The sequence below is a fragment of the Octopus bimaculoides genome, unplaced genomic scaffold (assembly GCF_046866305.1).
Source record: "Octopus bimaculoides isolate indiv1 unplaced genomic scaffold, ASM4686630v1 contig167, whole genome shotgun sequence".
In the NCBI taxonomy this organism is placed as follows: domain Eukaryota; kingdom Metazoa; phylum Mollusca; class Cephalopoda; order Octopoda; family Octopodidae; genus Octopus; species Octopus bimaculoides.
In genome coordinates, this window is record NW_028315417.1 from 1 (window position 1) to 65,852 (window position 65,852).

The following is a 65,852-nucleotide window of genomic DNA, read 5'->3' on the forward strand; positions in this document are numbered from 1 at the left end:
AGCTCATTCATTCTTTTCTTCGATATCTCCATATCTTCTGTTGAAAAACCTTCAAATTCGGAATCACTGCTTGATAGCATGAAACTCCTCTCCATCTTCAAAGTTGAAAAAAATCAACGCCGCAAAAAATGTGGAAAGAAATCTTCCAAAATTCACTGAGTTCAAATATCAGGCCAAACAATGTGGGAGACAATAACTCAACTGTTTGCAAAGTGAAATCAGGTGTTTTAACGACTGTATTAACGAGATTTGGGTTCAAATATACATTTAAATAACAATGGGTATGCTCGGCCGGCTACGGCCGGGTTAGTCTTATGAACCAAAAATTTTTTGGGCCGGCTACGGCCGGGTTAGTAACGAAAGGGTTAAAAAAAAAAAATAATAATCTGAATTTAAAAAAAAAAAACAATCTGACTTTAAAAATAAAAAATTTGACTTTAAAAAAAAAAATAATAATCTGACTTAAAAAAAAAATCTGACGTTCAAATGTTGTTGGTTGATATTTTGCTCGTTGTTTGCATATCATGTTTTCTGTTATAGTTGGCAAATTGCCAAAGGTAAGTAGTTTTTCTTATTTTGTTGAGTATTTGCTGTTTTTCTTATTTTGTTGAGGGTTTGTTGTTAGGATTGGGGTTCAGACTTTAGACTATATTAGGGTTAGCTTGGGGATTTGTGAAAGGTTTTTAGAGAGAATAGTTAGGTAAGAGATCAAAGTTTGAACTAGGGGTTAGGCTTTGTGGCGATGGGGAGGGTAGAGATTAAACAGGTTCAGTACTGAAGATGAAGGTTTATTGCGAGTGTTGATCATGGTTTAATGTTGGGTTTAGCAGTGAAAGACAGGGATGAGGGCTAAGGTGAATGTTTTGTGCGATCATGCCTCATCCCCTACTAGAATAGGAGGGAAGAGGTAGGCCCAGGAAGACCTGGGATGAGGTGGTGAGGCACGACCTTCGAACATTGGGCCTCACCGAGGGATGACTTCTGACTGAGACCTTTGGAAATATGCTGTGCGCGAGAAGACTCGGCAAGCCAAGTGAGACCTAAATCTAAGGTCTCAGCCAGTCCACTTATGCGTACCTTCCTTCATTGGACACTAAACTCCACTTGCGAAGACCTGTTGAGGCAAGTGAAATTGAAATCGAGTTGAATTGGACGCTAAACTCCACTTGCGAAGACCGGTTGAGGCAAGTGAAATCGAAATCGAGTAAAATTCGATGATTGGCACCCATGCCAATGTCGTCTCCTTCATTAGACACAAAACTCAGCTTGCGAAGACTTATTGGGGCAAGCGAAAGCGAAATTGTGATGGCACCTGTGACCAGCGTCGCCTTTCTGGCACTTGTGCCTGCGGCATATGTAAGGACTTTCGAGCGAGATCGTTGCCAGTGCCCCTGGACTGGCTCTTGTGCGGGTGGCACATAAAATACACCATTTTGAGCATGGCCGTTGCCAGTACAGCATGACTGGCCTTCGGGCCGGTGGCAAGTAAAAAACACCCACTACACTCTCTGAGTGGTTGGCGTTAGGAAGGGCATCCAGCTGTAGAAACTCTGCCAAATCAGATTGGAACCTGGTGTAGCCATCTGGTTTCACCAGTCCTCAGTCAAATTGTCCAACCCATGCTAGCATGGAAAGCGGACGTTAAACGACGACGATGATGATATATATATATATATATATAAATTGGAAATGTAAAATAAAAACAAAAGAGAAAGGATTCTGTATATATATATATATATATATATATATATATATATATATATATATATATATACATATATATATATATATATATATATATATACATGTATACTCTTTTACTCTTTTACTTGTTTCAGTCTTTTGACTGTGGCCATGCTGTAACACCACTTTTAGTCGAGCAAATCGACCCCAGGATTTATTCTTTGGAAGCCTAGTACTTATTCTATCGGTCTCTTTTTGCCGAACCGCTAAGTTACGGGGGACATAAACACACCAGCATCGGTTGTTATGTGATGTTTGGGGGACAAACACAGACACTCATACACACATACATAGATATATACGACGGGCTTCTTTCAGTTTCCGTCTACCAAATCCACTCGTACATACATCTATACATATATATATATACATATGTATGTATATATATATATATGTATGTATGTACATATGTATGTATGTATGTATATATATATATATATATATATATATATATATATACAAATATATGTATGTATGAATGCATGTATGTATGAATAAATGAGTGTGTGGGTATGTATGTAGATATGTATGTATGTATGTATGAATAGACAGACATACATGAGGTGTGTCAGGCTCCATTAAACTTGAAATATGATATCCCTGGAGTTACTGGTCATCCATGGGATAATTACAATTTAAGTAGAGAGATTTTTTATTCTATTTGTCTATACCACTTGTCTAGAAGATAAAAGGATGTGTGTATATATGTAAATGTATGTAAATGGTAATTAGAAGTATATAAAACCCAAAAGAATGAAGAATTCGAATAATAATGAAAATAAACTTAAAACTATAAAGAAACATAAAGAAACATATATATGGTGCCGGGGTGGCTATGTGAATGGGCGAAGGGGTGGCTGTGTGGTAAGTAGCTTGCTTACCAACCATATGGTTGTGGGTTTAGTCCCACTGCATAGTACCTTGGGCAAGTGACTTCAACTATAGACTCGGGCCGACCAAAGCCTTGTGAGTCGATTTGGTAGACGGAAACTGAAAGAAGCCCGTCGTATCTATCTATCTATATATATATATATATATGTGTGTTTATGTTTGTGTTTGTGCCCCTAGCATTGCTGGACAACCGATGCTGGTGTGTTTACGTCCCCGTAACTTAGTGGTTTGGCAAAAGAGACCGATAGAATAAGTCCTGGGGTCATTGTGCTCAGCTAAAGGTGGTGCTCCAGCATGGCCGCAGTGAAATGATTGAAACAAGTAAAAGAGAAAAGATATGTATATATATATTATTAATTTTTCTATATGTGATAGTGGATTTTCATCGATGAGTTCTTGAAAATTGGTTCTTTTCTTGAATGGATACAACGAATGTATGCATATATGCACATATATAACCTTTCTTATATGCACATATATAACCTTGCTTATATGCACATATATAACCTTGCTTATATGCACGTATATAACCTGGCGTATACGTATATACAAGTACACACGCTCATATTGACACTCACACACACTCACAAATATACGTATAATCTTAAAGTATACACACATATACGCTTATCCATCACTACACCTATACATATATACACATATATACACACACACATACATATATACAAATATATATGACACTAATACAAGGATAACGGTTAAAATTCAAATATGCATTTTTTTAATATTGTTATTTTATTATAACCTTTTTTTTAACACACATAAACATGCCACACATAGATGTATCTACACATACTCATATCTACACATGTTCATACGCACATAGTCATATACACAACGCGCAACACATACACACACGTGCACACACATATGCATCTGCACATACGTACATACATATCAAACTATATACGCTCATACGGTTATATATAACTACATATATGTATGTATTATGCATCTCAACATGTATGTAGGGAATGGAATTCCACATGTAAAAGAGAGAGGAGGGTGATTATAGAGGTGTACTCCCGAGTGGAATCTGGATGTTACCCCACTCGCATTTACGGTTGAGAGAGGGTTTGTGTTCCTGTATACAGACAGCTTCAGTGAATTGTCTCAGCATTGCATCAGTGGGATGTGTGGATAAGATATTTAAATTAAGTCTCCCTAACGAGCCCTTGTGGCAGTCTACAGCATGCTGGTAGAAGATGGAGTTTGGTTTCTTTTCAATGCAGTTGTCCAGGTGTTCTTTGAGCCTATCATTGATACTCCTAGAAGTCTCATCAATGTATGACCCTGGGTTAGTCGCGCAAGCTCCTTATTGGCACTTGATCTGGTATACAGTGTTCTTGGTTTTGCAGTTCACGTGTGGGTTTGTAGGACATACTGCACAATTATTTTGACAGATGATTCTATCAAACGGATATGATCTACATAATACAGATTTGATAGTCCTACCTGTCTTTTCTACAACTTTGATCTTAAGGCCAGTTTTGTGCAGGATTTTCTTGAATGCCTTACTTAATACGTTCTTAGGTGTAGCATCAACAAACATTACACTGTGAAACTTCTTGTTATCATACGAAGTATCGTTCTTATTTCTTTTGTTGGCCTCCCCCTCTAACCTATTCCAGAACTTGTTGCGGTACAGGGGCCATATACCGTTTTCAGCATCTCTTAGGATGCGTTCGAATTTTGTTTTCGCTCCATTGTACACCCTGATTCTATAATGCTGTGTGTATCCGGAACGTTGCATTCGGAATATATGGTGCTGGATGTGTTGTTGTCGTTGTTGTGGTTGGCATAGTGGCGATACTTTCCTCATTACACCAACTAAGGCTGCTACAAGGATGTTGACCTTGGCAGTACTTGACATCGCAGAGTCACTACGGGTTACCCGTGGATCAGCCACAGGTTTAGAGTAGTGTGAGTGGAGTAGACAGGGTTGAACAGTTCCGTCAATTCTTGTATTTTCTCTCCAGAGCTCAGTATCTAGGACGGGTAACTGTTACTGGGGTGTTTAGAGCGGTAGTCTACGGTAGCCGTTCTACTGCTGATATGGATAGGGTCAGCCATGTGTTGTATAGCTGTCATCACCTGTTGCTCATTTAGGGGAGTGTTCGTATCTGTATGTGTATCTGTATTATTATTACATTTCACGACGAGGTTAATGTGGTCGACTTATCGAGAGTACATGGCTAAGTGGATGTTACGGGTCGCAAAGCACTCTGTAAAATTAGCTATGCACTTAGCTATGTACACTCGATACGTTAACGACAGTACCTTCCTTGTGTTTCAAACCACAAGACGGAAGTTTTGCGGAGGTTGTGAGTTCGAAACTCACCCGGGGCACAAATTCTTTTTATGTCTTTCTACTGTGAATCTTTAAATATATTATATCTACATATATATATGTAAACATGACAGTTGACCATTTACGTATATAGAGATATATTTCATGCACTTGTGTGTATATACATATACCTATACTTTCGACTAAATATATTTGAGTGGGGACGACCTTGAAGATCAACATTGAAGTTAGACAGAGATTCTGAGGTCGAAACTCGTTAGGAGCACAATTTTTTTTTTAACGTACTTTTATCATCAAACTTTAGATATATCATTTTGTAGAAATATGTAAATATATTTGACGATTTAAGTATCTGTATATTTAACGTGAATGTATATATAACGTTCATATAATTATATATATATACAGAGAGAGAGAGAGGGGGGCACACACATATACTTTTATCGCATAATCATCTGTGTACATGCAAATTGGTGGGTTAGGGTTAGGGTTAGGGTTAGAGATAGGGTTAATTGTTTCAGAATCGTTTGTTTATGTAGTCGGCGCTTAATGTATATCGGCTGAATGGACGTCAGTGATTGGTTGAAATTACAGAAATACGACAACTTTAACATGGAATAATTTATGGATTTCTTTTTTTTTTAAAGAAGACTAAGAGAAAAAGATGTTTTATATGACACATTCTACCAGTGTTCCAAGTTTCAAAGTGTCTCGTTAATGAAAAATGTGGCCCCCGTTTTAAAAAAGATCCGGGTTAGGGTTAGAGTTAGGGTTAGGGTTAGGGTTAAAGCAAATTTAAAACGAAAAAAGCAAATAAAACGAAGAATCGTTTGTTTATGTAGTCGGCACTTAATGTATATCGGCTGAATGGACGTCAGTGATTGGCTGAAATTATCGAAATAAGACAATTTTTTACATGAAATAAATTCGAATACAAAAATATTTTTCTGTTCTATAAAATAAAATAGATAAGTATACGAAGTTTGAAAGTCTTTCGGTACCAAAAACACTACGTAAAACATTAATGAAAAATGTGGCCCCCGTTTTAAAAAAGATCCTATATATATACAATGAAAATAATAAAGTGACAACAAAAGAATGAAACCTCAATATTAGGTAAATATAGCATTATTTATATATGTATATAGATAGGACAATCAGTAAGTTGTCATAATAGTGTTTGGAGTGTGGATATGTGTATACATATGAGTACGTACATGCACATATATGTTTGTGTGTGTATGCCCATATACATGTTTGTGTGAGTGTGTATGTATGTAGACATTATGAACACAGGAGGTGTTTCTTTCTTTTTTTTATAAATCTCCTTTTACAAAACCACTACATTATAGGGATGTCAAAAAACCGACACCAGCCCCTAAGTGATGGCCTTGAAAAATTCTGTTTTAGTCGAATGAATCGAATCCAGCACTTATTTTGGTCTGCTTTGCTGAACTGCTAGGTTATAGGAGCATAAACACCAACACCAGTTATCAAGCAGTGATGAGAGACAGACACACAGACATGAGGAGACACACACACATATATATTCGATGGGCTTCTTTCAGTTTCCATCCACCAAAACCACTCACAAGGCTTTGGTCGGCTTGAGACTATAGCAGAAGACACTTGCTCAAGGTGGCACGCAGTGAGACTGAACCCAGAACCATGTGGTTGGGAAGCAAGCCTCTTACTACACATAATATATAACAAAGATGGTGGGATAGGCTGGAAGTATAAGGTAAGTGATGACGTATGAACGGTCAAGGGGCCTTGCAAGTAAGACAGACATGTGAGCAGAAGGACAACTAGTGCGTATGACTTTTGCTTTCGGGCTTTCGCTTGGGACAGACATGGTGACCCCGCAAGAGTTCAGGGAAATTGGCGTTAGGTTCTGGCCAGAGGTTAGGTCGGTGTATCCTAAGTGGACAGTATAAATGTTGCGAGAGGACCCATGTGACAGATGAACCAAGCTTTTTAGCCCATTTCACACACCTGCTTATACCCACTGATCCACTGACTTGTACGAGTTAAGGCAGCTGGTGTATATATATATATACAAACATATATGCCGTGTGTAGCATCGTGTGAAAGAGGGAGGCTAGTATATATTATATAAAAAAAACTTTAAGGCGCTGCTCCAGCATGGCCGCAGTCTAATGAATGAAACAAGTAAAAGAAAGAAAGGAACATGAGAAAAAAAACCCCATACATTTCGTACGTATACCTGCGGCTAAAGACACGCAGCTAGCTTTACTGATTGAGTGTGACAAGGGACGGATTGATGTCTAGCAAGATATATTTAAACGAAGTCTATGAAAAGCATTCGACAATCCAGAATCGACCCACCCTCTCTGATCGAAGTAACCAAGTCTCGGAGGTAAATTCTTCCATTTATTGTGAGATGATGGGGGGTGGATTGGTTCGCAAAAGTTTTGCTTCGTCTCGACGTTTCCATGGAACCTTTGATTTCTTTGTAGGATGCCAAGAAGATTCCGTCCAGATTCTCTGTTGTCGGCTGAATTCCTGATTGTTGTTTCTAAGTTATTTGGGGATGTAAGAGAGGTGCAATTGTATCCCCTTGTCCGTCCCTGGTTTGTTTTCGATAAGCCTGGGTTCATTTCTGTGTATGTTTTTGCTTTATCTTCCTTCAGCAAGGGCTTATCCGATGCCTTTTCTACGATGAACTGTGTTTCGTAGTTAATAAACAAATTGCTTTGTCTTTGCCAGCCTTGTAGCGAGTTTGTTTCTTCAGCTTCACAAGTTGTTTGCCACAGTTTAAAGACACTTTCCAAGCGTTGACCATCTCAATGTTTCTTTAATTCGTTGTAGATTTCCTCATCAATGTTCTTCAATTTTTCTTCATTGCTCAGCGCTCTAAGCTTAAGCAGTTCTATTTCTGTCTTCATGTTTTCCAAGTGTTAGTTTCTCCCATAATTGTCTTTGTTGGTCCTGTTCGTTTGGAATACGTTTAATTTGGAGTTTATGAGGCAGAATTTAACCAGTGTTCATAAATTTCTGCCTTGTGCTTGTTTTTGATGATGTTCCAGAAAGTAACCTTTCTGGCTTTAAGTTTTTCATTCTATATGTGTATAATGCGGTTTTTAATTGATAGTGGAGGGGGATGGGCTTCTATCTTGTGTATCATCTTTAGGTGGATTTTCATTTAAGCAATTATTATGTGGTAAAGAATGAAGAGTGGTGCATAATTTGGACAAATGTTGATTGAGCTGTTGCAGGGATTGTTCTTTCTCTTCTTTTCCTCTTGTGTGGAGCGAGTGAGTTCATCAGTGTTGCTAATCAAAAGTCTCAAATTCGTGTTCATCTCTCTCAGTTCCTTAAGAGTCTCTTCATTCCTTAAGAGTCTCTTCGTCTCAAGAAGATTAAGTTTGTCCAAAGACACCTGGAAAAGGTTTAGTTTTTGAAAGCATTATATTTCGGTTGCCTACTTCCATGAGAGTTACCTTGTCTGTTGAAATACATTTTTAGATTACTGGCGTGTACAATACATGCTCACACATGTATGTATATGTATATATATATATATATATATGTATATATATATATAGGTAAGTGGTAGGTTTGCCTCGATCCTTCAGGGGTAGTCTGAAGCATCCAAGCAACCAGGGGATGTTTAAATCCGGAGGCACTCCTGGAGATCACCTGTATGGATACCGTCATGGGAAGAGGGCGTCCAGAGGCAGGTAATATGTTGCTTAAACTGTAGTTTATGCATTTACTTGGAGGACAATCAGTAAGTTATCATAATAGTGTTTGGAGTGTGGATATGTGTATACATATGAGTACGTACATGCACATATATGTTTGTGTGTGTATGCCCATATACATGTTTGTGTGAGTGTGTATGTATGTAGACATTATGAACACAGGAGGTGTTTCTTTCTTTTTTTTATAAATCTCCTTTTACAAAACCACTACATTATAGGGATGTCAAAAAACCGACACCGGCCCCTAAGTGATGGCCTTGAAAAATTCTGTTTTAGTCGAATGAATCGAATCCAGCACTTATTTTGGTCTGCTTTGCTGAACTGCTAGGTTATAGGAGCATAAACACCAACACCAGTTATCAAGCAGTGATGGGAGACAGACACACAGACATGAGGAGACACACACACACATATATTCGATGGGCTTCTTTTAGTTTCCATCCACCAAAACCACTCACAAGGCTTTGGTCGGCTTGAGACTATAGCAGAAGACACTTGCTCAAGGTGGCACGCAGTGAGACTGAACCCAGAACCATGTGGTTGGGAAGCAAGCCTCTTACTACACATAATATATGACAAAGATGGTGGGATAGGCTGGAAGTATAAGGTAAGTGATGACGTATGAACGGTCAAGGGGCCTTGCAAGTAAGACAGACATGTGAGCAGAAGGACAACTAGTGCGTATGACTTTTGCTTTCGGGCTTTCGCTTGGGACAGACATGGTGACCCCGCAAGAGTTCAGGGAAATTGGCGTTAGGTTCTGGCCAGAGGTTAGGTCGGTGTATCCTAAGTGGACAGTATAAATGTTGCGAGAGGACCCATGTGACAGATGAACCAAGCTTTTTAGCCCATTTCACACACCTGCTTATACCCACTGATCCACTGACTTGTACGAGTTAAGGCAGCTGGTGTATATATATATATACAAACATATATGCTGTGTGTAGCATCGTGTGAAAGAGGGAGGCTAGTATATATTATATAAAAAAAACTTTAAGGCGCTGCTCCAGCATGGCCGCAGTCTAATGAATGAAACAAGTAAAAGAAAGAAAGGAACATGAGAAAAAAAACCCCATACATTTCGTACGTATACCTGCGGCTAAAGACACGCAGCTAGCTTTACTGATTGAGTGTGACAAGGGACGGATTGATGTCTAGCAAGATATATTTAAACGAAGTTTATGAAAAGCATTCGACAATCCAGAATCGACCCACCCTCTCTGATCGAAGTAACCAAGTCTTGAAGGTAAATTCTTCCATTTATTGTGAGATGATGGGGGGTGGATTGGTTCGCAAAAGTTTTGCTTCGTCTCGACGTTTCCATGGAACCTTTGATTTCTTTGTAGGATGCCAAGAAGATTCCGTCCAGATTCTCTGTTGTCGGCTGAATTCCTGATTGTTGTTTCTAAGTTATTTGGGGATGTAAGGTCGGTGGAGTTGCCTCCCCTTGTCCGTCCCTGGTTTGTGTTCGATAAGCCTGGGTTCATTTCTGTGTATGTTTTTGGTTTATTTTCCTTCAGCAAGGGCTTATCCGATGCCTATTCTACGATGAACTGTGTTTCGTAGTTAATAAACAAATTGCTTTGTCTTTGCCAGCCTTGTAGCGAGTTTGTTTCTTCAGCTTCACAAGTTGTTTGCCACAGTTTAAAGACACTTTCCAAGCGTTGACCATCTCAATGTTTCTTTAATTCGTTGTAGATTTCCTCATCTATGTTCTTCAATTTTTCTTCATTGCTCAGCGCTCTAAGCTTAAGCAGTTCTATTTCTGTCTTCATGTTTTCCAAGTGTTAGTTTCTCCCATAATTGTCTTTGTTGGTCCTGTTCGTTTGGAATACGTTTAATTTGGAGTTTATGAGGCAGAATTTAACCAGTGTTCATAAATTTCTGCCTTGTGCTTGTTTTTGATGATGTTCCAGAAAGTAACCTTTCTGGCTTTAAGTTTTTCATTCTATATGTGTATAATGCGGTTTTTAATTGATAGTGGAGGGGGATGGGCTTCTATCTTGTGTATCATCTTTAGGTGGATTTTCATTTAAGCAATTATTATGTGGTAAAGAATGAAGAGTGGTGCATAATTTGGACAAATGTTGATTGAGCTGTTGCAGGGATTGTTCTTTCTCTTCTTTTCCTCTTGTGTGGAGCGAGTGAGTTCATCAGTGTTGCTAATCAAAAGTCTCAAATTCGTGTTCATCTCTCTCAGTTCCTTAAGAGTCTCTTCATTCCTTAAGAGTCTCTTCGTCTCAAGAAGATTAAGTTTGTCCAAAGACACCTGGAAAAGGTTTAGTTTTTGAAAGCATTATATTTCGGTTGCTTACTTCCATGAGAGTTACCTTGTCTGTTGGAATACATTTTTAGATTACTGGCGTGTACAATACATGCTCACACATGTATGTATATGTATATATATATATATATATATGTATATATATATATAGGTAAGTGGTAGGTTTGCCTCGATCCTTCAGGGGTAGTCTGAAGCATCCAAGCAACCAGGGGATGTTTAAATCCGGAGGCACTCCTGGAGATCACCTGTATGGATACCGTCATGGGAAGAGGGCGTCCAGAGGCAGGTAATATGTTGCTTAAACTGTAGTTTATGCATTTACTTGGAGGACAATCAGTAAGTTGTCATAATAGTGTTTGGAGTGTGGATATGTGTATACATATGAGTACGTACATGCACATATATGTTTGTGTGTGTATGCCCATATACATGTTTGTGTGAGTGTGTATGTATGTAGACATTATGAACACAGGAGGTGTTTCTTTCTTTTTTTTATAAATCTCCTTTTACAAAACCACTACATTATAGGGATGTCAAAAAACCGACACCGGCCCCTAAGTGATGGCCTTGAAAAATTCTGTTTTCGTCGAATGAATCGAATCCAGCACTTATTTTGGTCTGCTTTGCTGAACTGCTAGGTTATAGGAGCATAAACACCAACACCAGTTATCAAGCAGTGATGGGAGACAGACACACAGACATGAGGAGACACACACACACACATATATTCGATGGGCTTCTTTTAGTTTCCATCCACCAAAACCACTCACAAGGCTTTGGTCGGCTTGAGACTATAGCAGAAGACACTTGCTCAAGGTGGCACGCAGTGAGACTGAACCCAGAACCATGTGGTTGGGAAGCAAGCCTCTTACTACACATAATATATGACAAAGATGGTGGGATAGGCTGGAAGTATAAGGTAAGTGATGACGTATGAACGGTCAAGGGGCCTTGCAAGTAAGACAGACATGTGAGCAGAAGGACAACTAGTGCGTATGACTTTTGCTTTCGGGCTTTCGCTTGGGACAGACATGGTGACCCCGCAAGAGTTCAGGGAAATTGGCGTTAGGTTCTGGCCAGAGGTTAGGTCGGTGTATCCTAAGTGGACAGTATAAATGTTGCGAGAGGACCCATGTGACAGATGAACCAAGCTTTTTAGCCCATTTCACACACCTGCTTATACCCACTGATCCACTGACTTGTACGAGTTAAGGCAGCTGGTGTATATATATATATACAAACATATATGCTGTGTGTAGCATCGTGTGAAAGAGGGAGGCTAGTATATATTATATAAAAAAAACTTTAAGGCGCTGCTCCAGCATGGCCGCAGTCTAATGAATGAAACAAGTAAAAGAAAGAAAGGAACATGAGAAAAAAAACCCCATACATTTCGTACGTATACCTGCGGCTAAAGACACGCAGCTAGCTTTACTGATTGAGTGTGACAAGGGACGGATTGATGTCTAGCAAGATATATTTAAACGAAGTTTATGAAAAGCATTCGACAATCCAGAATCGACCCACCCTCTCTGATCGAAGTAACCAAGTCTTGAAGGTAAATTCTTCCATTTATTGTGAGATGATGGGGGGTGGATTGGTTCGCAAAAGTTTTGCTTCGTCTCGACGTTTCCATGGAACCTTTGATTTCTTTGTAGGATGCCAAGAAGATTCCGTCCAGATTCTCTGTTGTCGGCTGAATTCCTGATTGTTGTTTCTAAGTTATTTGGGGATGTAAGGTCGGTGGAGTTGCCTCCCCTTGTCCGTCTCTGGTTTGTGTTCGATAAGCCTGGGTTCATTTCTGTGTATGTTTTTGCTTTATTTTCCTTCAGCAAGGGCTTATCCGATGCCTATTCTACGATGAACTGTGTTTCGTAGTTAATAAACAAATTGCTTTGTCTTTGCCAGCCTTGTAGCGAGTTTGTTTCTTCAGCTTCACAAGTTGTTTGCCACAGTTTAAAGACACTTTCCAAGCGTTGACCATCTCAATGTTTCTTTAATTCGTTGTAGATTTCCTCATCTATGTTCTTCAATTTTTCTTCATTGCTCAGCGCTCTAAGCTTAAGCAGTTCTATTTCTGTCTTCATGTTTTCCAAGTGTTAGTTTCTCCCATAATTGTCTTTGTTGGTCCTGTTCGTTTGGAATACGTTTAATTTGGAGTTTATGAGGCAGAATTTAACCAGTGTTCATAAATTTCTGCCTTGTGCTTGTTTTTGATGATGTTCCAGAAAGTAACCTTTCTGGCTTTAAGTTTTTCATTCTATATGTGTATAATGCGGTTTTTAATTGATAGTGGAGGGGGATGGGCTTCTATCTTGTGTATCATCTTTAGGTGGATTTTCATTTAAGCAATTATTATGTGGTAAAGAATGAAGAGTGGTGCATAATTTGGACAAATGTTGATTGAGCTGTTGCAGGGATTGTTCTTTCTCTTCTTTTCCTCTTGTGTGGAGCGAGTGAGTTCATCAGTGTTGCTAATCAAAAGTCTCAAATTCGTGTTCATCTCTCTCAGTTCCTTAAGAGTCTCTTCATTCCTTAAGAGTCTCTTCGTCTCAAGAAGATTAAGTTTGTCCAAAGACACCTGGAAAAGGTTTAGTTTTTGAAAGCATTATATTTCGGTTGCCTACTTCCATGAGAGTTACCTTGTCTGTTGAAATACATTTTTAGATTACTGGCGTGTACAATACATGCTCACACATGTATGTATATGTATATATATATATATATATATGTATATATATATATAGGTAAGTGGTAGGTTTGCCTCGATCCTTCAGGGGTAGTCTGAAGCATCCAAGCAACCAGGGGATGTTTAAATCCGGAGGCACTCCTGGAGATCACCTGTATGGATACCGTCATGGGAAGAGGGCGTCCAGAGGCAGGTAATATGTTGCTTAAACTGTAGTTTATGCATTTACTTGGAGGACAATCAGTAAGTTATCATAATAGTGTTTGGAGTGTGGATATGTGTATACATATGAGTACGTACATGCACATATATGTTTGTGTGTGTATGCCCATATACATGTTTGTGTGAGTGTGTATGTATGTAGACATTATGAACACAGGAGGTGTTTCTTTCTTTTTTTTATAAATCTCCTTTTACAAAACCACTACATTATAGGGATGTCAAAAAACCGACACCGGCCCCTAAGTGATGGCCTTGAAAAATTCTGTTTTAGTCGAATGAATCGAATCCAGCACTTATTTTGGTCTGCTTTGCTGAACTGCTAGGTTATAGGAGCATAAACACCAACACCAGTTATCAAGCAGTGATGGGAGACAGACACACAGACATGAGGAGACACACACACACACATATATTCGATGGGCTTCTTTTAGTTTCCATCCACCAAAACCACTCACAAGGCTTTGGTCGGCTTGAGACTATAGCAGAAGACACTTGCTCAAGGTGGCACGCAGTGAGACTGAACCCAGAACCATGTGGTTGGGAAGCAAGCCTCTTACTACACATAATATATGACAAAGATGGTGGGATAGGCTGGAAGTATAAGGTAAGTGATGACGTACGAACGGTCAAGGGGCCTTGCAAGTAAGACAGACATGTGAGCAGAAGGACAACTAGTGCGTATGACTTTTGCTTTCGGGCTTTCGCTTGGGACAGACATGGTGACCCCGCAAGAGTTCAGGGAAATTGGCGTTAGGTTCTGGCCAGAGGTTAGGTCGGTGTATCCTAAGTGGACAGTATAAATGTTGCGAGAGGACCCATGTGAGAGATGAACCAAGCTTTTTAGCCCATTTCACACACCTGCTGTAAAGCGGTTGGCATTTGGAAGGGCATCCAGCTGTAGAAACCTTGCCAAATCAATTTGAGCATGGTGCAGCCTCTTAGCTTGCCAGTCCTCAGTCAAACCGTCCATGGGAAGCAGAATTAAATGATGATGCTTTATTCACAATTTTATAGACTTCTCTCTCACGCTTCCCCTCTTTTTCTCTCTTGTTCTTCACTTTTCCCTTCAACCAATCACATGAAGAAGGCATTACAGTCAGACGAAATAACTAAGGAATAAGACTGAGTTAAAAAGAATTCCACGTTTCACTCGCAGCCTCCCTGACTTCAGCCAATCACATGACAGCCTCACGAATGGGCTGAGTAACGGAGGAAGAAGCAGAATTATTATAAGATTGAATTTTCGTTACCAACCCGGCTGAAACTGGCTCTGGCTCCAACTACAAATGTTGTGTTGTTTTTAGAAGTTCTCAATTAAAATCTTCCACCATACCTTAGTCACGTTCTGTTCCTAAAACTGGCTGAATGATAACTGAGTTATTCAACACAGAGCATCTCGAAATAAATGCACCACTGGGAATGATGTATATTGGCTAATACTGGGTTGGGTACACAAGAAATTTTTAATATAGAGTTGCACATATTAGTGGATGATCAGTTTGTAATTCTGGATCATTTCCTTGTATCCAGAATAATGTGGCTCCTGGCCTTGCCCGGTTCCATGGTGGTAATGTAAAAAGCATCCTGAACACTATTTATTTATTTACTTATATATTTATTCATTTATTTATTTATGTATTTATTAATTTATATATATATATTTTTTATTTATCTATATTTTTATTTATTTATTTATTTATATATATATATATATATATTTATTTATATGGTGTGGCTCCTGGCCTTGCCCAGTTGCTCCCAAGATGTCCAGCCGATGCCAGCAGACAAAATGGATGGTAAATGAGGATAGAATTTATCTATTTTGTATTGTTATTTTGTCTTTTTCGGGATTTGTGGTTTTATTGTCTAATCTTTTTTTCTTTTTTTTTTTTTTCTTTGTCTTTGCAGCTTTTCCACATAGATGTTGGTATATATAACATTATACATTACATAAATGTGTATGTGCGTGTGTGTGTACAACATGTCCATATACGCATGCATATATACACAGACTGAGAGAAGAAGAAGAGGAGAAGGGGAGTTAGCTGCCTGCTTATATTTGTATTGATGATGTTATTGAAATTACAATAATTATTATTCTTATTAATCTCCCTTCCAACATTCTTGCCTCCTGTTTTCATTTCTTCCTTATTCCTCCTCTTCCTCCCCATCATACCACAACCTCTGACCCCTTGCTGCTTCTCCTTAACCATTTATAGACACGCTCGTGCACATAGACATCATCTGCCAAATTTCTTTTCTGCTGTGGTGGCGGCAGTGCTGGTGTTGTCCTTTTCTCTCACTATCAGCTTAGTGTAATAATATTTTTCCTTCATAAATGGTAGCTGACCGCACCATACAGTAAGGTTTTAGCAAAGTTGTATTGGAATAATGGGGCTGGGGAGCGGGACATCTTTAAAAATGTGTGTGTGCATGCGTCTTTCTGTAAAAATATATACAAGTTGAGGGGGGGGGCCAAAGGTCATGTGCCAAGATTAAGACTCTAATATCTCTATTGCACATTTCAAAAACAACCCATTTATATTTAATTAGAAAGCAAAACAAATTAGCAAATGTCTGTAGCTTTTATTCTTCGTTGCATTGTTGTGTGAGGAATATCAACTCCCTGTGACAATGTGTGCACGAATTTCTTTGGACTTTTTTTCTTTTTAAAGCCTCTTTCTGACAGAGACATCTCGGTGGTGAGGGGTCCACTTTGCTATGTGTTGGGCACACCGTATTGCATGAACTTCTCGAACAAATTGACCGGCCGTTGTATGCGATGTTGCTTTTTCTCACGATGCTTTTGGTTGGAGATGTCCACAACTGTTCTGTTCTGTTCTGTTTTGTTGCACCATCGCAACCAGACTGAAAAACAAGTCCAATGTGCTCCGGAATTGTCAAAGACGTGTTTCAGTTTTTCTAAAATGGAGTGAAATAAAATAATAATAATAATGATTTCTTGTTACTCTTATCAAACTCATTGGGCCCCAGGTTAAGCTAAACTCTCCTTATTCTCCCCACCAAAGTGAGGGAGTTTGTGTGTGCTCAATGTTTTCCCATTAGATAGTCTGGTAGGTCTGTTGTCCCTTCATTTAGTTCCTTAGCCATCATAACTGCCCCCGTTTCTCTCTCTCTCTCTCTCTCTGCCTCTTCAGTATGTATGTGTTGGGGGAGTCTGTAATGTCGTCATGGTTACTGTTTTTTTTTTTTCGTTTGTTTTTTCACCACCACAGCTTTACTATTAACAATATTTCAGTCGCATTTTTAAATCTGATAATTTCAGGGCAGGAAACTCATGATTGTCACCTCATCCCTCCCTCCCTCCTTATTTCTAATATCTTTCTAAATTCTGTTGCTACAACTACTTTGACGACGACGACCACCACCCACAAGTACTGCTACTACTACTACTACTGTCATGTCTCTGAATCGGCAGAGCGTGAGACAAAAGGTGCTTTATGGGTAGGTAAGTCTGTTTCCCTTGCTAGCTTTGAATCTGTCAAAATACAGGATGGGCCCAAAGTCACACACTGAGACCCCCCTCTCCCCCATATTTCAAAAACAGCACTTTATGGTTAATTACAACACAAAACTAATTAGGAAATGTCAACATCCTGATTACAATGGTTCGAAACACTCACCATTTGCAGATTTTTTTATTGTTTGTTGTACAAGGAACAGAATTTCCTGCAGAGATCTTTGCACAGGTAGGGGAGGGGGCAACCATTGGTATTTGTCCTGCACACTGCATGTTGCATGGACTCTTTGCACTAATCAGGCGCAGGCTGTGTGGTAAAGAAGCTTGCTTTCCAACCACATGGTTCCTGGTTCAGTCCCACTGTGTGGCACTTTAAATAAGTGTCCACTAAGCCTCGGGCCAACCAAAGCCTTGCGAGTGGATTTGGTTGACAGAAACTGAAAGAAGCCCGTCGTGTGTATATATATATATATATATATATATATATATGTGTGTGTATGTACATGTGAGTGTGTCTGTCTGTCCCTGCCACCATTGTTTGATAGCCGATGGTGTGTTTACGTCCCCCGTAACTTAGCAGTTTGGCAAAAGAGATAGAATAAGTACTAGGCTTAGAAAAAATAATTCCTAGAGTCAATTTGTTCGACTGAGAGGCAGTGCTCCAGCATGGCTGCAGTCATGTGACTGAAACAAATAAAACAATAATCGACCAACAGTGTTTCAATGTTACACAAAATAATAATGATGATTAATAGTAGTATAAGATGTTATATTTTCGTGTGTGACTTTTGGCCCACCCTGTACCCAGAAATATGACCACCACCACAAAAAATAATATTTTTTTTTGCTATTGAAGTATCGAACGGGGTAGACAACTCTAGATATGTTTTGCTCTTATTTGACCTCCGTGAATTACAGCTTGTTTTTGCCAGATGGTAAGATGCATCTGTATACACACACATGTACATACATGCTGCTGCATGCAGATAGAGTGATTTGAGTGCACACGGAATTACATTGTGTGTGCATGGTGCGAGATATATAAATTCTGTGCACACATACTTCATTGCACATGTATATCTCTAGTCTTTAAACATATTTAAAGCTGTGGTCATGCTGGGGCACCACCGTTGCCTGTGCTACACTATTATTTGGAACCTCCTCTGATAGGTGGCATTTGGTCAATGAGAGAGTCTGATCACTGCTGCTCTCACCTGCCGTGAAGTAGTCTCATCTGGAACCCTTGGCAGGAAGAGACCCCGTTTTGTGTGTATATATATAAATCTTGTGTGATCTTAGTTATTGTCTGGTTGCTTGAGGAGGTCAATAACACTGAAACCTATCCAAGGTTGTCCCCCCACTATTGCAATTTATTTTAATTTCTAAACCTTTTTTCTCATTTAATTTACCTTTGTTGGGTTCGTTCTCTTCAAATGAACCTTCATACTTAATTACTTCTTTTCTCGTTATGGATGTAACTTTTAATTGAAATCTCTTGTTTCTCTGTAATAAAAGTCAGTGGTAGTTTTAACTCTGGGGCAGTGTTCCAACCATGGCCATCTCGTCTTAGAGGGGAATATCTAGCATTTTAATGTATTGTTTCTTTATTCAAAGCAATTAGAACGGAAGGGTTGATTGGTCACTATATCTAGCGAGGGAGAGGTTAGTAGTTGTAGTGTGAAGCACAGCAGAAGCTGTTGTAACCATTAACAAAGTAACTGGTTGTGGTGGTAGTAACAGCAGTTTGGGTTAGTGGATGTCTAAGTGCACCTTAGTAAGTGGTTGATGGAAGGTGACAGCAGAAGCAACTAGTGGTCAAGGGTCCTTTTTCTTCTTCCTCCCATCCACTCCATGCCAATCACTCCCCCCTTCTATCATGTATACATACCTCTTCCTTCTACCTTCATCATTTCAATTTCAACTCTATTTTGAGAGGAAAAAAAAAAAAAAGTATTGACCCTCCCACTTACAGTGTTTGTCTTTTTTATTTGACTGGTGGGTCCACCTGCTGTGTGGTCCTGATCCCTTTCGTCTTTGGACAAAAGGATTCTAGCTGTAGTGAATTATTTTGACTGTGGCCATGTTGGAGCAAATCAACCTTGGGACTTCTGAAGCCTAGTACTTATTATTCTATTGGTCTCTTGTTAAACTGCTAAGTTATGGGGGACGTAAACACACCAACATTGGTTGTCAAGCGATGGGAAAGTGTCTTCTACTTATAGCCTCAGGCGAATTAAGGCCTGGAGGAAGCCTGTCGTATCTATGTGTATGTTTGTCTCTCCACCATCGCTTGGCAACCAATGTTGGTATGTTTAGCAAAAAGAGACGGTACTAGACTTACAAAGTGTATGTCCTGGGGTCGAATTGGTTTGACTGAGCATGGCTGCAGTCAATTGACTGAAAACAAATAAAAGAATGTCTACATAGTCTTTTTTATCATCGAAAATATGTTTTTCTCGAATAAAAAAAATCATTTAAAGATGTTTTTTGTTGAATAAATAAAATAAAAACCACAAAAATTATGCAAAGAAGAAGAATCGACTGCAACAGGAAGAAGAAAACACGTCTTAATCCAGAAAATCCCATCGTGGGACGCGCGGAAGGTAATAATGTCAAATCGATAATGTTTATAGTATAACCAATAGGTGAGGAGTAGCTAAAAACAAAAAAAACGACGCCATTATAAGGCCCCCCCCTTTAAAAATTTTTCCGGGTTTTGACACTTTAGCGACATCAAATCTCGAAAATTTTCTGGAGGAAATCTGGGGAACCGATGTCGCTAAAGTGTCAAAATTTTCTAAGTTTTTGACACTTTAGCGACATCGATTCCCCAGATTTTCTTCAGAAAATTTTCGAGATTTGATGTCGCTAAAGTGTCAAAACCCGGAAAAATTTTTAAGGGGGGGGCCTTATAATGGCGTCGTTTTTTTTGTTTTTTAAACATACTCCTCCCGTATTTTTCGATTTTCTGGTTATCGGAAAGACACCGGGTTTCCTACACATTTTTTATTATTTTTATTTTTATTTCCAGGTAATTAAATAATATTTTTAATTAAGATAATTAAATAAATATTACATTTTGGAAATGCTTCGCTTAGGGAAAACAATTGGATCTTGTCGCGTTGGTTTCAAGGGAGGTAACTCTCTGCAATTTCCATTCTGTTTGGTGGTCAAGAGATAAATAAAATAAGACTATATCTACTTTGTGATTTCGAATCCTGGCTTTGTCAGCTTTATTTTTCAAGTTTCTACAACATTTAAGTATGATAATTTAGTGTCTACAATGTCTAGTAATGTATGTGTATATATTATGAATAGCGTAATATATGTGTATATATTATGAATCGAGTAATGTGTGTGTGTATATATTATGAACCTAGTGATCTATGTGTGTGTATATATTATGAATCTAGTAAGGTGTGTGTACATATTATGAATCGAGTAACGTGTGTGCATATATATTATGAATCAAGTAATGTGTGTGTGTATATATTATGAATCGAGTAATGTATGTATATTATGAACCTAGTAATGTATGTGTATATATTATGAATTGAGTAATGTATATGCTTGTGTGTATATATTATGAATCTAGTAATGTGTGTGTGTGTGTATATATTATGAATCTAGTAATGTGTGTGTGTGTGTATATATTATGAATCGAGTAATGTATATGCTTGTGTGTATATATTATAAATCTAGTAGTGAGAGTGTGTGTGTATATATTATGAATCTAGTAGTGTATGTATATTATGAATCTAGTAAGGTGTGTGTGTATTATGAATGGAGTAATGTGTGTGTGTATATATTATGAATCGAGTAATGTATGTATGTGTATATATTATGAATCTAGTAATGTGTGTGTGTGTGTGTGTGTATATATATTATGAATCGAGTAATGTATGTGCTTGTATGTATATATTATGAATCTAGTAATGTATGTGCTTGTGTGTATATATTATGAATCTAGTAATGTATGTGTATATATTTGTCAGCTTTATTTTTCAAGGTCAATAAAACAGTATGAAGCGAAAGTGACATATCGATTACAATTCAATCAACAGAAAATTAGCATGCAAGTGGCTCAGTACTCCGCAGACACGTCTTCTTCACGTAATTTACAAAGAAATACAATGTGACAAGGCCGGTCCCTTTGAATTACAGGTGTAAGTGATTTTTGCCAGGTAAGTGGACTGGGGCACGGTGAAATTAATGTTTAAGTGGCTGTGTATTCCACAGACGTGTTCCCTGTGAACGGTTTTCGTCGAACGAATCAAACTTAATAAATTATCGAAAAGAAAATAAAATGTCTGGTCCTGGGGTTGTAAACAAGTGATGGCGGATACAAATACTGACTGAAACCGGTCAAAGAAATAAGACAGAGAAAGAAATAAAGACCGTAAGGAGTGGATTTGGTAGGCGGAAACTGAAAGAAGCCCGTTGTATATATGTATGTGTGTGTATATGTTTGTGTGTCTGTTTGTCCCCACCTCCCAACATCGCTTGACAACCGATGCTGGTGTGTTTACGTCAACGTAAATTAGCGGTTTCGGCAAAAGAGACCGATAGAATAAGTACCAGACTTACAAAGAGTAAGTCCTGCGGTCGATTTGACCGACTATAAAGGCGGTGCTCCAGCTTGGACGCAGTCAAAAGGACTGAAACAAGGAAAAGAGTAATTTTAACGAGTTCCTACCGCCATCTTCACCGCCATTGCTATGACAAACCAACAACAAACACCAGCGCCATCTATCTGTAACGTCTCTATTTTACTCTGGCTTCTCCGAGTTACTTCCCTTTGTTTCTCTGCGATCAGAATCTTTATTTCGCTGGACGAATGTGTTTTAGCTTCTAAGATCCTTCTGGGATCGATTATTAATTAAAAGACGAACATTGAGGGGTCAATGTAATTAACTACCCCCGCCCATGCGTATAATTGAAAGGATTACGAACATTATTATTATTTTTAAAGGCAGAATCGTTAGCACGCCGGAGAAAGAGCTTAACGGTGTTCAGTCCGTCTTTACGTTCTGAGTTCAAATTCCGCCGATGTCGACTGTTCCTTTCAACCTATAAGGGTTAGGGTAATTAAAACGCTAGGGGGTCAACATAATCGACTAGTCCCCTCCCTCAAAATATGTAGGTGTGTTTGTGTGTCTGTGTTTGTCCCCCCACCATCGCTTGACAATCGATGCTGGTGTGTTTACGTCCCCGTAACTTAGTGGTTTCGGCAAAAGAGAATAAGTATTAGGCTTACAAAGAATAAGTCCTGGGGTCGGTTTACTCGACTATAAAGGCGGTGCTCCAGCATGGCCGCAGTCAAATGAGTGAAACAAGCAAAGGGAGCTGGCTGAGTCGTTAGCACGTGTGGGCGAAATGTTTGGCAGCCGTTCGTTTGTCTTTATGTTTCGAGTTCAATTTCCAGAGGCCTCTCGTTCTTTCGGGGGTCGATAAAATAGGTGCCAGTTGACCACTGGAGTCCATGTAACCAACTAGTCCAACATTTTAGGCGTTCTACCCCCACAAGCCACATTCCTAGCGCTCCCCACCCCCATCTAACCATTACAAACATGCATACAATTCGTATAAATTAATTAAAGAAACTGTCCCTGTCAGATGACCGCACAGACCTATTATGGGGCCAACTGACCCCATAATGGTTTCTGTCAAATGATGTAAGATTAAAAGAAAAAATTCCTGAGGTTGATTCATTTGGTTGTAGAATTCTTCAAGCTTCAAGGTGGTACTCCAGCATGGCCACGGGCTCGTGCCTAAAACAAGTGAAAGATAAAAGAAATACAGATTTCTAAGTGTCCGGAGATGCCTGTTCGTGGAATTGCAGTCTTACTTTCGGCTAATTACTCTTAATTGATTTAATTAAAATATATGCTCAGTAATTTCCTTAATTAAGATTTAAACAAACATTAAATAATTTAATGAGTAACAATATTATTATTATAGGTTGTGTGTGAGTAAAAGATGGGATGGTCACAACTGGAACGTCTGACTGGATCAGGAGTGACCTGGGGCTAAAGAACGACTACAGCCACTAATACTAACTGCTACGCTGTACATTAGATAATGTAGTTCTAGATACACTATGCCTGAATATAAGGTGGGGTGGTCACGACTGGAACATGTTTAATCGTAGGTCTGCCTGGATCAGGACTGACCTGGGGTGAAATAACAATAATTAATTAAAGAATACAATTAATTAATGAAATGAATCTTTCTGTTTCATCACTGTGTACTTTAAATTAATTAAAATGTTTCCGTTAATTATAATTACAGTAATCTTCACCATTTGGCCTCAGTTCAGTGACCTGGCAACATTTCTAGCACCCTGGACAAAATGCTTGGCTGCAGCCATGCTGGAGCACCACATTCAAAGGTTGAACCATTCAAGTCAAACCTGGCAGTGTTTTATTTTTAAAGTTCAGTTCTTATTCTATCAGTTTTCTTCTGCCAAACCACTAAGTGATGGGGCCATAAACACACCAACACCGGCTGTGAAGTGGTGGCGGAGGACAAACACAGATGCAAAGAGAATCTGGAACTCGACTGAGGAAAGAAAACTCCGAATGACCCATCCTTGATTTCTTTGTATCATCTCTCTGGATGTTTTGCGTTCTTGTCCCTTTTTTGTATTTTACATATATATATATAATAATACAAAGGATATATATGCATGTATACACACATATATGTACATACTCACATTTACATGTGTATAGAGATGCATATCAGGGTACAGGACGTTAGAACAATGAACTACAGACAACGGAACGAACACATAAGAAAACAGAAAGCCACTTGGAATTATTCCTTCGTCAGCTGCCTCTATTCTAACTAGACGTTTCGAAGATATGGAGCCTGGTGTAGCCATCTGGTTTCACCAGTCCTCAGTCAAATCGTCCAACCCATGCTAGCATGGAAAGCGGACGTTAAACGACGATGATGGTGATTCACAAAAAGTATGGGGGTTTAGTTTACAGGTGATTTAAATGATTAGGTACACTAGATAAGTACTGTAACGGATTACTAGGGCTCCAGGGGTTATAGCCGGGACGGTATTTATGGACTCATTGCAGATTTCCAATGCATCGGATACATAACTTTTAAACCGGACACTAAACATTAAGGCAAGGCAAACATTTCAAGACATATACAATATTATTATTACAGGAAGAAATTCAAAATCTATATAAGATACAAATAAGGAAATAATTTTATTCTCAAATGCAGGATAAACGCTCGGCAATAGAGAAAGACTTTGACGTTTCGAGCCTACGCTCTTCAACTAAAATAAAATATATATATATATATATATATATATATATATATATATATATATACACATACAAACTCCACAGGCTTTTTTCAGTGTCCGTCAACCAAATCCACTCACCAGGCTTTGGTTGGCCGAGGGCTATAGTAGAAGACACTTGCCCAAGGTGGCATGCAGTGGGACTGAACCCAGGACCATGTGGTTGGTCAGCAGGCTACGTACCACACAGCCACTCCTGCACCTATACATATGTATGTAGTTTATAGATTAGAGACAGGTAGTTTATAGATTAGAACACTTCATAGTGTTCAAGAGATTTCAACTTGAGCAGGAAGAGGAGTAAATGTAAGGAGAAGCAAGTTAGACATGTTGGTATACAAAAACTATACACATGTATGCAGATAAAAAGGTCCGACTTACACAGAATATAAATGGTATCAGGAATTAAAGGGGTTGACTAAGAGCTTTGAGAATCCAGCAGTTGTTTGTGGAGGAGGGGCTTGGTGGTCCAAAATAATGATTGTAACTTGATTCCATCATTGGGTAACACCAGCCTCTGTCTTCAGGGAAGAATTTTACATTTGGGGTGTTGACAGAATGCACTGTGCTTTTTTATTAACCACAAGGGGCCACAAAGAGGGGACAAACAAAGTATGTGGGGACATATAACATATGAAAAATGAATTTATACAAATGAGGATGAGACGTCCACCCTGGCCCCACTGCAGGGTGGTTATGTCTTTACAATTAATTTCATCGTTTATTGTCTATTTACAATTATATCCATTTTTTTTTCAAACAATTTTTTTCTCAATAAATTTTTGACTTACCATTTGATTGTCATGTTGTATTTCATCGTATTCTGGGGGGACGAGGTTCATTTTTCTCCTCTGGCCCCAATGGGGTTTACTTCCAATGGAAACGATTCTTCATCTGATGATGATGATGACGACTGAGGAGACAACCCATCAAGGAGTGGGGCGACTCCTTTACTGAAACTGAAAAGAAAAATGAGAAGCAAAAAAAAAAAAAAACCCCAAAAAGTACTTTTTACAAATAAATAAAAGTGACAGGTGGTGGTGGGAATAAGGGACAGCAGGGGAGACCCTAATATGTCTCCCTTCCCCTGTCTGGAAAAATTTGCCAGAAGAGAAATTCATCATAAGACAATTCATTGTGACCATATTATCTTTTATTTGTTTTGGTTCATTAGACTGTGGCCCTGCTGGAGCAGCGCCTTTAGTTGAACGAAGCGACCCCAGGACTTATTCTTTGTAAGCCTAGTACTTGTTCTATCAGTCTCTTTTGCCGAAACGCTAAGTTACGGGGATGCAAACACACCAGCATCGGTTGTCAAGCGATGGTGGAGGGACAAACAGACACGCATATATATATATATATATATATATATATATACATACATACATACATACACAACAGGCTTCATTCAGTTTCCATCAACCAAATCCACTCACAAAGGCTTTGGTCGGCTTAAGGCTATAGCAGAAGACTCATGCCCAAGGTGCCATGCAGTGGGACTGAACCTGGAAGCATGAGGTTGGAAAGCAAGCTTCTTACCACACAGCCACTCCTATATGATATATATATATATATATATATATATATATATATACAACATTTAAGTATGATAATTTAGTTTCTACAACATTCAAGTATGATAATTTAGTGTCTACAATGTTTAAATATGATTACATTCTATATATTTAGTTTGTACAACATTCAAGAATGATAATTTAGTGTCTACAATGTTTAAATATGATTATATTCTATATATTTAGTTTCTACAACATTCAAGTATGATAATTTAGTGTCTACAATGTTTAAATATGATTACATTCTATATATTTAGTTTCTACAACATTCAAGTATGATAATTTAGTGTCTACAATGTTTAAATATGATTACATTCTATATATTTAGTTTGTACAACATTCAAGTATGATAATTTAGTGTCTACAATGTTTAAATATGATTACATTCTATATATTTAGTTTCTACAACATTCAAGTATGATAATTTAGTGTCTACAATGTTTAAATATGATTACATTCTATATATTTAGTTTCTACAACATTCAAGTATGATAATTTAGTGTCTACAATGTTTAAATATGATTACATTCTATATATTTAGTTTCTACAACGTTCAAGTATGATAATTTAGTGTCTACAATGTTTAAATATGATTACATTCTATATATTTAGTTTCTACAACATTCAAGTATGATAATTTAGTGTCTACAATGTTTAAATATGATTACATTCTATATATTTAGTTTCTACAACATTCAAGTATGATAATTTAGTGTCTACAATGTTTAAATATGATTACATTCTATATATTTAGTTTGTACAACATTCAAGCATGATAATTTAGTGTCTACAATGTTTAAATATGATTACATTCTATATATTTAGTTTGTACAACATTCAAGCATGATAATTTAGTGTCTACAATGTTTAAATATGATTACATTCTATATATTTAGTTTCTACAACATTCAAGTATGATAATTTAGTGTCTACAATGTTTAAATATGATTACATTCTATATATTTAGTTTCTACAACATTCAAGTATGATAATTTAGTGTCTACAATGTTTAAATATGATTACATTCTATATATTTAGTTTGTACAACATTCAAGTATGATAATTTAGTGTCTACAATGTTTAAATATGATTACATTCTATATATTTAGTTTGTACAACATTCAAGTATGATAATTTAGTGTCTACAATGTTTAAATATGATTACATTCTATATATTTAGTTTCTACAACGTTCAAGTATGATAATTTAGTGTCTACAATGTTTAAATATGATTACCTTCTATATATTTAGTTTCTACAACATTCAAGTATGATAATTTAGTGTCTACAATGTTTAAATATGATTACATTCTATATATTTAGTTTCTACAACATTCAAGTATGATAATTTAGTGTCTACAATGTTTAAATATGATTACATTCTATATATTTAGTTTCTACAACATTCAAGTATGGTAATTTAGTGTCTACAATGTTTAAATATGATTACATTCTATATATTTAGTTTCTACAACATTCAAGTATGATAATTTAGTGTCTACAATGTTTAAATATGATTACATTCTATATATTTAGTTTCTACAACATTCAAGTATGATAATTTAGTGTCTACAATGTTTAAATATGATTACATTCTATATATTTAGTTTCTACAACATTCAAGTATGATAATTTAGTGTCTACAATGTTTAAATATGATTACATTCTATATATTTAGTTTCTACAACATTCAAGTATGATAATTTAGTGTCTACAATGTTTAAATATGATTACATTCTATATATTTAGTTTGTACAACATTCAAGTATGATAATTTAGTGTCTACAATGTTTAAATATGATTACATTCTATATATTTAGTTTGTACAACATTCAAGTATGATAATTTAGTGTCTACAATGTTTAAATATGATTACATTCTATATATTTAGTTTGTACAACATTCAAGTATGATAATTTAGTGTCTACAATGTTTAAATATGATTACATTCTATATATTTAGTTTGTACAACATTCAAGCATGATAATTTAGTGTCTACAATGTTTAAATATGATTACATTCTATATATTTAGTTTGTACAACATTCAAGCATGATAATTTAGTGTCTACAATGTTTAAATATGATTACATTCTATATATTTAGTTTCTACAACATTCAAGTATGATAATTTAGTGTCTACAATGTTTAAATATGATTACATTCTATATATTTAGTTTCTACAACATTCAAGTATGATAATTTAGTGTCTACAATGTTTAAATATGATTACATTCTATATATTTAGTTTCTACAACATTCAAGTATGGTAATTTAGTGTCTACAATGTTTAAATATGATTACATTCTATATATTTAGTTTCTACAACATTCAAGTATGATAATTTAGTGTCTACAATGTTTAAATATGATTACATTCTATATATTTAGTTTCTACAACATTCAAGTATGATAATTTAGTGTCTACAATGTTTAAATATGATTACATTCTATATATTTAGTTTCTACAACATTCAAGTATGATAATTTAGTGTCTACAATGTTTAAATATGATTACATTCTATATATTTAGTTTCTACAACATTCAAGTATGATAATTTAGTGTCTACAATGTTTAAATATGATTACATTCTATATATTTAGTTTCTACAACATTCAAGTATGATAATTTAGTGTCTACAATGTTTAAATATGATTACATTCTATATATTTAGTTTGTACAACATTCAAGTATGATAATTTAGTGTCTACAATGTTTAAATATGATTACATTCTATATATTTAGTTTGTACAACATTCAAGTATGATAATTTAGTGTCTACAATGTTTAAATATGATTACATTCTATATATTTAGTTTCTACAACATTTAAGTATGATAATTTAGTGTCTACAATGTCTAAATATGATTACATTCTATATATTTAGTTTCTACAACATTCAAGTATAATAATTTAGTGTCTACAATGTTTAAATATGATTACATTCTATATATTTAGTTTCTACAACATTCAAGTATGATAATTTAGTGTCTACAATGTTTAAATATGATTACATTCTATATATTTAGTTTCTACAACATTCAAGTATGATAATTTAGTGTCTACAATGTTTAAATATGATTACATTCTATATATTTAGTTTCTACAACATTCAAGTATGATAATTTAGTGTCTACAATGTTTAAATATGATTACATTCTATATATTTAGTTTCTACAACATTCAAGTATGATAATTTAGTGTCTACAATGTTTAAATATGATTACATTCTATATATTTAGTTTCTACAACATTCAAGTATGATAATTTAGTGTCTACAATGTTTAAATATGATTACATTCTATATATTTAGTTTCTACAACATTCAAGTATGATAATTTAGTGTCTACAATGTTTAAATATGATTACATTCTATATATTTAGTTTCTACAACATTCAAGTATGATAATTTAGTGTCTACAATGTTTAAATATGATTACATTCTATATATTTAGTTTCTACAACATTTAAGTATGATAATTTAGTGTCTACAATGTTTAGATATGATTACTTTCTATATATTTAGTCTCTATAACATTTAAGTATGATAATTTAGTGTCTACAATGTCTAAATATGATTATATTCTATATATTTAGTTTGTACAACATTCAAGTATGATAATTTAGTGTCTACAATGTTTAAATATGATTACATTCTATATATTTAGTTTGTACAACATTCAAGTATGATAATTTAGTGTCTACAATGTTTAAATATGATTACATTCTATATATTTAGTTTCTACAACATTCAAGTATGATAATTTAGTGTCTACAATGTTTAAATATGATTACATTCTATATATTTAGTTTCTACAACATTCAAGTATGATAATTTAGTGTCTACAATGTTTAAATATGATTACATTCTATATATTTAGTTTCTACAACATTTAAGTATGATAATTTAGTGTCTACAATGTTTAGATATGATTACTTTCTATATATTTAGTCTCTATAACATTTAAGTATGATAATTTAGTGTCTACAATGTCTAAATATGATTATATTCTATATATTTAGTTTGTACAACATTCAAGTATGATAATTTAGTGTCTACAATGTTTAAATATGATTACATTCTATATATTTAGTTTCTACAACATTCAAGTATGATAATTTAGTGTCTACAATGTTTAAATATGATTACATTCTATATATTTAGTTTGTACAACATTCAAGTATGATAATTTAGTGTCTACAATGTTTAAATATGATTACATTCTATATATTTAGTTTCTACAACATTCAAGTATGATAATTTAGTGTCTACAATGTTTAAATATGATTACATTCTATATATTTAGTTTGTACAACATTCAAGTATGATAATTTAGTGTCTACAATGTTTAAATATGATTACATTCTATATATTTAGTTTCTACAACATTCAAGTATGATAATTTAGTGTCTACAATGTTTAAATATGATTACATTCTATATATTTAGTTTCTACAACATTCAAGTATGATAATTTAGTGTCTACAATGTTTAAATATGATTACATTCTATATATTTATTTTCTACAACATTCAAGTATGATAATTTAGTGTCTACAATGTCTAAATATGATTACATTCTATATATTTAGTTTCTACAACATTCAAGTATGATAATTTAGTGTCTACAATGTTTAAATATGATTACATTCTATATATTTAGTTTCTACAACATTCAAGTATGATAATTTAGTGTCTACAATGTTTAAATATGATTACATTCTATATATTTAGTTTCTACAACATTCAAGTATGATAATTTAGTGTCTACAATGTTTAAATATGATTACATTCTATATATTTAGGTTGTACAACACTCAAGTATGATAATTTAGTGTCTACAATGTTTAAATATGATTACATTCTATATATTTAGTTTCTACAACATTCAAGTATGATAATTTAGTGTCTACAATGTTTAAATATGATTACATTCTATATATTTAGTTTGTACAACATTCAAGTATGATAATTTAGTGTCTACAATGTTTAAATATGATTACATTCTATATATTTAGTTTGTACAACATTCAAGTATGATAATTTAGTGTCTACAATGTTTAAATATGATTACATTCTATATATTTAGTTTCTACAACATTCAAGTATGATAATTTAGTGTCTACAATGTTTAAATATGATTACATTCTATATATTTAGTTTGTACAACATTCAAGTATGATAATTTAGTGTCTACAATGTTTAAATATGATTACATTCTATATATTTAGTTTGTACAACATTCAAGTATGATAATTTAGTGTCTACAATGTTTAAATATGATTACATTCTATATATTAAGTTTGTACAACATTCAAGTATGATAATTTAGTGTCTACAATGTTTAAATATGATTACATTCTATATATTTAGTTTCTACAACATTCAAGTATGATAATTTAGTGTCTACAATGTTTAAATATGATTACATTCTATATATTTAGTTTCTACAACATTCAAGTATGATAATTTAGTGTCTACAATGTTTAAATATGATTACATTCTATATATTTAGTTTCTACAACATTCAAGTATGATAATTTAGTGTCTACAATGTTTAAATATGATTACATTCTATATATTTAGTTTCTACAACATTCAAGTATGATAATTTAGTGTCTACAATGTTTAAATATGATTACATTCTATATATTTAGTTTCTACAACATTCAAGTATGATAATTTAGTGTCTACAATGTTTAAATATGATTACATTCTATATATTTAGTTTCTACAACATTCAAGTATGATAATTTAGTGTCTACAATGTTTAAATATGATTACATTCTATATATTTAGTTTGTACAACATTCAAGTATGATAATTTAGTGTCTACAATGTTTAAATATGATTACATTCTATATATTTAGTTTCTACAACATTCAAGTATGATAATTTAGTGTCTACAATGTTTAAATATGATTACATTCTATATATTTAGTTTCTACAACATTCAAGTATGATAATTTAGTGTCTACAATGTTTAAATATGATTACATTCTATATATTTAGTTTCTACAACATTCAAGTATGATAATTTAGTGTCTACAATGTTTAAATATGATTACATTCTATATATTTAGTTTGTACAACATTCAAGTATGATAATTTAGTGTCTACAATGTTTAAATATGATTACATTCTATATATTTAGTTTCTACAACATTCAAGTATGATAATTTAGTGTCTACAATGTTTAAATATGATTACATTCTATATATTTAGTTTGTACAACATTCAAGTATGATAATTTAGTGTCTACAATGTTTAAATATGATTACATTCTATATATTTAGTTTCTACAACATTCAAGTATGATAATTTAGTGTCTACAATGTCTAAATATGATTATATTCTATATATTTAGTTTCTACAACATTCAAGTATGATAATTTAGTGTCTACAATGTATAAATATGATTACATTCTATATATTTAGTTTCTACAACATTCAAGTATGATAATTTAGTGTCTACAATGTTTAAATATGATTACATTCTATATATTTAGTTTGTACAACATTCAAGTATGATAATTTAGTGTCTACAATGTTTAAATATGATTACATTCTATATATTTAGTTTCTACAACATTCAAGTATGATAATTTAGTGTCTACAATGTTTAAATATGATTACATTCTATATATTTAGTTTCTACAACATTCAAGTATGATAATTTAGTGTCTACAATGTTTAAATATGATTACATTCTATATATTTAGTTTCTACAACATTCAAGTATGATAATTTAGTGTCTACAATGTTTAAATATGATTACATTCTATATATTTAGTTTCTACAACATTCAAGTATGATAATTTAGTGTCTACAATGTTTAAATATGATTACATTCTATATATTTAGTTTCTACAACATTCAAGTATGATAATTTAGTGTCTACAATGTTTAAATATGATTACATTCTATATATTTAGTTTCTACAACATTCAAGTATGATAATTTAGTGTCTACAATGTCTAAATATGATTACATTCTATATATTTAGTTTCTACAACATTCAAGTATGATAATTTAGTGTCTACAATGTTTAAATATGATTACATTCTATATATTTAGTTTCTACAACATTCAAGTATGATAATTTAGTGTCTACAATGTTTAAATATGATTACATTCTATATATTTAGTTTCTACAACATTCAAGTATGATAATTTAGTGTCTACAATGTTTAAATATGATTACATTCTATATATTTAGGTTGTACAACACTCAAGTATGATAATTTAGTGTCTACAATGTTTAAATATGATTACATTCTATATATTTAGTTTGTACAACATTCAAGTATGATAATTTAGTGTCTACAATGTTTAAATATGATTACATTCTATATATTAAGTTTCTACAACATTCAAGTATGATAATTTAGTGTCTACAATGTTTAAATATGATTACATTCTATATATTTAGTTTGTACAACATTCAAGTATGATAATTTAGTGTCTACAATGTTTAAATATGATTACATTCTATATATTTAGTTTGTACAACATTCAAGTATGATAATTTAGTGTCTACAATGTTTAAATATGATTACATTCTATATATTTAGTTTCTACAACATTCAAGTATGATAATTTAGTGTCTACAATGTTTAAATATGATTACATTCTATATATTTAGTTTGTACAACATTCAAGTATGATAATTTAGTGTCTACAATGTTTAAATATGATTACATTCTATATATTTAGTTTCTACAACATTCAAGTATGATAATTTAGTGTCTACAATGTTTAAATATGATTACATTCTATATATTTAGTTTGTACAACATTCAAGTATGATAATTTAGTGTCTACAATGTTTAAATATGATTACATTCTATATATTTAGTTTCTACAACATTCAAGTATGATAATTTAGTGTCTACAATGTTTAAATATGATTACATTCTATATATTTAGTTTCTACAACATTCAAGTATGATAATTTAGTGTCTACAATGTTTAAATATGATTACATTCTATATATTTAGTTTCTACAACATTCAAGTATGATAATTTAGTGTCTACAATGTTTAAATATGATTACATTCTATATATTTAGTTTGTACAACATTCAAGTATGATAATTTAGTGTCTACAATGTTTAAATATGATTACATTCTATATATTTAGTTTCTACAACATTCAAGTATGATAATTTAGTGTCTACAATGTTTAAATATGATTACATTCTATATATTTAGTTTGTACAACATTCAAGTATGATAATTTAGTGTCTACAATGTTTAAATATGATTACATTCTATATATTTAGTTTCTACAACATTCAAGTATGATAATTTAGTGTCTACAATGTTTAAATATGATTACATTCTATATATTTAGTTTGTACAACATTCAAGTATGATAATTTAGTGTCTACAATGTTTAAATATGATTACATTCTATATATTTAGTTTCTACAACATTCAAGTATGATAATTTAGTGTCTACAATGTTTAAATATGATTACATTCTATATATTTAGTTTGTACAACATTCAAGTATGATAATTTAGTGTCTACAATGTTTAAATATGATTACATTCTATATATTTAGTTTCTACAACATTCAAGTATGATAATTTAGTGTCTACAATGTTTAAATATGATTACATTCTATATATTTAGTTTGTACAACATTCAAGTATGATAATTTAGTGTCTACAATGTTTAAATATGATTACATTCTATATATTTAGTTTCTACAACATTCAAGTATGATAATTTAGTGTCTACAATGTTTAAATATGATTACATTCTATATATTTAGTTTCTACAACATTCAAGTATGATAATTTAGTGTCTACAATGTTTAAATATGATTACATTCTATATATTTAGTTTCTACAACATTCAAGTATGATAATTTAGTGTCTACAATGTTTAAATATGATTACATTCTATATATTTAGTTTGTACAACATTCAAGTATGATAATTTAGTGTCTACAATGTTTAAATATGATTACATTCTATATATTTAGTTTCTACAACATTCAAGTATGATAATTTAGTGTCTACAATGTTTAAATATGATTACATTCTATATATTTAGTTTCTACAACATTCAAGTATGATAATTTAGTGTCTACAATGTTTAAATATGATTACATTCTATATATTTAGTTTGTACAACATTCAAGTATGATAATTTAGTGTCTACAATGTTTAAATATGATTACATTCTATATATTTAGTTTCTACAACATTCAAGTATGATAATTTAGTGTCTACAATGTTTAAATATGATTACATTCTATATATTTAGTTTCTACAACATTCAAGTATGATAATTTAGTGTCTACAATGTTTAAATATGATTACATTCTATATATTTAGTTTGTACAACATTCAAGTATGATAATTTAGTGTCTACAATGTTTAAATATGATTACATTCTATATATTTAGTTTCTACAACATTCAAGTATGATAATTTAGTGTCTACAATGTTTAAATATGATTACATTCTATATATTTAGTTTGTACAACATTCAAGTATGATAATTTAGTGTCTACAATGTTTAAATATGATTACATTCTATATATTTAGTTTCTACAACATTCAAGTATGATAATTTAGTGTCTACAATGTTTAAATATGATTACATTCTATATATTTAGTTTCTACAACATTCAAGTATGATAATTTAGTGTCTACAATGTTTAAATATGATTACATTCTATATATTTAGTTTCTACAACATTCAAGTATGATAATTTAGTGTCTACAATGTTTAAATATGATTACATTCTATATATTTAGTTTCTACAACATTCAAGTATGATAATTTAGTGTCTACAATGTTTAAATATGATTACATTCTATATATTTAGTTTCTACAACATTCAAGTATGATAATTTAGTGTCTACAATGTTTAAATATGATTACATTCTATATATTTAGTTTGTACAACATTCAAGTATGATAATTTAGTGTCTACAATGTTTAAATATGATTACATTCTATATATTTAGTTTCTACAACATTCAAGTATGATAATTTAGTGTCTACAATGTTTAAATATGATTACATTCTATATATTTAGTTTGTACAACATTCAAGTATGATAATTTAGTGTCTACAATGTTTAAATATGATTACATTCTATATATTTAGTTTGTACAACATTCAAGTATGATAATTTAGTGTCTACAATGTTTAAATATGATTACATTCTATATATTTAGTTTGTACAACATTCAAGTATGATAATTTAGTGTCTACAATGTTTAAATATGATTACATTCTATATATTAAGTTTCTACAACATTCAAGTATGATAATTTAGTGTCTACAATGTTTAAATATGATTACATTCTATATATTTAGTTTGTACAACATTCAAGTATGATAATTTAGTGTCTACAATGTTTAAATATGATTACATTCTATATATTTAGTTTCTACAACATTCAAGTATGATAATTTAGTGTCTACAATGTTTAAATATGATTACATTCTATATATTTAGTTTCTACAACATTCAAGTATGATAATTTAGTGTCTACAATGTTTAAATATGATTACATTCTATATATTTAGTTTCTACAACATTCAAGTATGACAATTTAGTGTCTACAATGTTTAAATATGATTACATTCTATATATTTAGTTTGTACAACATTCAAGTATGATAATTTAGTGTCTACAATGTTTAAATATGATTACATTCTATATATTTAGTTTGTACAACATTCAAGTATGATAATTTAGTGTCTACAATGTTTAAATATGATTACATTCTATATATTTAGTTTCTACAACATTCAAGTATGATAATTTAGTGTCTACAATGTTTAAATATGATTACATTCTATATATTTAGTTTCTACAACATTCAAGTATGATAATTTAGTGTCTACAATGTTTAAATATGATTACATTCTATATATTTAGTTTCTACAACATTCAAGTATGATAATTTAGTGTCTACAATGTTTAAATATGATTACATTCTATATATTTAGTTTCTACAACATTCAAGTATGATAATTTAGTGTCTACAATGTTTAAATATGATTACATTCTATATATTTAGTTTCTACAACATTCAAGTATGATAATTTAGTGTCTACAATGTTTAAATATGATTACATTCTATATATTTAGTTTCTACAACATTCAAGTATGATAATTTAGTGTCTACAATGTTTAAATATGATTACATTCTATATATTTAGTTTCTACAACATTCAAGTATGATAATTTAGTGTCTACAATGTTTAAATATGATTACATTCTATATATTTAGTTTCTACAACATTCAAGTATGATAATTTAGTGTCTACAATGTTTAAATATGATTACATTCTATATATTTAGTTTCTACAACATTCAAGTATGATAATTTAGTGTCTACAATGTTTAAATATGATTACATTCTATATATTTAGTTTCTACAACATTCAAGTATGATAATTTAGTGTCTACAATGTTTAAATATGATTACATTCTATATATTTAGTTTCTACAACATTCAAGTATGATAATTTAGTGTCTACAATGTTTAAATATGATTACATTCTATATATTTAGTTTCTACAACATTCAAGTATGATAATTTAGTGTCTACAGTGTTTAAATATGATTACATTCTATATATTTAGTTTCTACAACATTCAAGTATGATAATTTAGTGTCTACAATGTTTAAATATGATTACATTCTATATATTTAGTTTGTACAACATTCAAGTATGATAATTTAGTGTCTACAATGTTTAAATATGATTACATTCTATATATTTAGTTTGTACAACATTCAAGTATGATAATTTAGTGTCTACAATGTTTAAATATGATTACATTCTATATATTTAGTTTCTACAACATTCAAGTATGATAATTTAGTGTCTACAATGTTTAAATATGATTACATTCTATATATTTAGTTTGTACAACATTCAAGTATGATAATTTAGTGTCTACAATGTTTAAATATGATTACATTCTATATATTTAGTTTCTACAACATTCAAGTATGATAATTTAGTGTCTACAATGTTTAGATATGATTACTTTCTATATATTTAGTCTCTACAACATTTAAGTATGATAATTTAGTGTCTACAATGTCTAAATATGATTATATTCTATATATTTAGTTTCTACAACATTTAAGTATGATAATTTAGTGTCTACAATGTCTAGTAATGTATGTGTATATATTATGAATCAAGTAGTAATGTGTGTATATTATGAACCTAGTGATCTATGTATGTGTATATATTATGAATCGAGTAATGTGTGTGTATATATTATGAATCAAGTAATGTTTGTATGTGTATATATTATGAATCGAGTAATGTATGTGTATATGTTATGAATCGAGTAATGTATGTGTATATATTATGAATAGCGTAATATATGTCTAGTAAGGTGTGTGTGTATTATGAATGGAGTAATGTGTGTGTGTATATATTATGAATCGAGTAATGTATGTATGTGTATATATTATGAATCTAGTAATGTGTGTGTGTGTGTGTGTGTATATATTATGAATCGAGTAATGTATGTATGTGTATATATTATGAATCTAGTAATGTATGTGCTTGTGTGTATATATTATGAATCTAGTAATGTATGTGTATATATTTGTCAGCTTTATTTTTCAAGGTCAATAAAACAGTATGAAGCGAAAGTGACATATCGATTACAATTCAATCAACAGAAAATTAGCATGCAAGTGGCTCAGTACTCCGCAGACACGTCTTCTTCACGTAATTTACAAAGAAATACAATGTGACAAGGCCGGTCCCTTTGAATTACAGGTGTAAGTGATTTTTGCCAGGTAAGTGGACTGGGGCACGGTGAAATTAATGTTTAAGTGGCTGTGTATTCCACAGACGTGATCCCTGTGAACGGTTTTCGTCGAACGAATCAAACTTAATAAATTATCGAAAAGAAAATAAAATGTCTGGTCCTGGGGTTGTAAACAAGTGATGGCGGATACAAATACTGACTGAAACCGGTCAAAGAAATAAGACAGAGAAAGAAATAAAGACCGTAAGGAGTGGATTTGGTAGGCGGAAACTGAAAGAAGCCCGTTGTATATATGTATGTGTGTGTATATGTTTGTGTGTCTGTTTGTCCCCACCTCCCAACATCGCTTGACAACCGATGCTGGTGTGTTTACGTCAACGTAAATTAGCGGTTTCGGCAAAAGAGACCGATAGAATAAGTACCAGACTTACAAAGAGTAAGTCCTGCGGTCGATTTGACCGACTATAAAGGCGGTGCTCCAGCTTGGACGCAGTCAAAAGGACTGAAACAAGGAAAAGAGTAATTTTAACGAGTTCCTACCGCCATCTTCACCGCCATTGCTATGACAAACCAACAACAAACACCAGCGCCATCTATCTGTAACGTCTCTATTTTACTCTGGCTTCTCCGAGTTACTTCCCTTTGTTTCTCTGCGATCAGAATCTTTATTTCGCTGGACGAATGTGTTTTAGCTTCTAAGATCCTTCTGGGACCGATTATTAATTAAAAGACGAACATTGAGGGGTCAATGTAATTAACTACCCCCGCCCATGCGTATAATTGAAAGGATTACGAACATTATTATTATTTTTAAAGGCAGAATCGTTAGCACGCCGGAGAAAGAGCTTAACGGTGTTCAGTCCGTCTTTACGTTCTGAGTTCAAATTCCGCCGATGTCGACTGTTCCTTTCAACCTATAAGGGTTAGGGTAATTAAAACGCTAGGGGGTCAACATAATCGACTAGTCCCCTCCCTCAAAATATGTAGGTGTGTTTGTGTGTCTGTGTTTGTCCCCCCACCATCGCTTGACAATCGATGCTGGTGTGTTTACGTCCCCGTAACTTAGTGGTTTCGGCAAAAGAGAATAAGTATTAGGCTTACAAATCTCTCTATCTGCATGCAGCAGCATGTATGTATATGTGTGTGTATACAGATGCATCTTACCATCTGGCAAAAACAAGCTGTAATTCACGGAGGTCAAATAAGAGCAAAACATATCTAGAGTTGTCTACCCCGTTCGATACTTCAATAGCAAAAAAAAATATTATTTTTTGTGGTGGTGGTCATATTTCTGGGTACAGGGTGGGCCAAAAGTCACACACGAAAATATAACATCTTATACTACTATTAATCATCATTATTATTTTGTGTAACATTGAAACACTGTTGGTCGATTATTGTTTTATTTGTTTCAGTCACATGACTGCAGCCATGCTGGAGCACTGCCTCTCAGTCGAACAAATTGACTCTAGGAATTATTTTTTCTAAGCCTAGTACTTATTCTATCTCTTTTGCCAAACTGCTAAGTTACGGGGGACGTAAACACACCATCGGCTATCAAACAATGGTGGCAGGGACAGACAGATACACTCACATGTACATACACACATATATATATATATATATACACACGACGGGCTTCTTTCAGTTTCTGTCAACCAAATCCACTCGCAAGGCTTTGGTTGGCCCGAGGCTTAGTGGACACTTATTTAAAGTGCCACACAGTGGGACTGAACCAGGAACCATGTGGTTGGAAAGCAAGCTTCTTTACCACACAGCCTGTGCCTGATTAGTGCAAAGAGTCCATGCAACATGCAGTGTGCAGGACAAATACCAATGGTTGGCCCCTCCCCTACCTGTGCAAAGATCTCTGCAGGAAATTCTGTTCCTTGTACAACAAACAATAAAAAAATCTGCAAATGGTGAATGTTTCGAACCCTTGTAATCAGGATGTTGACATTTCCTAATTAGTTTTGTGTTGTAATTAACCATAAAGTGCTGTTTTTGAAATATGGGGGAGAGGGGGGTCTCAGTGTGTGACTTTGGGCCCATCCTGTATTTTGACAGATTCAAAGCTAGCAAGGGAAACAGACTTACCTACCCATAAAGCACCTTTTGTCTGACGCTCTGCCGATTCAGAGACATGACAGTAGTAGTAGTAGTAGTAGCAGTACTTGTGGGTGGTGGTGGTGGTCGTCAAAGTAGTTGTAGCAACAGAATTTAGAAAGATATTAGAAATAGGGAGGGAGGGATGAGGTGACAATCATGAGTTTCCTGCCCTGAAATTATCAGATTTAAAAATGCGACTGAAATATTGTTAATAGTAAAGCTGTGGTGGTGAAAAAACAAACGAAAAAAAAAAAACAGTAACCATGACGACATTACAGACTCCCCCAACACATACATACTGAAGAGGCAGAGAGAGAGAGAGAGAAACGGGGGCAGTTATGATGGCTAAGGAACTAAATGAAGGGATAACAGACCTACCAGACTATCTAATGGGAAAACATTGAGCACACACAAACTCCCTCACTTTGGTGGGGAGAATAAGGAGAGTTTAGCTTAACCTGGGGCCCAATGAGTTTGATAAGAGTAACAAGAAATCATTATTATTATTATTTTATTTCACTCCATTTTAGAAAAACTGAAACACGTCTTTGACAATTCCGGAGCACATTGGACTTGTTTTTCAGTCTGGTTGCGATGGTGCAACAAAACAGAACAGAACAGTTGTGGACATCTCCAACCAAAAGCATCGTGAGAAAAAGCAACATCGCATACAACGGCCGGTCAATTTGTTCGAGAAGTTCATGCAATACGGTGTGCCCAACACATAGCAAAGTGGACCCCTCACCACCGAGATGTCTCTGTCAGAAAGAGGCTTTAAAAAGAAAAAAAGTCCAAAGAAATTCGTGCACACATTGTCACAGGGAGTTGATATTCCTCACACAACAATGCAACGAAGAATAAAAGCTACAGACATTTGCTAATTTGTTTTGCTTTCTAATTAAATATAAATGGGTTGTTTTTGAAATGTGCAATAGAGATATTAGAGTCTTAATCTTGGCACATGACCTTTGGCCCCCCCAACTTGTATATATTTTTACAGAAAGACGCATGCACACACACATTTTTAAAGATGTCCCGCTCCCCAGCCCCATTATTCCAATACAACTTTGCTAAAACCTTACTGTATGGTGCGGTCAGCTACCATTTATGAAGGAAAAATATTATTACACTAAGCTGATAGTGAGAGAAAAGGACAACACCAGCACTGCCGCCACCACAGCAGAAAAGAAATTTGGCAGATGACGTCTATGTGCACGAGCGTGTCTATAAATGGTTAAGGAGAAGCAGCAAGGGGTCAGAGGTTGTGGTATGATGGGGAGGAAGAGGAGGAATAAGGAAGAAATGAAAACAGGAGGCAAGAATGTTGGAAGGGAGATTAATAAGAATAATAATTATTGTAATTTCAATAACATCATCAGTACAAATATAAGCAGGCAGCTAACTCCCCTTCTCCTCTTCTTCTTCTCTCAGTCTGTGTATATATGCATGCGTATATGGACATGTTGTACACACACACGCACATACACATTTATGTAATGTATACCCCCCCCCCCCGGCCCATCAGGAATCACTGCAGAGATGCTCAAAATATCTGGCAGTGTTGGCTATAGCCTAGTCACCCGTATTACGAACCAGGTGATACACGAAGGAGTCATACCCTATGACTGGTGTAGCAGCATCATAGTCAACTGCTACAAAGGTAAAGGGGACGCTTTAGATACAAATAATTACAGAGGCATCAAGCTGTTAGATCAGGTTATGAAAGTTACAGAGAGGGTCATAGCCCAACTAATTAGGGAGCGAATCAATTTAGATGAGATGCAGTTTGGGTTCGTGCCAGGTAAAAGCACTACTGATGCCTTATTTCTAGTGAGACAGTTGCAAGAGAAATACCTAGCTAAGGATAAACCTCTGTACCTGGCTTTCGTTGACATGGAGAAAGCCTTTGACAGGGTCCCCCGATCCCTTATCTGGTGGTCAATGAGGAAACTTGGGATAGAAGAATGGTTAGTGAGAGCTGTGCGAGCCATGTACAGAGATGCTGCCAGTAAGGTGAGGGTTGGAAATGAGTACAGCAATGAATTCCGGGTAGAGGTAGGGGTCCACCAAGGTTCCGTCCTCAGCCCCCTATTATTTACCATAGTCCTCCAGGCAATCACAGAGGAGTTCAAGACAGGTTGCCCCTGGGAGCTCCTCTATGCTGATGACCTTGCCCTAATTGCGGAGTCACTATCAGAACTAGAGGAGAAGTTTCAGGTGTGGAAGCAAGGTCTAGAATTGAAGGGCCTTAGAGTCAACCTAGCTAAAACCAAAATCCTAATAAGTAGGAAGGTAGATAAAACACAAACCCCTTCAGGTAGATGGCCCTGCTCAGTATGTAGAAAAGGAGTAGGTAGTAACTCTATAAGATGTACCCGGTGCAAGCTATGGACACATAAGAGGTGCAGCAACATCAAAGGCAGGTTAACTAGCAAGTTAGTTTTTGTTTGTGGCAGATGTTCAGGTGCAATAAAGACTGCAAACAAACAGGAAACAACTTCTATCTCATTCCAGGGTGAAAAACTAGAGGTAGTCGATAGCTTCCGCTATCTGGGCGACCAAGTTAGTAGTGGGGGTGGGTGCGCTGAAAGTGTAGCTGCTAGAATAAGAATAGCCTGGGCAAAGTTTAGAGAGCTCTTACCCCTGCTGGCGACAAAGGGACTCTCACTCAGAGTAAAAGGCAGACTGTATGACGCATGCGTACGAACAACCATGCTACATGGCAGTGAAACATGGGCTGTAACTGCTGAGGACATACGTAAGCTCGCAAGGAATGAAGCCAGTATGCTCCGTTGGATGTGTAATGTCAATGTGAATACCCGTCAGAGTGTAAGTATCTTGAGAGAAAAGCTGAACATTAGAAGCATCAGTTGTGGCGTGCAAGAGAGACGATTGCGCTGGTATGGACATGTGGTGAGAATGGAGGAGGATAGCTGCGTGAAAAAGTGCCACACCCTAACAGTTGAGGGAACCCGTGGAAGAGGTAGGCCCAGGAAGACCTGGGCTGAGGTGGTGAGGCAAGACCTTCGTACATTGGGCCTCACCGAGGCGATGACTACGGACCGAGACCTTTGGAAATGGGCTGTGCGTGAGAAGACCCGGCAAGCCAAGTAAGATCGTTGCCAGTGCCCCTGGACTGGTTCTTGTGCGGGTGGCACATGAGATGCACCATTTTGAGCGTGGCCGTTGCCAGTACCGCCTGACTGGCTCCTGTAGGATTTTCGAGCGAGATCGTTGCCAGTGCCCCTGGACTGGCTTGTGCGGGTGGCACATAAAAGACACCATTTCGAGCGTGGCCGTTTTCGTGCGGGTGACACGTAAAAGCACCCACTACACTCTCTGAGTGGTTGGCGTTAGGAAGGGCATCCAGCTGTAGAAACTCTGCCAAATCAGACTGGAGCCTGGTGTTGCCATCCGGTTTCACCAGTCCTCAGTCAAATCGTCCAACCCATGCTAGCATGGAAAGCGGACGTTAAACGATGATGATGATGATGATGATGATACCAACATCTATGTGGAAAAGCTGCAAAGACAAAGAAAAAAAAAAAAAAAGAAAAAAAGATTAGACAATAAAACCACAAATCCCGAAAAAGACAAAATAACAATACAAAATAGATAAATTCTATCCTCATTTACCATCCATTTTGTCTGCTGGCATCGGCTGGACATCTTGGGAGCAACTGGGCAAGGCCAGGAGCCACACCATATAAATAAATATATATATATATATATATAAATAAATAAATAAATAAAAATATAGATAAATAAAAAATATATATATATAAATTAATAAATACATAAATAAATAAATGAATAAATATATAAGTAAATAAATAAATAGTGTTCAGGATGCTTTTTACATTACCACCATGGAACCGGGCAAGGCCAGGAGCCACATTATTCTGGATACAAGGAAATGATCCAGAATTACAAACTGATCATCCACTAATATGTGCAACTCTATATTAAAACTTTCTTGTGTACCCAACCCAGTATTAGCCAATATACATCATTCCCAGTGGTGCATTTATTTCGAGATGCTCTGTGTTGAATAACTCAGTTATCATTCAGCCAGTTTTAGGAACAGAACGTGACTAAGGTATGGTGGGAGATTTTAATTGAGAACTTCTAAAAACAACACAACATTTGTAGTTGGAGCCAGAGCCAGTTTCAGCCGGGTTGGTAACGAAAATTCAATCTTATAATAATTCTGCTTCTTCCTCCGTTACTCAGCCCATTCGTGAGGCTGTCATGTGATTGGCTGAAGTCGGGGAGGCTGCGAGTGAAACGTGGAATTCTTTTTAACTCAGTCTTATTCCTTAGTTATTTCGTCTGACTGTAATGCCTTCTTCATGTGATTGGTTGAAGGGAAAAGTGAAGAACAAGAGAGAAAAAGAGGGGAAGCGTGAGAGAGAAGTTTATAAAATTGTGAATAAAGCATCATCATTTAATTCTGCTTCCCATGGACGGTTTGACTGAGGACTGGCAAGCTAAGAGGCTGCACCACGCTCAAATTGATTTGGCAAGGTTTCTACAGCTGGATGCCCTTCCAAATGCCAACCGCTTTACAGCAGGTGTGTGAAATGGGCTAAAAAGCATCATACAACGTGGAAGACAATTGGAGATTTCTGCGGGACAACCTGTTGAAAGCCACCGACCAGATTTGTGGGTGGTGTAAGGTCCCCTCCCAACCCAGAGTAACGTGGTGGTGGAACAAGGAGGTAGACAGGGCTATTAGACAAAAGAAACAGGCTTGGAAGGACTGGAAGAACGGTGGTAGCAGGGAATTGTACCAATGTGCCAGAAGGGAGGCTAGGCGACAGGTTTATTTAGCCAGAGGGGAAGCAGATAAGGAAAGATTTGCCAATGCTCTGCGCCGTGAGGACCAAAGACTCGAGGTATTTCGTGTTGCAAGACAGTGTAGGAGAGAGAATAGTGATGTTGTAGGAGAGAAATGTGTTCGTATGGATGATGGTACGCTTGCACTAAATGAGGCTGCAAAGAAAGAGGTCTGGAGATGCCACTACGATAGATTGCTTAATAAAGAGAATGAATGGGAGAAAGAGAGCCTGCCGTATGTCGACCCAATAGAGGGACCAGCTATCCGAGTTGATAGTACCAGGGTAGATAAAGCAATTAAGAGTATGAAGACCGGGAAAGCCCCCGGCCCATCAGGAATCACTGCAGAGATGCTCAAAATATCTGGCAGTGTTGGCTATAGCCTAGTCACCCGTATTACGAACCAGGTGATACACGAAGGAGTCATACCCAATGACTGGTGTAGCAGCATCATAGTCAACTGCTACAAAGGTAAAGGGGACGCTTTAGAAACAAATAATTACAGAGGCATCAAGCTGTTAGATCAGGTTATGAAAGTTACAGAGAGGGTCATAGCCCAACTAATTAGGGAGCGAATCAATTAAATGAGATGCAGTTTGGGTTCGTGCCAGGTAAAAGCACTACTGATGCCTTATTTCTAGTGAGACAGTTGCAGGAGAAATACCTAGCTAAGGATAAACCTCTGTACCTGGCTTTCGTTGACATGGAGAAAGCCTTTGACAGGGTCCCCCGATCCCTTATCTGGTGGTCAATGAGGAAACTTGGGATAGAAGAATGGTTAGTGAGAGCTGTGCGAGCCATGTACAGAGATGCTGCCAGTAAGGTGAGGGTTGGAAATGAGTACAGCAATGAATTCCGGGTAGAGGTAGGGGTCCACCAAGGTTCCGTCCTCAGCCCCCTATTATTTACCATAGTCCTCCAGGCAATCACAGAGGAGTTCAAGACAGGTTGCCCCTGGGAGCTCCTCTATGCTGATGACCTTGCCCTAATTGCGGAGTCACTATCAGAACTAGAGGAGAAGTTTCAGGTGTGGAAGCAAGGTCTAGAATTGAAGGGCCTAATAAGTAGGAAGGTAGATAAAACACAAACCCCTTCAGGTAGATGGCCCTGCTCAGTATGTAGAAAAGGAGTAGGTAGTAACTCTATAAGATGTACCCGGTGCAAGCTATGGACACATAAGAGGTGCAGCAACATCAAAGGCAGGTTAACTAGCAAGTTAGTTTTTGTTTGTGGCAGATGTTCAGGTGCAATAAAGACTGCAAACAAACAGGAAACAACTTCTATCTCATTCCAGGGTGAAAAACTAGAGGTAGTCGATAGCTTCCGCTATCTGGGCGACCAAGTTAGTAGTGGGGGTGGGTGCGCTGAAAGTGTAGCTGCTAGAATAAGAATAGCCTGGGCAAAGTTTAGAGAGCTCTTACCCCTGCTGGCGACAAAGGGACTCTCACTCAGAGTAAAAGGCAGACTGTATGACGCATGCGTACGAACAACCATGTTACATGGCAGTGAAACATGGGCTGTAACTGCTGAGGACATACGTAAGCTCGCAAGGAATGAAGCCAGTATGCTCCGTTGGATGTGTAATGTCAATGTGAATACCCGTCAGAGTGTAAGTATCTTGAGAGAAAAGCTGAACATTAGAAGCATCAGTTGTGGCGTGCAAGAGAGACGATTGCGCTGGTATGGACATGTGGTGAGAATGGAGGAGGATAGCTGCGTGAAAAAGTGCCACACCCTAACAGTTGAGGGAACCCGTGGAAGAGGTAGGCCCAGGAAGACCTGGGCTGAGGTGGTGAGGCAAGACCTTCGTACATTGGGCCTCACCGAGGCGATGACTACGGACCGAGACCTTTGGAAATGTGCTGTGCGTGAGAAGACCCGGCAAGCCAAGTAAGATCGTTGCCAGTGCCCCTGGACTGGTTCTTGTGCGGGTGGCACATGAGATGCACCATTTTGAGCGTGGCCGTTGCCAGTACCGCCTGACTGGCTCCTGTAGGATTTTCGAGCGAGATCGTTGCCAGTGCCCCTGGACTGGCTTGTGCGGGTGGCACATAAAAGACACCATTTCGAGCGTGGCCGTTTTCGTGCGGGTGACACGTAAAAGCACCCACTACACTCTCTGAGTGGTTGGCGTTAGGAAGGGCATCCAGCTGTAGAAACTCTGCCAAATCAGGCTGGAGCCTGGTGTTGCCATCCGGTTTCACCAGTCCTCAGTCAAATCGTCCAACCCATGCTAGCATGGAAAGCAGACGTTAAACGATGATGATGATGATGATGATGATATATATATATATATATATATATATATACATACATACATACATGTGTGAGCATGTATTGTACACGCCAGTAATCTAAAAATGTATTCCAACAGACAAGGTAACTCTCATGGAAGTAGGCAACCGAAATATAATGCTTTCAAAAACTAAACCTTTTCCAGGTGTCTTTGGACAAACTTAATCTTCTTGAGACGAAGAGACTCTTAAGGAACTGAGAGAGATGAACACGAATTTGAGACTTTTGATTAGCAACACTGATGAACTCACTCGCTCCACACAAGAGGAAAAGAAGAGAAAGAACAATCCCTGCAACAGCTCAATCAACATTTGTCCAAATTATGCACCACTCTTCATTCTTTACCACATAATAATTGCTTAAATGAAAATCCACCTAAAGATGATACACAAGATAGAAGCCCATCCCCCTCCACTATCAATTAAAAACCGCATTATACACATATAGAATGAAAAACTTAAAGCCAGAAAGGTTACTTTCTGGAACATCATCAAAAACAAGCACAAGGCAGAAATTTATGAACACTGGTTAAATTCTGCCTCATAAACTCCAAATTAAACGTATTCCAAACGAACAGGACCAACAAAGACAATTATGGGAGAAACTAACACTTGGAAAACATGAAGACAGAAATAGAACTGCTTAAGCTTAGAGCGCTGAGCAATGAAGAAAAATTGAAGAACATAGATGAGGAAATCTACAACGAATTAAAGAAACATTGAGATGGTCAACGCTTGGAAAGTGTCTTTAAACTGTGGCAAACAACTTGTGAAGCTGAAGAAACAAACTCGCTACAAGGCTGGCAAAGACAAAGCAATTTGTTTATTAACTACGAAACACAGTTCATCGTAGAAAAGGCATCGGATAAGCCCTTGCTGAAGGAAGATAAAGCAAAAACATACACAGAAATGAACCCAAGCTTATCGAACACAAACCAGAGACGGACAAGGGGAGGCAACTCCACCGACCTTACATCCCCAAATAACTTAGAAACAACAATCAGGAATTCAGCCGACAACAGAGAATCTGGACGGAATCTTCTTGGCATCCTACAAAGAAATCAAAGGTTCCATGGAAACGTCGAGACGAAGCAAAACTTTTGCGAACCAATCCACCCCCCATCATCTCACAATAAATGGAAGAATTTACCTTCGAGACTTGGTTACTTCGATCAGAGAGGGTGGGTCGATTCTGGATTGTCGAATGCTTTTCATAGACTTCGTTTAAATATATCTTGCTAGACATCAATCCGTCCCTTGTCACACTCAATCAGTAAAGCTAGCTGCGTGTCTTTAGCCGCAGGTATACGTACGAAATGTATGGGGTTTTTTTTCTCATGTTCCTTTCTTTCTTTTACTTGTTTCATTCATTAGACTGCACCCATGCTGGAGCAGCGCCTTAAAGTTTTTTTTATATAATATATACTAGTTTCCCTCTTTCACACGATGCTACACACAGCATATATGTTTGTATATATATATATACACCAGCTGCCTTAACTCGTACAAGTCAGTGGATCAGTGGGTATAAGCAGGTGTGTGAAATGGGCTAAAAAGCTTGGTTCATCTGTCACATGGGTCCTCTCGCAACATTTATACTGTCCACTTAGGATACACCGACATAACCTCTGGCCAGAACCTAACGCCCATTTCCCTGAACTCTTGCGGGGTCACCATGTCTGTCCCAAGCGAAAGCCCGAAAGCAAAAGTCATACGCACTAGTTGTCCTTCTGCTCACATGTCTGTCTTACTTGCAAGGCCCCTTGACCGTTCATACGTCATCACTTACCTTATACTTCCAGCCTATCCCACCATCTTTGTCATATATTATGTGTAGTAAGAGGCTTGCTTCCCAACCACATGGTTCTGGGTTCAGTCTCACTGCGTGCCACCTTGAGCAAGTGTCTTCTGCTATAGTCTCAAGCCGACCAAAGCCTTGTGAGTGGTTTTGGTGGATGGAAATTGAAAGAAGCCCATCGAATATATATATGTGTGTGTGTGTCTCCTCATGTCTGTGTGTCTGTCTCCCATCACTGCTTGATAACTGGTGTTGGTGTTTATGCTCCTATAACCTAGCAGTTCAGCAAAGCAGACCAAAATAAGTGCTGGATTCGATTCATTCGACTAAAACAGAATTTTTCAAGGCCATCACTTAGGGGCCGGTGTCGGTTTTTTGACATCCCTATAATGTAGTGGTTTTGTAAAAGGAGATTTATAAAAAAAAGAAAGAAACACCTCCTGTGTTCATAATGTCTACATACATACACACTCACACAAACATGTATATGGGCATACACACACAAACATATATGTGCATGTACGTACTCATATGTATACACATATCCACACTCCAAACACTATTATGACAACTTACTGATTGTCCTATCTATATACATATATAAATAATGCTATATTTACCTAATATTGAGGTTTCATTCTTTTGTTGTCACTTTATTATTATCATTGTATATATATATATATATATATATATATATATATATATATATATATATATATATATATATATATATATATAGGATCTTTTTTAAAACGGGGGCCACATTTTTCATTAATGTTTTACGTAGTGTTTTTGGTACCGAAAGACTTTCAAACTTCGTATACTTATCTATTTTATGTTGTAGAACAGAAAAATATTTTTGTATTCGAATTTATTTCATGTAAAAAATTGTCTTATTTCGATAATTTCAGCCAATCACTGACATCCATTCAGCAGATATACATTAAGTGCCGACTACATAAACAAACGATTCTTCGTTTTATTTGCTTTTTTCGTTTTAAATTGGGAAAGCACTTTACTGTGTGGGAAAGCACTTTACGGTGTGGGAAAGCACTTTACGGTGTGGGAAAGCGCACCGTGTGGGAAAGTGCTTCACCGTGTGGGTAAGTGCCTCACCGTGTGGGGAAGTGCCTCACCGTGTGGGGAAGTGCCTCACCGTGTGGGGAAGTGCCTCACCGTGTGGGGAAGTGCCTCACCGTAGGGCGAAGTGCCTCACCGTAGGGCGAAGTGCCTCACCGTAGGGCGAAGTGCCTCACCGTAGGGCGAAGTGCCTCACCGTCGGGCGAAGTGCCTCACCGTCGGGCGAAGTGCCTCACCGTCGGGCGAAGTGCCTCACCGTCGGGCGAAGTGCCTCACCGTCGGGCGAAGTGCCTCACCGTCGGGCGAAGTGCCTCACCGTCGGGCGAAGTGCCTCACCGTCGGGCGAAGTGCCTCACCGTCGGGCGAAGTGCCTCACCGTCGGGCGAAGTGCCTCACCGTCGGGCGAAGTGCCTCACCGTCGGGCGAAGTGCCTCACCGTCGGGCGAAGTGCCTCACCGTCGGGCGAAGTGCCTCACCGTCGGGCGAAGTGCCTCACCGTCGGGCGAAGTGCCTCACCGTCGGGCGAAGTGCCTCACCGTCGGGCGAAGTGCCTCACCGTCGGGCGAAGTGCCTCACCGTCGGGCGAAGTGCCTCACCGTCGGGCGAAGTGCCTCACCGTCGGGCGAAGTGCCTCACCGTCGGGCGAAGTGCCTCACCGTCGGGCGAAGTGCCTCACCGTCGGGCGAAGTGCCTCACCGTCGGGCGAAGTGCTTCACCGTAGGGCGAAGTGCTTCACCGTAGGGCGAAGTGCTTCACCGTAGGGCGAAGTGCTTCACCGTAGGGCGAAGTGCTTCACCGTAGGGCGAAGTGCTTCACCGTAGGGCGAAGTGCTTCGCCGTAGGGCGAAGTGCTTCGCCGTAGGGCGAAGTGCTTCGCCGTATGGCGAAGTGCTTCGCCGTATGGCGAAGTGCTTCGCCGTATGGGAAAGTGCTTCCCCGTATGGGAAAGTGCTTCACCGTATGGCAAAGTGCTTCACCGTATGGGAAAGTGCTTCACCGTATGGCAAAGTGCTTCACCGTAGGGCAAAGTGCTTCACCGTAGGGCAAAGTGCTTCACCGTAGGGCAAAGTGCTTCACCGTATGGGAAAGTGCTTCACCGTATGGGAAAGTGCTTCACCGTATGGGAAAGTGCTTCACCGTATGGGAAAGTGCTTCACCGTATGGGAAAGTGCTTCACCGTATGGGAAAGTGCTTCACCGTATGGGAAAGTGCTTCGCCGTTTGGGAAAGTGCTTCGCCGTATGGGAAAGTGCTTCGCCGTTTGGGAAAGTGCTTCGCCGTATGGGAAAGTGCTTCGCCGTATGGGAAAGTGCTTCGCCGTATGGCAAAGTGCTTCGCCGTATGGGAAAGTGCTTCGCCGTATGGGAAAGTGCTTCGCCGTATGGGAAAGTGCTTCGCCGTATGGCAAAGTGCTTCGCCGTATGGCAAAGTGCTTCGCCGTATGGGAAAGTGCTTCACCGTAGGGCAAAGTGCTTCACCGTAGGGCAAAGTGCTTCACCGTATGGGAAAGTGCTTCACCGTATGGGAAAGTGCTTCACCGTATGGGAAAGTGCTTCACCGTATGGGAAAGTGCTTCACCGTATGGGAAAGTGCGTCGCCGTATGGGAAAGTGCTTCGCCGTATGGGAAAGTGCTTCGCCGTATGGGAAAGTGCTTCGCCGTATGGGAAAGTGCTTCGCCGTATGGGAAAGTGCTTCGCCGTATGGGAAAGTGCTTCGCCGTATGGGAAAGTGCTTCGCCGTAGGGCAAAGTGCTTCGCCGTAGGGCAAAGTGCTTCGCCGTAGGGCAAAGTGCTTCGCCGTAGGGCAACGTGCTTCACCGTAGGGCAACGTGCTTCACCGTAGGGCAACGTGCTTCACCGTAGGGCAACGTGCTTCACCGTAGGGCAAAGTGCTTCACCGTATGGGAAAGTGCTTCACCGTATGGGAAAGTGCTCCACCGTATGGGAAAGTGCTCCACCGTATGGGAAAGTGCTCCACCGCATGGGAAAGTGCTTCACCGCATGGGAAAGTGCTTCACCGTATGGGAAAGTGCTTCACCGTATGGGAAAGTGCTTCACCGTAGGGCAAAGTGCTTCACCGTAGGGCAAAGTGCTTCACCGTAGGGCAAAGTGCTTCACCGTAGGGCAAAGTGCTTCACCGTAGGGCAAAGTGCTTCACCGTAGGGCAAAGTGCTTCACCGTGCGGCAAAGTGCTTCACCGTAGGGCAAAGTGCTTCACCGTAGGGCAAAGTGCTTCACCGTAGGGCAAAGTGCTTCACCGTAGGGCAAAGTGCTTCACCGTAGGGCAAAGTGCTTCACCGTAGGGCAAAGTGCTTCACCGTGCGGCAAAGTGCTTCACCGTGCGGCAAAGTGCTTCACCGTGCGGCAAAGTGCTTCACCGTAGGGCAAAGTGCTTCACCGTGCGGCAAAGTGCTTCACCGTAGGGCAAAGTGCTTCACCGTAGGGCAAAGTGCTTCACCGTAGGGCAAAGTGCTTCACCGTAGGGCAAAGTGCTTCACCGCATGGGAAAGTGCTCCACCGCATGGGAAAGTGCTCCACCGCATGGGAAAGTGCTCCACCGTATGGGAAAGTGCTTCACCGTATGGGAAAGTGCTTCACCGTATGGGAAAGTGCTTCACCGTATGGGAAAGTGCTTCACCGTATGGGAAAGTGCTTCACCGTATGGGAAAGTGCTTCACCGTATGGGAAAGTGCTTCACCGTAGGGCAAAGTGCTTCACCGTAGGGCAAAGTGCTTCACCGTAGGGCAAAGTGCTTCACCGTAGGGCAAAGTGCTTCACCGTAGGGCAAAGTGCTTCACCGTAGGGCAAAGTGCTTCACCGTAGGGCAAAGTGCTTCACCGTGCGGCAAAGTGCTTCACCGTAGGGAAAAGTGCTTCACCGTGCGGCAAAGTGCTTCACCGTGCGGCAAAGTGCTTCACCGTGCGGCAAAGTGCTTCACCGTGCGGCAAAGTGCTTCACCGTGCGGCAAAGTGCTTCACCGTGCGGCAAAGTGCTTCACCGTGCGGCAAAGTGCTTCACCGTGCGGCAAAGTGCTTCACCGTATGGGAAAGTGCTTCACCGTATGGGAAAGTGCTTCACCGTATGGGAAAGTGCTTCACCGTATGGGAAAGTGCTTCACCGTAGGGCAAAGTGCTTCACCGTATGGCAAAGTGCTTCACCGTATGGCAAAGTGCTTCTCCGTAGGGCAAAGTGCTTCACCGTATGGGAAAGTGCTTCACCGTATGGGAAAGTGCTTCACCGTAGGGCAAAGTGCTTCACCGTATGGCAAAGTGCTTCACCGTAGGGCAAAGTGCTTCACCGTAGGGCAAAGTGCTTCACCGTAGGGCAAAGTGCTTCACCGTAGGGCAAAGTGCTTCACCGTAGGGCAAAGTGCTTCACCGTATGGCAAAGTGCTTCACCGTAGGGCAAAGTGCTTCACCGTAGGGCAAAGTGCTTCACCGTGCGGCAAAGTGCTTCACCGTAGGGAAAAGTGCTTCACCGTGCGGCAAAGTGCTTCACCGTGCGGCAAAGTGCTTCACCGTATGGGAAAGTGCTTCACCGTATGGGAAAGTGCTTCACCGTATGGGAAAGTGCTTCACCGTAGGGCAAAGTGCTTCACCGTGCGGCAAAGTGCTTCACCGTATGGGAAAGTGCTTCACCGTATGGGAAAGTGCTTCACCGTATGGGAAAGTGCTTCACCGTAGGGCAAAGTGCTTCACCGTATGGGAAAGTGCTTCACCGTATGGGAAAGTGCTTCACCGTATGGGAAAGTGCTTCACCGTAGGGCAAAGTGCTTCACCGTATGGGAAAGTGCTTCACCGTATGGGAAAGTGCTTCACCGTATGGGAAAGTGCTTCACCGTATGGGAAAGTGCTTCACCGTATGGGAAAGTGCTTCACCGTATGGGAAAGTGCTTCACCGTATGGGAAAGTGCTTCACCGTATGGCAAAGTGCTTCACCGTATGGCAAAGTGCTTCACCGTATGGCAAAGTGCTTCACCGTATGGGAAAGTGCTTCACCGTATGGGAAAGTGCTTCACCGTATGGGAAAGTGCTTCACCGTATGGGAAAGTGCTTCACCGTATGGGAAAGTGCTTCACCGTATGGGAAAGTGCTTCACCGTATGGGGAAAGTGCTTCACCGTATGGGAAAGTGCTTCACCGTATGGGAAAGTGCTTCACCGTAGGGCAAAGTGCTTCACCGTAGGGCAAAGTGCTTCACCGTATGGGAAAGTGCTTCACCGTAGGGCAAAGTGCTTCACCGTAGGGCAAAGTGCTTCACCGTAGGGCAAAGTGCTTCACCGTAGGGCAAAGTGCTTCACCGTAGGGCAAAGTGCTTCACCGTAGGGCAAAGTGCTTCACCGTAGGGCAAAGTGCTTCACCGTAGGGCAAAGTGCTTCACCGTAGGGCAAAGTGCTTCACCGTAGGGCAAAGTGCTTCACCGTAGGGCAAAGTGCTTCACCGTAGGGCAAAGTGCTTCACCGTAGGGCAAAGTGCTTCACCGTAGGGCAAAGTGCTTCACCGTAGGGCAAAGTGCTTCACCGTAGGGCAAAGTGCTTCACCGTAGGGCAAAGTGCTTCACCGTAGGGCAAAGTGCTTCACCGTAGGGCAAAGTGCTTCACCGTAGGGCAAAGTGCTTCACCGTAGGGCAAAGTGCTTCACCGTAGGGCAAAGTGCTTCACCGTAGGGCAAAGTGCTTCACCGTAGGGCAAAGTGCTTCACCGTAGGGCAAAGTGCTTCACCGTAGGGCAAAGTGCTTCACCGTAGGGCAAAGTGCTTCACCGTAGGGCAAAGTGCTTCACCGTAGGGCAAAGTGCTTCACCGTAGGGCAAAGTGCTTCACCGTATGGGAAAGTGCTTCTCCGTAGGGCAAAGTGCTTCACCGTATGGGAAAGTGCTTCACCGTATGGGAAAGTGCTTCACCGTATGGGAAAGTGCTTCACCGTATGGGAAAGTGCTTCACCGTATGGGAAAGTGCTTCACCGTATGGGAAAGTGCTTCACCGTATGGGAAAGTGCTTCACCGTAGGGCAAAGTGCTTCACAGTAGGGCAAAGTGCTTCACGTATGGGAAAGTGCTTCACCGTAGGGCAAAGTGCTTCACCGTAGGGCAAAGTGCTTCACCGTAGGGCAAAGTGCTTCACCGTAGGGCAAAGTGCTTCACCGTAGGGCAAAGTGCTTCACCGTATGGGAAAGTGCTTCACCGTAGGGCAAAGTGCTTCACCGTATGGAAAGTGCTTCACCGTATGGGAAAGTGCTTCACCGTATGGGAAAGTGCTTCACCGTATGGGAAAGTGCTTCACCGTATGGGAAAGTGCTTCACCGTATGGGAAAGTGCTTCACCGTATGGGAAAGTGCTTCACCGTATGGGAAAGTGCTTCACCGTAGGGCAAAGTGCTTCACCGTATGGGAAAGTGCTTCACCGTATGGGAAAGTGCTTCACCGTATGGGAAAGTGCTTCACCGTATGGAAAGTGCTTCACCGTATGGGAAAGTGCTTCACCGTATGGGAAAGTGCTTCACCGTATGGGAAAGTGCTTCACCGTATGGGAAAGTGCTTCACCGTATGGGAAAGTGCTTCACCGTATGGGAAAGTGCTTCACCGTATGGCAAAGTGCTTCACCGTATGGGAAAGTGCTTCACCGTATAGGAAAGTGCTTCACCGTATGGGCAAAGTGCTTCACCGTATGGGCAAAGTGCTTCACCGTATGGGAAAGTGCTTCACCGTATGGGAAAGTGCTTCACCGTATGGGAAAGTGCTTCACCGTATGGGAAAGTGCTTCACCGTATGGGAAAGTGCTTCACCGTATGGGAAAGTGCTTCACCGTATGGCAAAGTGCTTCACCGTATGGGAAAGTGCTTCACCGTATGGGAAAGTGCTTCACCGTATGGAAAGTGCTTCACCGTATGGGAAAGTGCTTCACCGTATGGGAAAGTGCTTCACCGTATGGCAAAGTGCTTCACCGTATGGGAAAGTGCTTCACCGTATGGGAAAGTGCTTCACCGTATGGGAAAGTGCTTCACCGTATGGGAAAGTGCTTCACCGTATGGGAAAGTGCTTCACCGTATGGGCAAAGTGCTTCACCGTATGGGAAAGTGCTTCACCGTATGGGAAAGTGCTTCACCGTATGGGAAAGTGCTTCACCGTATGGGAAAGTGCTTCACCGTAGGGCAAAGTGCTTCACCGTATGGGAAAGTGCTTCACCGTATGGGAAAGTGCTTCACCGTATGGGAAAGTGCTTCACCGTATGGGAAAGTGCTTCACCGTATGGGAAAGTGCTTCACCGTATGGAAAGTGCTTCACCGTATGGGAAAGTGCTTCACCGTATGGGAAAGTGCTTCACCGTATGGGAAAGTGCTTCACCGTATGGGAAAGTGCTTCACCGTATGGGAAAGTGCTTCACCGTATGGGAAAGTGCTTCACCGTATGGGAAAGTGCTTCACCGTATGGGAAAGTGCTTCACCGTATGGGAAAGTGCTTCACCGTATGGGAAAGTGCTTCACCGTATGGGAAAGTGCTTCACCGTATGGGAAAGTGCTTCACCGTATGGGAAAGTGCTTCACCGTATGGGAAAGTGCTTCACCGTATGGGAAAGTGCTTCACCGTATGGGCAAAGTGCTTCACCGTATGGGAAAGTGCTTCACCGTATGGGAAAGTGCTTCACCGTATGGGAAAGTGCTTCACCGTATGGGAAAGTGCTTCACCGTATGGGAAAGTGCTTCACCGTATGGGAAAGTGCTTCACCGTATGGGAAAGTGCTTCACCGTATGGGAAAGTGCTTCACCGTATGGGAAAGTGCTTCACCGTATGGGAAAGTGCTTCACCGTATGGGAAAGTGCTTCACCGTATGGGAAAGTGCTTCACCGTATGGGAAAGTGCTTCACCGTATGGGAAAGTGCTTCACCGTATGGGAAAGTGCTTCACCGTATGGGAAAGTGCTTCACCGTATGGGAAAGTGCTTCACCGTATGGGAAAGTGCTTCACCGTATGGGAAAGTGCTTCACCGTATGGGAAAGTGCTTCACCGTATGGGAAAGTGCTTCACCGTATGGGAAAGTGCTTCACCGTATGGGAAAGTGCTTCACCGTATGGGAAAGTGCTTCACCGTATGGGAAAGTGCTTCACCGTATGGGAAAGTGCTTCACCGTATGGGAAAGTGCTTCACCGTATGGGAAAGTGCTTCACCGTATGGGAAAGTGCTTCACCGTATGGGAAAGTGCTTCACCGTATGGGAAAGTGCTTCACCGTATGGGAAAGTGCTTCACCGTATGGAAAGTGCTTCACCGTATGGGAAAGTGCTTCACCGTATGGGAAAGTGCTTCACCGTATGGGAAAGTGCTTCACCGTATGGGAAAGTGCTTCACCGTATGGGAAAGTGCTTCACCGTATGGGAAAGTGCTTCACCGTATGGGAAAGTGCTTCACCGTATGGGAAAGTGCTTCACCGTATGGGAAAGTGCTTCACCGTATGGGAAAGTGCTTCACCGTATGGGAAAGTGCTTCACCGTATGGGAAAGTGCTTCACCGTATGGGAAAGTGCTTCACCGTATGGGCAAAGTGCTTCACCGTATGGGAAAGTGCTTCACCGTATGGGAAAGTGCTTCACCGTATGGGAAAGTGCTTCACCGTATGGGAAAGTGCTTCACCGTATGGGAAAGTGCTTCACCGTATGGGAAAGTGCTTCACCGTAGGGCAAAGTGCTTCACCGTATGGAAAGTGCTTCACCGTATGGGCAAAGTGCTTCACCGTATGGGAAAGTGCTTCACCGTATGGGAAAGTGCTTCACCGTATGGGAAAGTGCTTCACCGTATGGGAAAGTGCTTCACCGTAGGGCAAAGTGCTTCACCGTATGGGAAAGTGCTTCACCGTATGGGAAAGTGCTTCACCGTATGGGAAAGTGCTTCACCGTATGGGAAAGTGCTTCACCGTATGGGAAAGTGCTTCACCGTATGGGAAAGTGCTTCACCGTATGGGAAAGTGCTTCACCGTATGGGAAAGTGCTTCACCGTATGGGAAAGTGCTTCACCGTATGGGAAAGTGCTTCACCGTATGGGAAAGTGCTTCACCGTATGGGAAAGTGCTTCACCGTATGGGAAAGTGCTTCACCGTATGGGAAAGTGCTTCACCGTATGGGAAAGTGCTTCACCGTATGGGAAAGTGCTTCACCGTATGGGAAAGTGCTTCACCGTATGGGAAAGTGCTTCACCGTATGGGAAAGTGCTTCACCGTATGGGAAAGTGCTTCACCGTATGGGAAAGTGCTTCACCGTATGGGAAAGTGCTTCACCGTATGGGAAAGTGCTTCACCGTATGGGAAAGTGCTTCACCGTATGGAAAGTGCTTCACCGTATGGGAAAGTGCTTCACCGTATGGGAAAGTGCTTCACCGTATGGGAAAGTGCTTCACCGTATGGGAAAGTGCTTCACCGTATGGGAAAGTGCTTCACCGTATGGGAAAGTGCTTCACCGTATGGGAAAGTGCTTCACCGTATGGGAAAGTGCTTCACCGTATGGGAAAGTGCTTCACCGTATGGGAAAGTGCTTCACCGTATGGGAAAGTGCTTCACCGTATGGGAAAGTGCTTCACCGTATGGGAAAGTGCTTCACCGTATGGGAAAGTGCTTCACCGTATGGGAAAGTGCTTCACCGTATGGGAAAGTGCTTCACCGTATGGGAAAGTGCTTCACCGTATGGGAAAGTGCTTCACCGTATGGGAAAGTGCTTCACCGTATGGGAAAGTGCTTCACCGTATGGGAAAGTGCTTCACCGTATGGGAAAGTGCTTCACCGTATGGGAAAGTGCTTCACCGTATGGGAAAGTGCTTCACCGTATGGGAAAGTGCTTCACCGTATGGGAAAGTGCTTCACCGTATGGGAAAGTGCTTCACCGTATGGGAAAAGTGCTTCACCGTATGGGAAAGTGCTTCACCGTATGGGAAAGTGCTTCACCGTATGGGAAAGTGCTTCACCGTATGGGAAAGTGCTTCACCGTATGGGAAAGTGCTTCACCGTATGGGAAAGTGCTTCACCGTATGGGAAAGTGCTTCACCGTATGGGAAAGTGCTTCACCGTATGGGAAAGTGCTTCACCGTATGGGAAAGTGCTTCACCGTATGGGAAAGTGCTTCACCGTATGGGAAAGTGCTTCACCGTATGGGAAAGTGCTTCACCGTATGGGAAAGTGCTTCACCGTATGGGAAAGTGCTTCACCGTATGGAAAGTGCTTCACCGTATGGGAAAGTGCTTCACCGTATGGGAAAGTGCTTCACCGTATGGGAAAGTGCTTCACCGTATGGGAAAGTGCTTCACCGTATGGGAAAGTGCTTCACCGTATGGGAAAGTGCTTCACCGTATGGGAAAGTGCTTCACCGTATGGGAAAGTGCTTCACCGTATGGGAAAGTGCTTCACCGTATGGGAAAGTGCTTCACCGTATGGGAAAGTGCTTCACCGTATGGGAAAGTGCTTCACCGTATGGGAAAGTGCTTCACCGTATGGGAAAGTGCTTCACCGTATGGGAAAGTGCTTCACCGTATGGGAAAGTGCTTCACCGTATGGGAAAGTGCTTCACCGTATGGGAAAGTGCTTCACCGTATGGGAAAGTGCTTCACCGTATGGGAAAGTGCTTCACCGTATGGGAAAGTGCTTCACCGTATGGGAAAGTGCTTCACCGTATGGAAAGTGCTTCACCGTATGGGAAAGTGCTTCACCGTATGGGAAAGTGCTTCACCGTATGGGAAAGTGCTTCACCGTATGGGCAAAGTGCTTCACCGTATGGGAAAGTGCTTCACCGTATGGGAAAGTGCTTCACCGTATGGGAAAGTGCTTCACCGTATGGAAAGTGCTCACCGTATGAAAGTGCTTCACCGTATGGGAAAGTGCTTCACCGTATGGGAAAGTGCTTCACCGTATGGGAAAGTGCTTCACCGTATGGGAAAGTGCTTCACCGTATGGGAAAGTGCTTCACCGTATGGGAAAGTGCTTCACCGTATGGGAAAGTGCTTCACCGTATGGAAAGTGCTTCACCGTATGGGAAAGTGCTTCACCGTATGGGAAAGTGCTTCACCGTATGGGAAAGTGCTTCACCGTATGGGAAAGTGCTTCACCGTATGGGAAAGTGCTTCACCGTATGGGAAAGTGCTTCACCGTATGGGAAAGTGCTTCACCGTATGGGAAAGTGCTTCACCGTATGGGAAAGTGCTTCACCGTATGGGAAAGTGCTTCACCGTATGGGAAAGTGCTTCACCGTATGGGAAAGTGCTTCACCGTATGGGAAAGTGCTTCACCGTATGGGCAAAGTGCTTCACCGTATGGGAAAGTGCTTCACCGTATGGGCAAAGTGCTTCACCGTATGGGAAAGTGCTTCACCGTATGGGAAAGTGCTTCACCGTATGGGAAAGTGCTTCACCGTATGGGAAAGTGCTTCACCGTATGGGAAAGTGCTTCACCGTATGGGAAAGTGCTTCACCGTATGGGAAAGTGCTTCACCGTATGGAAAGTGCTTCACCGTATGGGAAAGTGCTTCACCGTATGGGAAAGTGCTTCACCGTATGGGAAAGTGCTTCACCGTATGGGAAAGTGCTTCACCGTATGGGAAAGTGCTTCACCGTATGGGAAAGTGCTTCACCGTATGGGAAAGTGCTTCACCGTATGGGAAAGTGCTTCACCGTATGGGAAAGTGCTTCACCGTATGGGAAAGTGCTTCACCGTATGGGAAAGTGCTTCACCGTATGGGAAAGTGCTTCACCGTATGGGAAAGTGCTTCACCGTATGGGAAAGTGCTTCACCGTATGGGAAAGTGCTTCACCGTATGGGAAAGTGCTTCACCGTATGGGAAAGTGCTTCACCGTATGGGAAAGTGCTTCACCGTATGGGAAAGTGCTTCACCGTATGGGAAAGTGCTTCACCGTATGGGAAAGTGCTTCACCGTATGGGAAAGTGCTTCACCGTATGGGAAAGTGCTTCACCGTATGGGAAAGTGCTTCACCGTATGGGAAAGTGCTTCACCGTATGGGAAAGTGCTTCACCGTATGGGAAAGTGCTTCACCGTATGGGAAAGTGCTTCACCGTATGGGAAAGTGCTTCACCGTATGGGAAAGTGCTTCACCGTATGGGAAAGTGCTTCACCGTATGGGAAAGTGCTTCACCGTATGGAAAGTGCTTCACCGTATGGGAAAGTGCTTCACCGTATGGGAAAGTGCTTCACCGTATGGGAAAGTGCTTCACCGTATGGGAAAGTGCTTCACCGTATGGGAAAGTGCTTCACCGTATGGGAAAGTGCTTCACCGTATGGGAAAGTGCTTCACCGTATGGGAAAGTGCTTCACCGTATGGGAAAGTGCTTCACCGTATGGGAAAGTGCTTCACCGTATGGGAAAGTGCTTCACCGTATGGGAAAGTGCTTCACCGTATGGGAAAGTGCTTCACCGTATGGGAAAGTGCTTCACCGTATGGGAAAGTGCTTCACCGTATGGGAAAGTGCTTCACCGTATGGGAAAGTGCTTCACCGTATGGGAAAGTGCTTCACCGTATGGGAAAGTGCTTCACCGTATGGGAAAGTGCTTCACCGTATGGGAAAGTGCTTCACCGTATGGGAAAGTGCTTCACCGTATGGGAAAGTGCTTCACCGTATGGGAAAGTGCTTCACCGTATGGGAAAGTGCTTCACCGTATGGGAAAGTGCTTCACCGTATGGAAAGTGCTTCACCGTATGGGAAAGTGCTTCACCGTATGGGAAAGTGCTTCACCGTATGGGAAAGTGCTTCACCGTATGGGAAAGTGCTTCACCGTATGGGAAAGTGCTTCACCGTATGGGAAAGTGCTTCACCGTATGGGAAAGTGCTTCACCGTATGGGAAAGTGCTTCACCGTATGGGAAAGTGCTTCACCGTATGGGAAAGTGCTTCACCGTATGGGAAAGTGCTTCACCGTATGGGAAAGTGCTTCACCGTATGGGAAAGTGCTTCACCGTATGGGAAAGTGCTTCACCGTATGGGAAAGTGCTTCACCGTATGGGAAAGTGCTTCACCGTATGGGAAAGTGCTTCACCGTATGGGAAAGTGCTTCACCGTATGGGAAAGTGCTTCACCGTATGGGAAAGTGCTTCACCGTATGGGAAAGTGCTTCACCGTATGGGAAAGTGCTTCACCGTATGGGAAAGTGCTTCACCGTATGGGAAAGTGCTTCACCGTATGGGAAAGTGCTTCACCGTATGGGAAAGTGCTTCACCGTATGGGAAAGTGCTTCACCGTATGGGAAAGTGCTTCACCGTATGGGAAAGTGCTTCACCGTATGGGGAAAGTGCTTCACCGTATGGGAAAGTGCTTCACCGTATGGGAAAGTGCTTCACCGTATGGGAAAGTGCTTCACCGTATGGGAAAGTGCTTCACCGTATGGGAAAGTGCTTCACCGTATGGGAAAGTGCTTCACCGTATGGGAAAGTGCTTCACCGTATGGGAAAGTGCTTCACCGTATGGGAAAGTGCTTCACCGTATGGGAAAGTGCTTCACCGTATGGGAAAGTGCTTCACCGTATGGGAAAGTGCTTCACCGTATGGGAAAGTGCTTCACCGTATGGGAAAGTGCTTCACCGTATGGGAAAGTGCTTCACCGTATGGGAAAGTGCTTCACCGTATGGGAAAGTGCTTCACCGTATGGGAAAGTGCTTCACCGTATGGGAAAGTGCTTCACCGTATGGGAAAGTGCTTCACCGTATGGGAAAGTGCTTCACCGTATGGGAAAGTGCTTCACCGTATGGGCAAAGTGCTTCACCGTATGGGAAAGTGCTTCACCGTATGGGAAAGTGCTTCACCGTATGGGAAAGTGCTTCACCGTATGGGAAAGTGCTTCACCGTATGGGAAAGTGCTTCACCGTATGGGAAAGTGCTTCACCGTATGGGAAAGTGCTTCACCGTATGGGAAAGTGCTTCACCGTATGGGAAAGTGCTTCACCGTATGGGAAAGTGCTTCACCGTATGGGAAAGTGCTTCACCGTATGGGAAAGTGCTTCACCGTATGGGAAAGTGCTTCACCGTATGGGAAAGTGCTTCACCGTATGGGAAAGTGCTTCACCGTATGGGAAAGTGCTTCACCGTATGGGAAAGTGCTTCACCGTATGGGAAAGTGCTTCACCGTATGGGAAAGTGCTTCACCGTATGGGAAAGTGCTTCACCGTATGGGAAAGTGCTTCACCGTATGGAAAGTGCTTCACCGTATGGGAAAGTGCTTCACCGTATGGGAAAGTGCTTCACCGTATGGGAAAGTGCTTCACCGTATGGGAAAGTGCTTCACCGTATGGGAAAGTGCTTCACCGTATGGGAAAGTGCTTCACCGTATGGGAAAGTGCTTCACCGTATGGGAAAGTGCTTCACCGTATGGGAAAGTGCTTCACCGTATGGGAAAGTGCTTCACCGTATGGGAAAGTGCTTCACCGTATGGGAAAGTGCTTCACCGTATGGGAAAGTGCTTCACCGTATGGGAAAGTGCTTCACCGTATGGGAAAGTGCTTCACCGTATGGGAAAGTGCTTCACCGTATGGGAAAGTGCTTCACCGTATGGGAAAGTGCTTCACCGTATGGGAAAGTGCTTCACCGTATGGAAAGTGCTTCACCGTATGGGAAAGTGCTTCACCGTATGGGAAAGTGCTTCACCGTATGGGAAAGTGCTTCACCGTATGGAAAGTGCTTCACCGTATGGGAAAGTGCTTCACCGTATGGGAAAGTGCTTCACCGTATGGGAAAGTGCTTCACCGTATGGGAAAGTGCTTCACCGTATGGGAAAGTGCTTCACCGTATGGGAAAGTGCTTCACCGTATGGAAAGTGCTTCACCGTATGGGAAAGTGCTTCACCGTATGGGAAAGTGCTTCACCGTATGGGAAAGTGCTTCACCGTATGGGAAAGTGCTTCACCGTATGGGAAAGTGCTTCACCGTATGGGAAAGTGCTTCACCGTATGGGAAAGTGCTTCACCGTATGGGAAAGTGCTTCACCGTATGGGAAAGTGCTTCACCGTATGGGAAAGTGCTTCACCGTATGGGAAAGTGCTTCACCGTATGGGAAAGTGCTTCACCGTATGGGAAAGTGCTTCACCGTATGGGAAAGTGCTTCACCGTATGGGAAAGTGCTTCACCGTATGGGAAAGTGCTTCACCGTATGGGAAAGTGCTTCACCGTATGGGAAAGTGCTTCACCGTATGGGAAAGTGCTTCACCGTATGGGCAAAGTGCTTCACCGTATGGGAAAGTGCTGTCACCGTATGGGCAAAGTGCTTCACCGTATGGGCAAAGTGCTTCACCGTATGGGAAAGTGCTTCACCGTATGGGAAAGTGCTTCACCGTATGGGAAAGTGCTTCACCGTATGGGCAAAGTGCTTCACCGTATGGGAAAGTGCTTCACCGTATGGGAAAGTGCTTCACCGTATGGGAAAGTGCTTCACCCGTATGGGAAAGTGCTTCACCGTATGGGAAAGTGCTTCACCGTATGGGAAAGTGCTTCACCGTATGGGAAAGTGCTTCACCGTATGGGAAAGTGCTTCACCGTATGGGAAAGTGCTTCACCGTATGGGAAAGTGCTTCACCGTATGGGAAAGTGCTTCACCGTATGGGAAAGTGCTTCACCGTATGGGAAAGTGCTTCACCGTATGGCAAGTGCTTCACCGTAGGGCAAAGTGCTTCACCGTATGGCAAAGTGCTTCACCGTATGGGAAAGTGCTTCACCGTATGGGAAAGTGCTT

At 39.2% G+C, this 65,852-nt stretch overlaps 1 protein-coding gene and 1 long non-coding RNA gene across 42 annotated transcripts; one reads left to right on the plus strand and one right to left on the minus strand.

Annotated features, from left to right (window-relative positions):
* The first annotated feature begins 7,187 nt into the window (after positions 1-7,187).
* Positions 7,188-19,849, plus strand: LOC149129052 (uncharacterized). The gene is made up of 2 exons (XR_016240538.1): positions 7,188-7,346; positions 15,798-19,849. It is a non-coding gene; the product is annotated as an uncharacterized LOC149129052 (long non-coding RNA).
* On the minus strand, positions 16,461-49,700 carry LOC149129053 (uncharacterized). Of its 41 annotated transcripts, none has more exons than XR_016240521.1 (7): positions 39,584-42,657; positions 25,489-25,656; positions 21,958-23,141; positions 20,447-20,529; positions 19,712-19,767; positions 18,780-18,873; positions 16,461-16,811 (listed from the first exon to the last, which is right to left on the minus strand). XR_016240521.1 is itself a non-coding variant. In XM_089346795.1 (7 exons), the coding sequence occupies exons 5-7, from the start codon at positions 22,082-22,084 to the stop codon at positions 16,609-16,611; spliced, it is 315 nt and encodes a 104-aa protein (XP_089202921.1). In that variant the 5' UTR covers positions 22,085-23,141; positions 25,489-25,656; positions 39,584-41,322; positions 44,661-44,675; positions 49,436-49,561; the 3' UTR covers positions 16,461-16,608. The 41 variants fall into 41 exon arrangements, 5 of the variants coding, with proteins under 5 accessions (XP_089202921.1, XP_089202920.1, XP_089202922.1 ...); XR_016240519.1 differs by having other exon boundaries at positions 19,341-19,767; XM_089346795.1 differs by lacking the exons at positions 19,712-19,767; positions 20,447-20,529 and adding exons at positions 44,661-44,675; positions 49,436-49,561 and having other exon boundaries at positions 22,067-23,141; positions 39,584-41,322.
* Between the last annotated feature and the right edge of the window lie 16,152 nt (positions 49,701-65,852).

What these genes read in the sequence shown, in the direction of transcription:
- LOC149129053 (XM_089346796.1), bottom strand. An exon ending in AGAGAACGAACCCAACAAAG is followed by an intron (nt 16,812 to 18,779) that starts GTAAATTAAATG and finishes ACTCCATTTTAG; the next exon opens with AAAAACTGAAACACGTCTTT.